We start from the raw sequence: 72,089 nt of genomic DNA on the forward strand, positions 1-72,089 counted from the left end.
ACGGAAGCCAGCTCTCTTTGCTTTCACAGTGTGGTCCATCTGGACTCAAAGGAACCAAATGCGCTCTCAACAACCATGTGCTCCCTGAACCTTCTTTCTCAATTTGCAGCTGAGAGATATTCAGAATACCAAGCTATCTTACCGCCATCTTCACCTAGTAGACCACGCATGAGAACACGTTGGAAGCCACCTCCATTGGACGTCTTCAAAATTAATTTTGATGGAGCCGTTTTTGCCGAAGGAAATTGTTCAGGGGTGGGAGTTATTATCCGTAATAGAGAAGGCTTGGTGCTTGCAGCCATGACAGAAAAAACTCCCCAGCTCCTACAGCCGATTGAAATTGAGGCCAGGGCAGCCACAAGGGCTCTTGAGTTTGCTAGAGAGGTGGGCATCTCAGCAGCTGTTCTTGAGGGAGATTCTTTGCTGGTGATTAAGGCGTTAGAAACCAATGACGTTGGACTTGCTCCATTTGGTCTTTTGATTCAGGATGCTTACAGTTTTATTCCAGCTTTTTCTTTATTGTCTTACTATCATACAAAGAGAGAGGGCAACCTAGTAGCGCATGATTTGGCGAAGTTAGTTGTTACTATCCCAAATTGTGTAGTATGGATGGAAGATGTTCCACCGGAAGTTGTTGATTCATATCAGGCTGATTTGGCCGGGTTTTCTTAATAAAAGTTCGTAGCATTCATTCTCAAAAAAAAAAAAAAAAAAGTGTAGATGGCTTTATACTACAAGTGGGCATCTTGGGCCATATAAACCCAAATATATGTTTAACATAGACATAGAAACAGAGTATGAGACAAGATATATATATATATATATATTTTTTTTTTTTTTTTCAAAATTTTAAATTATTTCATAATAATGGGATACATCTAGTCAATAAATCCAATCTCATCATTATAATTATGGGTTAAACTTGAGAATCACAATTTCAGTTTTTTTTTTTAGTGTGTGTTACATGTGTAAAACAGCTTGTGTGCAATAAACACTTCTCATTAATTATTATATTCTTTGTTGTGGATACAATTATGGGTTAGAAGCTTGAAGTTTGAAATTAACATCCTTTTGGACTAAGAGACTCAAATGTGGTGTCAACGATCTCGGGTGCTTTGGCTCAAGCATGGGGATAACAATACTAAATTTTTTCATAGCCGAGCAACACAAAGGCATCGAAAAAATTTAATTAGAGGCATCAATGATTGTACCAATACCTGGAAGATCCAACCCGATGAAATTGCCAATGTTTTGGTGATTTCTATCAAGAAATATTCACAACAGCCAATTCGACTCCATCAAATGCCACACTAGACCTTATCCCTCATGTGATCACTAGTGAAATGAACTCCATGTTGACTGCTGATTTCTTGGAGTGTGAAGTTGAGCTAGCACTGAAGTAGATGGCGCCTCTTAAGGCACCCAAACCCGACGGTGTGTCCCCACTATTTTACCAGCATTTTTGGCAGGTTGTTCATCATGATATGGTCGGCTCAATTCTCTCCTAGCTTAATACATGTATCCTCCCTCTCCCAATTAACCACACTTTCCTCACTCTTATTCCAAAACCCAAAAATCCAGAATATGTTCATGAACATCACCCCATAAGTCTATGTAATGTCCTTTACAAAATATTCTCCAAAGTCTTGGCTAATAGATTGAAATCCCTTCTACCAAATATTATCACTGAACCAATCAGCCTTTAGAAAAAACCGCCTTATTTATGATAATATCTTGATAGTCTTTGAGACATTTCACTACGTGAAATCTCATAACTCGAGGGAAACAAGATATATGGCTCTTAAATTAGATATGAGCAAAGCATATTGTTAGGTTCTAAGTTATTAAGAACTAATGTATTAGAACTTCATTTTGTAATGTTGGCAAACCATGATCAAAACAGGTTTTAGTCTTGTTTTAGACTTGCTCAAAGTGTGTTTATGTGTAAAATTGGAATCGAGTGCACTGCAGAATTCGATCAATCGAGAATTAGACCCGACTGATCGAAAGTCATGCAGATTATTTTTTCTGCAGAATTTTCCAACTCAGCCCAAGCCTGTTTGACATGTAGGGTTTTATGTTTTGTCTTAAGTATAAAAGGGAAAACCCTAGCCACGTTTTAGGTGGCTCCTTATGCCGTGTGTGTGAATCTTTTGTGAGATCAAGAGGTATTTGCCTTCACACATACTTAGGGTTTCCAAGATTCAAGATTATGTCAAGAACTTGGTCATCATTCAATTGCTGCATTCAAGAGCTTAAAGATACACAAGCAGGTGTGCTTGTGCTTGCTGAGAATTCAAGAAAGAAGTAGTCCGTGGACTCGGAGCTGTCACGTGGTTGTGATAGTAAGTTTCCTACTCGAGGTAGCAATAGGATGTTAGTGGTCTAAGTCGCTATTGTGTATACTTCAATTCTTTCATAGTGGATTCAGGTTTACCTTAAGGATAGTTAGGTTAAATCCTCCCCAAGTTTTTACCGGTTTGGTTTCTTGGGTCATCATATCTTTGTGTTCTTTATTTTCCACACTTTACATTGATATGATATATTTGTGTTAACCTAGATCTGATTAATTTGACTAAGTAATCACTTGGCTAATTAACTAGGTTAATCTGTTTGTGTTTTAAGGGATCTAAAAATGTACACATATGATAGGGTAGAATGGGTGTTTTTTGAAAATCTTATGAGAAAGATGGGGTTTTGTGAAAGGTGGATTGGGCTTATCATGACATGTGTTAAATTTGTTACCTATTCTATTCTGGTAAATGGAGAACCCAAAGAGATGATCACACCTACAAGGGGCATTTGGCAAGGAGACCCACTATTCCCTTTCATTTTCTTATTGTGCACAGAAGTATTACATGCCCTAATAAAAAATGCAGCCAATCTGGGGAAAATTACAGGCTTCTCTTTGTGTAGGAGAGGACCAAAACTAACCCATCTGTTATTTGCAAATGATAGTCGTTTGTTTTGTAAGGCTACTACGGAGGAATGTGCAAAAGTACCGAATATACTAGAGACCTATGAGATTGCATCTAGCCAAAAAGGTGAACAGGATTAAAACAACATTATTTTTTAGCAAATCCACTTCTGAAGCTATGCACTAGGCAATCAAAGATACTTTGGGAGTGCAAGAAGTAAGTCAATATGAAAAGTACCTTGGTTTACCATCCCTAGTTGGTAGGGGCAAAAAGGAAAGTTTCAATTTTTTAAAGGAGAGAGTTTGGAAAAAATTGCAAGGGTGGGAAGGGAAATTGTTATCTCAGGCGGGTTGTGAAGTCCTAATCAAATCTGTTATCCAAGTCATTCCTACATTCACTATGGGGTGCTTCAAACTACCCCTTGGCTTGTGTAATGATATTGAGGTTATGATAAAAACGTTTTGGTGGGGTCAATGTGGGAACTCAAGGAAGATGCACTAGCTGAAATGGGATGAGATGACAAAATCAAAATTGGTGGGAGGTATGGGTTTTAGAGATTTGTCAATGTTCAATGACTCTCTTCTTGCTAAACAAACTTGGAGATTGCTAAAAAATCCAGATTCACTATTATCCAAAGTGTTCAAAGCAAAAATTTACCCAAATTGCTCAAGTTTTTAGGCAAAGGATTCTAGATCGACATCCTATGCTTGGTGGAGTATTTTGAAGGGTAGGGACGTTATTCAGTGAGGGGCAATGTGGAGAATTGGGAATGGAAAATTAGTGAAAATTTGCAAAGTCATTGGCTGCTTCGGAAACACCCATCGTTGGTTTCCTCACCTATGATCGCATCCTTGGAAGAAGCAACAGTTGATATGTTAATCGATGCTGATTCAAGGCAGTGGAACCCGAACCTGGTTGATGGAATTTTTGCTCCTGAAGAAGCTGCATTAGTAAAAGAAAAATCCCATTGGTAAGGTGTGAAGCAGAGGACTCATTGTTTTGGCCACTAATATAAGACGGCAACTATACTAGCAAGTCAGGTTGCAAGTTTCTAAAAGAGGAGGCTAAGGTGCAAACTTTGGCTGACTTAGAATCTCAAGACATAGGTCTATGGAAGGGGATTTGGGCTCTTAAGGTTCTGAATAATGTGAAGAATCATCTGTGGAGAGCCTGCCAGAATTCACTACCAACCAAAACCAATCTAGTACATCACACTATCATTGCTAACAACATATGTGATCGCTGTCATGGTGCTGTAGAAACCGTGGCCAATGCTCTGTGGGAATGCCCAAAACTTGATGTGGTTTGGAATGATGCAGCTTTGTGGGATTTTCATTTCACTTCTGAGTTCGTCGACTTCAAACACCTGGCGGCATGGATTATAGCTCACCAAAAAAATTCTGAAATGTTTGCCATGCTAGCTTGGGCGATTTGGAATCAAAGCAACAAGGTGAGGCTTCAACAACCCAGCTGCTCACTCCATCTCTTGGCACAAACCTCTAGGGATATTCTTTAGGAATTCAAATCGGTGCAACCAATTCCTCTACCACCAGTGGTAGTTCCGCGTGCTCGTTGGAAACCACCATCAGCGGATTTTGTCAAAATAAATGTCGATGGAGTGGTTTTCCCCGATGAAAACAAATCTGGCATTGGGGTAGTTATTCACAACCATCAAGGACAAGTGCTAGCCTCACAATCATTGAAGCTTCATCAAGCATATAGTCCTGGTGTTATAGAAGCTATGGTTGTTCATAGTGGGATCACAATAGCTTCGAACATTGGATTCCACAAAGCTGTGGTGGAAGGTTACTCAAAGGTTTCCATGACAGTACTGCAACAAGGGAGGGAGATTTTAACACCAGATGGTTTGTTGATTGAAGATATTCGCCTTAGCTCTACGCTTTTCACTCAATTACACTACTCTCACACTAAGAGGGAGGATAATAAGGTTACTCATAGTCTAGCTAGATATGTTTTACATGTATCTGACGCTATTGTTTGGATGGAAGATGTTCCACCACAAGTTGTCTCTGTTTTACGGGCTGATTTAGCCAACATTCATTAATAAAACTGCTTGATCTTGTTCCTCAAAAAAAAAAAAAAAAAAAAAAATAGTGGCTATATAATTTATTCTTAACGCAAGCATAGTTGTGAATCTATTAAATATCACCCAACAAATTGGAGTGTATCGATCCTTGGATGGTACTGTCAAACAAAAGACAAAAAAAAAAAGATATTGATCTGATTGTGTTTCATATTTTCAATAGGATAAAAAACAACTACCATGTGATGAGAAAATTCAATCCATATATTGGGATGGCATTAATCTTGCACATGAAGTGAATTAAGAACTTCGGCTCCCCCCTGCCCCCCTTCAGAAAATACAAGGTGTTTCGTGTTGGGCCCACCCTTATGTAAGTGTGAGGATGCATGCATCCGAAACACCTAATACCACCTCCCCCCCCCAATTTCAATAGTGTGTGTCCTCTCTTAAAAATTTTGCACGAGGTTGATGTTGAGTGATGAAATTAGGTACTTCTTTTTTGAATAAATTTCATTTGTTTCAACCTAAATTGTTTTCTGTAAAAATATTTTTTCAATTGAAAATATTTTTCTAGGAAAACTGTTTACTAAGAAGCTCTAAGAAAAGCCATGTAACTTGTCCAAATCTTGTTTGCTTTCTATGGCAGTATGACTATGTAGGGATGGCAATGGGGCGGGGCAGGTTCGAAGGATGGGGTCTTCAACCCCACCCCACATGGTTTTGTCTTACCCCATCCCCGCCCCACCTCACATGATGAGGAAAATTTTCTTGCCCCATCCCCACTCCTTAGGGCCTCACGAAGACCCGCCCCACCCCGTAAAACTCTACTTGTTAATTTGCCCATAACTATTACAATTGCTTTTTAATATAACCTGTTTCATTAATAAAAATATACTTGAAATTTTAAATAAATTTATCCCATCAAATCAAACACTAATTTTTAGCAAAAATTGAATAATATTATTAAAGTGTTTATCAAGACAATATCCCAACAAAAACAAAAATCTCATAATACAAAATCAATGATTCAATTGTATATAAATTTTTGTATAATAAAGACAAAAGAAAATGTTAAAATTGGTACCTTATTTCCAACCAAGAAAGAGAGAGAGAGAGAGGCAGAAAACCTTGTTGGGTAGAATAAAATAAGTTAATAATATGTTTGTTTAAATAGTAGGGTTTTAAGGTATGAAAAATTTACAATTTAATCTTATCAATACGGGGTAGGGCGGGGATGGGTTGGGGCGGGGCAAGTTGGGTCTAAAAAGTCTAAACCCATCCCCACCTCACCCCATGGTGTGGGGCTAAAATCCTGCCCCATCCCTGCCCCACCACCTTTGCGAGACGAGGAAAACCCGTGCAGGGTAAAGCGGGGAAGGGCAGGTCAAGCAAGCGGGACGGGGCAAAATTGCCATCCCTATGATTGTGTGCTATGAGAATTTCCAAACTATTTAAAAAAATTTAAAAAAATAATAATTTAAAAAAAAAAAAAAAAAAAAAAAAAAAAAAACTCCACCGCCAGATTGTAGCAAGAAAATTAAATAGCTATTTGCACCTTCATGTGCCTATAACAACTATGATTCTTATGAATTTGCTAGAATTTAGTTCAAAGCCTTTCTCTTGACCAATGAATCAATCTCATACTTGTACCCACAACAAAGAATATAATAATTAATGAGAAGTGTTTTATTGCACATAAGCTGTTTTACACATGTAACACACACTTAAAAAAAAAAGAAACTTAAATTGTGATTCTCAAGTTTAACCCATAATTATAATGATGACATTGGATTTATGGACCAGATGTATCCCATTATTATGAAATAATTTAAAATATTGAAAAATGAAATCTTGTCTCATACTCTGTTTCTATGTCTATGTTAAACACATATTTGGGTTTATATGGCCCAAGATGCCCACTTGTAGTATAAATCCATCTACACTTAATCCTCGAACCTACAGCTTCTATATAAACCCTATTAATGTCATTGTAATATGTATGCTATGGACCATCATATAGCAAAAATGTAGTCATCATTGCTTTATATTATTAATATAAGTTGTCAAGGTTGAACCACGTAACCGTTGTATTTTTGTTTTTCTCTCTCTTCAATTATGCATTCATTTAATTTATATTTCCTTCAATTTATATTTAACAGTTTCCATAATGTGCCAAACTTCAAAATCAGTAAGGTATCTTCTTTTCTTCTTTTCTTTTTCGTTATGCCCATCAAATCGTTGCATCTTCATCTTTTCAAGTTTGGTCTTTTATTTTTTATTTTTAAATCTTCAATTAAAAAAAAAAAAAGAAGAAGAAGAAGAAGCTAAATTGTTAATTTGGTCCTCTAAATATTAGGTAAAGCTCAATTTGGTCCCTCAACCAAGACCTCGTTCATCTATCCACTATCTACTTCTCTAAATATTGGGTAAAGCTCAAGCTTGACCAAGCAGAAGAACCTTTGGTATCATGTATCAACTTCTACATATACAGAGAAGTCATTGATGAATGATGATATGCTAATCTAATTCCATGTACGGGGGTCGTTGGCGCCATTGTCATCACCACAGGTCTAATATTCTAGTTTTGAGTGTAAATGATATGCACCTCTCCTATAATTGAATGGAATATCTTTTTTTTCTTTGACCAAAAATTGCATAGAATTCTTGAACCAATCCTATTGACGAAAGATCATTTGTGAGTGCAAATTTAGATTCAAAGTGGAATTAAATGTCTCATCGGGAAAAAAGCAATAACGTTAGAACCTATGAACTTTGACCATTTTGCTCCAGTCTAAGATTTACAGCAGAATTTTAACAAAAAATTTCAAAGCAGAACTTGGTTGGCTTCAATGTCGGTGACGGCTGAGTACTCTTGGTCTGCTGACTTCTGTTTTAACATATCCATATTTGACATTTTTCTGTTTTATGATCACATTTAGAGGCCGTTTGGATTCAGCGTTTTCCGCTGAATACAAGCTGCGTTTTTCATTCATTTTTTTTTTTTTTTTTTTCCTCACTTCACGTGTTCCAGGGACAATAAACACTGTAACGCACTGTAGCAGTACTGTAACAACACTGTTTGTCACTGTTCACGTACTAAAAAATATTAAAAATGAGTCCCACGGTACTTTTCACACATTTAAAAATTATTTTGCTACAGTGTTTTCAGTTTCAGCAACAATAAGCTCAATCCAAACGGACCCTTATTCACTCCAGACTACTGATTGCTCCAGTCAATCTCTAGTTTGAGCTTTCGAGAACATCATGGCTTGGCCAGTTATAGCCCTTCTACTCTCTTTGGCATTTCTTCTCCCCCTTTCATCTTCAACATTAGATGCTAAAAGTGGAGGCACATCTCTCTCAGTAGAGAAGACAGAAGAAGCTGTGAAATCACCAAATTGTGTTTTCTCTGCTGGCGTGGGTGATAATGCCTTTTGCTTTGCCATATGGTTTAGCAACTCACGCACCATAGTTTGGATGGCAAATCGTGACCAGCCAGTTAATGGAAAGCGATCAAAGCTCTCCCTCCTTAAAACTGGCAATCTGATCTTAACCAATGCTGGTACGTTCACTATTTGGGCCACAAACAGTGTCTCAATTTCCTTAGTACAATTATCTCTCTACAACACCGGTAATCTTGTTTTACGTAATATGGAAGGTGTGTTTTTGTGGGAAAGTTTTGACTTTCCTACAGATACATTTCTTCCTCAACAACTACTCACTAAAAACATAAAGCTTGCATCCTCAAGAAGTCAGGGCAACTATCAATAGGAGACATATAGCAGCAGTTTTCGCACCCGCCGCAATAACTCGTTTTTCTTGTAGTGTTGTAACCTTCATAAAAAGCACATTTTTTAAATTTTGTATGTATTTGATAGAAAATGTATTGATTGGAACCAAACATATATGAGAGTCTTATGAATAAATTACATTTTTTACTCTTAAAGTTTAGGGTTGTTTTTATTTTAGTCCATCAAGTTTGATTTTGTTATTAAAAGGGTTATTCCACTCATCTATGTGGAATGACCATTAAGTACTAAATAAAAAATGTCATTTCTTTTAGAATATTTTAATTGTCAATCAAGTTTATGAAGCCTCTCTCTCTCTCTCTCTCTCTCTCTCTCTCTCTCTCTCTCTCTCTCTCTCTCTCTCTCTCTCTCTCTCTCTCTCTCTCTCTCTCTCTCTCTCTCTGGGTAAAATTTTTATGAAGTATTCTAAAGAATTTCACTTATTTTCAAAGGGATTCTAGAGTAGTTCTTTTTGTGAATTCAAATAAGGCATTTGATTAAGCTCCCGATTGGTTACCATATTTTGGGTAAAAAACCACGTTTGTGGTTCCAAAACGTGATATAATGGACTTGGTAAAATTTACAAATTGTCCTTTTTGGGTCCAATAATGTAAATTTTCTTCTTTTTCGCATTATGCCAGATGAGTAGCAATGACCAAAATACTATTTTTTTTTAAAAAAAAAACTCAATTTCAAAAAACTAAGCCAAACTTGTCATAAAGTACTAGTTTTTAAATTGATAAGCTCTATGAGAAAATTTTGCAACCACAACCCTTTGTGCTACAACTTTGCCACAAGTCCCACAACTTTGATGTGGTAAATTATGAGTGGTGAAAAAAAAAAAAAAAAAAAAGGTGTTGGATTCATGTGAATGTGACAAACAACTAGTCATAATGTGCCACATAGGTTAGTTGTGAGAAAGTGTGTGGTAAAAATTGTGGTCCTATAATAACTCAAATTCTATTTCTTGTAACTATTCTACTATGTTTTGTCATTTTTGAATTTCGATTCAAAGTATATCTTTGGTCCTTAAAATTTAGGAAAGTTTTCATTTATAGTCCATTACATTTCAAAATTTTGTATTGATCCTTCATGCTTAATTTTGTTTTCATATTGGCATTGCATCAATTTCCACTAGTAATCTAACTATTCATAGTATGGTTTTTAGTATATAACAATGAAATTCTTGCATTCCATAACATTTTAGAGTCAGTACTTCATGAAGTAGTTAAACATGAAGGCACTTAATGGTCAAATTATTATCAAAAATTGATGGCAGAACCAATATGAAAATGAAAACATACATAAAGAGCCAAAATGAAAATTATGAAATATAAAAAATATCACAAAAATAATCCTCAACTTTCCAAAAGTGAAATTTAGTATAAATTTCTACATTAAAAAATAGAAGAAAAATAGTGAGAAAATAAATTAGAGGAGAGAGAAAATGGGATCCGGTGAACTGGTTCTTCAACAAATGGATCTTGAGTTTGAAAGAGAAAATCATTTAGAGGAGAGTAATTAATTGTAGGGAGAAAAATATTTAGAGTAACATACTAACATCGATCCATAGTTCTCGATAGGGTAGGGTAGGGTAGGGTTGCTCTCTATCTTGCCTTACTGTAGTATTTCGTTACCCTTACTTCGAGGACAATCTGTCCCCTCTAGTGGTTGCTATACTAGTAGGGCATGTTTCTTTTCTGGTTTTGTCTTATCTTTGTTTATAGGGATGGAGGATCTCACTCATAGCTGGCAAAAACTATCTTTGTCTAGTATAGAGGGAGAAAATATGGACCTATTGAGGAATAAGAAAATACAGGGGTTTGCTTTAGTGGCCAAGTTCTTCTCACGTAGGTCGTTGAACGTTGATGTTGTGGCTTGGACTTTTCGACCTCTTTGGCGAACAAGCGGGGATTTCCATGCCAGTGATGCTAAGCACAATTACGTGGTGTTCACTTTTGAGTTGGAGGAGGATGTTGAGAAAGTTCTTATGGGTGAGCCTTGGTCGTTTGACAAAAATCTTGTGGCTTTCCTTCGGTACGATGGTTCAGTACCAGTCCAAGACCTGCACTTTGAAAGGGTTTCGTTTTGGGTGCAGATCCATCACTTACCTTTCTCTCATCTTACTGAGGAGATAGCATTCAGTTTGGGTGAAATGATAGGACTAGTCATTAAAACAAGGGATGCTTCGAAGTTGAGGGGTGGAACATTCATGCATGTGAAGGTCTCAGTGAATATTTTGGAACCGATTTGTCATGGAAGAAGAGTCACTTTTGGGCAAAATTCAGAACGGTGGATTTCTTTTCAATACGAACGTCTTCCAAACTTATGCTATTGGTGCGGTAGGTTTACTCACGATGATAAGGAGTGCCCAACATGGCTACAGAGTAAGGGTTCTCTTGCATTGGAGGAACATCAGTTTGGGGCATGGTTGAGAGTGCCACAGTTTAATCCTTCCCGTCATTCTTATGTAGAAGTTAAGGGGTTTGATGCTTAGGATCAACCTCGGCGTGCTTTGGTGGATGAGAAGGGGCCGAATGAAGGTGTGGGACATTCTTTGATCTCGCCGGTGGGGAATTCCGATGAAACAGTGACCAAAATGGATGGAACGGAGAATGCGGCACATGATTTCCATAATCAATTGCAAGCTGATTTCTCAGGAGCAATTAAGGGCATTGAGGCCGTGGATCAAGTCAGTTTGATTTCAAATTCAAAATGTACAACTAGCAGTATTGAGGTAAGCAATAAGGAGGTTTTTTCGAAGGAAAATATGGGGCAATCAATTATGGATATGTAGAAGACCTGTGAGGTGAGTCTGGAGCCAAAGGACACGGAGTTAATATCCATGGATAAGAAAAAGTTTAGTTTTGATATGGGTTGGGTTGAGAAGAGCCATTGAGGAAAGGAGGGCCAACTAAAACATAGGGTAAGGATAGGGGCAAGCTTATTGGGCCAAGCATTATTTCAACCCAAACTATGATAGACCATGACTAGATTTTGAAACAAGGGCCTAAGAGAAAGGGTGATGCATTGTCTAAGGACTCTACGGAGTTGTGGGAGAAGGAAAAGCGTTTGAAGAGAACAGAGGATGTTGGTGCACTATCAATCTTTTTAGGATCGATGGAGGTTGCTGAGTAGCCCCGTCGGGTCCAATAAGTCTCCTCAGTTGGATTTGCCAAGGGCTTGGGAACCCTCGGATGGTTAAAGCCTTGCAAAAGGTGGTACAACCATTTTAGTCTTCCTTATAGAGACTAAACTAAATAAAGAGAAAGCAAAGAAAGTTAGAGATCAGTGTAATTTCAAATTCAGTTGGGTAGTACCTAGCGTGGGTAGGAGTGGTGGCCTTGCTCTCTTTTGGAAGGAAGGTATTGAGGTTGAAATACTTGAAGCAAATCAATCACACATTGACACTTTGGTTAAGGGTGTAGTTTCAACAGATTGGTAGCACTTGACTGGTTTTTACGGGGCTCCAGAAACTTCAAGAAGAGATGAATTGTGGGCTTTACTGAAGGTGATTCGAGACAGGTCTACATTACCTTGGTTGGTTATTGGAGACTTTAATGAGCTTGCTAGTGATTCTGAGAAAGAAGGAGGGAGTTCACGACCAAGACGACAAATGAAGAATTTCACAAACACGTTGAACTGGTGTGGGTTATGTGACATGGGCTTTGTGGGACCACGCTTCACGTGGCTTTATCAGTCAGTGGATGGGGGTCAGATTAGAGAAAGGTTGGACAAAGCTGTGGTGTCGCTAGCATGGGGTGCACGGTTTAAGGAAGCTCGAGTTTATCACCATTCAAACTCGGCGTCGGATCACTCTCCTCTTTCGTTGCACTTCTTCTTGAAATAAAAGAAACGGTTTCAACGAAAGATTTTCAAATTCAAATCTATGTGGCTGAAGGATCCAAAGTGTGAAGACATAGTAAAGAACGCTTGGGAGGAAGGAAGCGTGTTTGTCGGTAGATTTCCGATATCGAGGTGTATGGAGTTATGTCGGAATCGGTTAGAAGTGTGGAATAAGAGAGAGTTCGGGCATGTTGGAATGAAGATTAATGAACTTCAAAAGAGACTGGAATGGCTCAAGCTCCAAGCGGCTTCTCCAGCTACCATTAGTGCAATAAGGGAGACACGTGTAGATTTGAATTGTTAGCTAGACAGAGAGTCGGCCATGTGGTTTCAGAGGTCCTGTGGGAATTGGTTTCAGGCAGGAGACCAAAATACTTAGTACTTCCATGCACGAGCTTCATCACGCCACAAGAAGAATACCATTATTGGGTTGCTGGATTCAAATGGCATTTGGCAGGAGGGCGAACAAAGAATAGAAGATATTGTGACCAGCCACTATAGTGCACTTTTTTGCTCTTCTGGGCCCACGGAATTTACTGAGCTATTGGCAGCCATTCAACCACATGTATCCGCTTCAATGAACCAAATGCTCAACAGGACCTTCCAAGGCAGTGAATTGTATGCGACCCTTAAACAAATGTACCCCCTTAAGTCACCGGGTCTAGATGGCATGCCTCCTTTGTTTTCCAAACACTTCTGGCCTTCCATTGGACACTTGGTTACTAAGACGGTACTAGACTTCTTAAACTTTGGTATTGCTCCTCCCATGTTTAATGATACGCATGTTGTTTTGATTCCAAAAAATAAAGATCCCAAAAATATTTCTGATTATCGCCCGATTAGTTTATGTAATGTGATCTTTAAACTTGCTTCTAAAGTGATTGCTAATAGGTTCAAAAAAAGTTCTTCCCTTTATCATCAGTAATACCCAAAGTGCCTTTGTGCATGGTAGGTTGATTACGGATAATGTTCTTGTGGCTTTTGAGGCTATGCACCATATAAGCCAGAAAAAGGCAAGGAGGAAGGGTAAGATGGCATTGAAACTTGATATGAGCAAAACTTTATGACCGTGTGGAATGGGTGTGTCTTAAGAAGATTATGGAGAAATTGGTGTTTGATTCGAGATGGAAGAGTTTGATTATGAGATGTGTGACAATAGTATCATATTCTTTCAAAATTAATGGAAAGATTAGCAAATCAATTCAACCTTCGAGGGGAATTCGCCAAAGTGATCCTTTATCGCCTTATCTTTTTCTCATTGTGGCTGAAGGTCTGTTTGCTTTGATTAAGAAGTCAGTGGAGGAAGGGGTACTGGAGGGTATTTCTATCTGTAGGAAGGAGCCTAAACTTTCACACTTGTTCTTTGCTGATGATAGCCTCATATTTTGCAAGGCTACCTTATTTGATTGTGATTATTTACAACAAATTTTCCAAGTGTATGAGAAGATATCGGGTCAACAACTTAATCGTGCTAAGACTTCTTTGTTTTTTAGCATCAACACCTCAAAAGAGGTTCAGGAGGAAATAAAGGTTCGGTTTGGAGCACAGGTTATTAAACAACATGAAAAATACTTGGGATTGCCATCCCTTGTGGGGAGGAACAAAAGAGCTAGTTTTAATGACATAAAAGTTAAGCTTTCTAAGAAATTGGCTGGTTGGAAGGGTAAACTTCTTTCAAAGGCACGTAAGGAGGTCTTGATTAAAACAGTGGCCCAAGCTATCCCCCTTTACACCATGAGTTGTTTCAAGATCCCGGACTCTCTTTGTGACGAGCTTACTAGTATGATAAGGCAATTTTGGTGGGGGCAACGAGGAGAGGAGAAGAAGGTGGCTTGGTTGAGTCGGGATAAGTTGTGTGAACCAAAGGAGTGTGGTGGGATGGGTTTTTGATAGGCCAAAAACGAATTGACCCCTTGTGATAAATTAACCAATTAATTTAGCCAAGTGAATTAATTAAGTTAATTAACATGCAAATGCGTGGTAGCACAAACAAATCACTAATTAAATTAAGTATGCAATGGAAAATAAATTGACACGATGATTTTTTTACGAATGAGGAAAACCAACAAGGCAAAAATCCCATCGGGTGATTTTAAGGTCACTACTTCCGAAATTTCACTATTATCACAACAAACGATTTATAGTAAAGGAATCCCAGTACCATATACCAACTTACAGTTGAACCCTTATCCCAATACCCAATTGGACTTGTTCTGTAGTGACAATCTCTCCTTTTTAATGCATGGCTCCCAGTACATGACTAACCAATTGATGCGCGAATCTCAGTACGTAGCTTACTCCTTTGCACGAATCAAAGTACGTGACTAACCCCACAGTAACCCTTTGATTGTTGTAGTTGATTTGCAACAGTTTCACATAGAAACACCAATAAGATCTTTAATGTTGGTGCAAGAGATTTTGCTTGGTTACAAAACCCAAAGACGTACAAGAAACGCAGCAAGAACTCTTTCTTCTATAGGAGGAGGCTAGGGTTTCAAAAAGAAAACCTTATGAAGCTCTCTAGGGTTAGGTTTTTCTTTTTCCACCTCCTTTAAATAGGAGCTTAATGGGCTCTCCTATTCCAAATAGGTTTACACAAACCTTGAGCTTTCCTAGTCCAATAAGGATTACACAAACCTTGGGTTTTCCTAATCCTATAAGAATTATACAAAACCCATAAACAAATGGCCTTTTAGAATAAAAATGTTGCTGGCTATAATCTAAATCTCGTAAGCTCAATAGATCAAGACATTTGTTAAGCTTTAATGAATCTCAACAGATTGAGCTTCTATCGAGGAGGTATCAAGACCTGCAAATTGCACTTTTCTTGAGTAGTTCTTGAGTAATCTTCATGTCTTTAATTTAACAACTTGTAATGATCATCTTGAACCTACTTAGATTTACCCAAATACAAATAAAGTGTGTTTTGTCAAATGATATGCCAATTACATAAAAATATGTCCCTAACAATTTTAAACAGTTAAAATACTTTAATTTGGCCTTACTAGCTAAATAAGGTTGGCGGCTCCAAAATGGCCAAAATTCTCTTCTATACCGGGTCCTCAAGGCCAAATATTTCCCCCATGGTGACTTCTTGAATGTTGCTCTTGGAAACAGCCCCTCTTATACTTGGCATAGAACATTATCGGCCCAATCCATTGTCAAGCAAGGTGTTCGTTGGAGGGTTGGAAATGGCAAGGATATCCGAATTTGGGGGGATAAATGGCTACCTAGGGGGTCAAGCTATGAAGTTATCTCACCCAGACTTTTCCTACACCAAGATACTAGGGTGAGTGAGCTTATCCATACAGAGAGGAAAAGCTAGAAAGAAGAAGTCATTCGCCAACTCTTCCTACCTGTCGATGTCGAAACTATTTTGGGCATACCGCTGAGTATTAGACTGCCTGATGATCCTATTATTTGGGTGGAAACTAATAATGGCTGCTTTACAGTCCGTAGTGCCTATAAGGTTGCTATGAATCTCCACCATACTACCCAGAATGCTTCAGTCTCGTCGGATAGCTCGCACGGGGTTTTTGGAGGAAACTATGGCAACTTCCTATCCCTCACAAGGTTCGCCATTTCACTTGGAGGGCCTGTCGTAATATTCTTACAACCAAAGATAATTTGTTCCAATGTAAAGTGCTCACGGATAGCCTATGTGACGAGTGTGGCGAGGCTTCCAAATCCTCTGGACATCTGTTTTGGTCATGTCCTAGAGCTCAATTAGTCTGGAGTTGTTCAAAGCTTCCTAGTTCACTCAGGACAGGCCAATTTCACTCCTTCTTTGATCTGTTATGGTTCTTGTTGATGATAGAGTCCTTTGATGAAGAGAAGGTAGCTCTGGTGGTCACGATAGCATGGTTGTTATGGAGTAATCAAAATTCGGTCCAACACGGGGGTACCAGGAAGACTTCGGAAGCTCTTGTCCAATGGGCTTCTCATTACTTGATCGAATATACAGCTGCGACAGATTCTATTGCAGTCAGACCCGAGATCATCAATGTCACCTAGACCCCACCACCCCCTTTCGTGCTTAAGATTAATGTGGATGGCGCCTTATCCAAGCCTAGTAGCTCTGCGGGAATTGGTGTTGTGTTACGGGATGATGTAGGTAGACTTGATGCTACGCTATGCAAACATTTTCATGTTCCATTGGGCCTACTAGAAGTAGAGGCAAAAGCTTTTGAAGCTGGCCTTCAACTAGTGTGGGACTCGGGTTTTCAAAATGTTGTTTTGGAAGGGGATTCGTTGGTGATTGTATGTGCTCTCTGTGGTCTGTCCAATTCCCCCTCATTAGTTGACTCTTTGTGTCTTGGCATGCAACTAATCAGCTCGGAGTTTCATTCAATTAATGTTTCTCATGTACGGAGGCAAGGGAACAAACCTGCCCATCTTTTAGCAAAATTTGCACTTAGCATAGATGATTCTTGTGTATGGATTGGGGAGTCTCCCTTCTTGTATTGTCCAAGCCCTCATCCAGGATTCTGTCATTGTTTCTTTTGATTGAATAAAAGTGCTATTTTCTTATAATAATAAAAAAAAAAAAAATCGATCCTGTAAAAACCAAGTACAAGAACTCTGGGCCTTAGATCCCTTGGGCTCACAATTTATTTGTAGTGGGTTTAAGGATTTCCTACAATGGGTCGTTCTCGGCAGAGAGACTCAAAGCAACACTCAGTTGAAAATGCTCTCTCCTTGACTATTTTCTCTCAATTTTTCTGAACCCCTTCTTCTCCCATCTTTCCTCTATTTATAGCCAAGGTTAGTGGGGAGACCATGATTATATTCATCGTTAGTGCTATTGAAGGTCCAGTATTATCTGGCTAAAGTGGTTGTTTTAGGTGAAAGGGCGGTGCAGCATTTATGGTCTTGGAACTTGGCTCCATTTTCACCGATTGTGTTCGGCAACTCACGTTCCTGTGCATATCATGACCTTCCCGGGTATTGACTCATGCGCTCTACCAGGAAACATTAACCGGTCAACCCCGGGAGCTTAATAACCAAAACTTGTTTTTGGCCCTAAGGCAGTTTTAAGAAGGGCATAAGGTAACTGGAACTTTCTGCTGGGCCTGCGCCCAAAGCTGGTATGGGCTTGGGCCCAGGGCCTAGATGGGTCTGGGCCCAAGGCCTGTATGGGCCTTGGGAGCTCGGTGCCGTACAATAGCCCCCCCTTGATTCATACTCGGTCGCCGAGGAGTATGAACCAAGTACAAGAACTCTGGGCCTTAGATCCCTTGGGCTCACAATTTATTTGTAGTGGGTTTAAGGATTTCCTACAATGGGTCGTTCTCGGCAGAGAGACTCAAAGCAACACTCAGTTGAAAATGCTCTCTCCTTGACTATTTTCTCTCAATTTTTCTGAACCCCTTCTTCTCCCATCTTTCCTCTATTTATAGCCAAGGTTAGTGGGGAGACCATGATTATATTCATCGTTAGTGCTATTGAAGGTCCAGTATTATCTGGCTAAAGTGGTTGTTTTAGGTGAAAGGGCGGTGCAGCATTTATGGTCTTGGAACTTGGCTCCATTTTCACCGATTGTGTTCGGCAACTCACGTTCCCGTGCATATCATGACCTTCCCGGGTATTGACTCATGCGCTCTACCGGGAAACATTAACCGGTCAACCCCGGGAGCTTAATAACCAAAACTTGTTTTTGGCCCTAAGGCAGTTTTAAGAAGGGCATAAGGTAATTGGAACTTTCTGCTGGGCCTGCGCCCAAAGCTAGTATGGGCTTGGGCCCAGGGCCTAGATGGGTCTGGGCCCAAGGCCTGTATGGGCCTTGGGAGCTCGGTGCCGTACAATAGCCCCCCCTTGATTCATACTCGGTCGCCGAGGAGAATCAAGGAGCTGCCTGGGCCTCTTGACCTCGGGAATCTTTTAGTCTGGGACTTCTGGCTGTCACTTCTCATTAATAGCCATCTCAAAAGACGCGCCGTTTCGCGGCGCCAGGCGCAGTCGTCATTATTACCTGACGGTTCGTGAACCGAAACGGCGCGCAAAACGGTTACGCTTGGCATTTGCTGGGTCGCTCGTTCGCTGTGCCCATTTATTGTTTGATCAAGCGTTTCTTCTTTCCCCATTTCTTCTGGCTCTATAAATAGTTCTTCTCCAAGCGTCACTCCATTTTTCCTTCGCCTCTGATCTTTAGTGCCTACTCTCTGCCGACCACATTTCTGTGTGCTTGCTTGCTCAGCGTTCTTTCCCTCCTTAGAACCCAACGTAAGTCTCTCTTTCCCTTCCTGTTCCTTCAGCTTTGTTTCTTTGATTTTATTCTTGTAGTTTTAGGCTTTATAGATGGGTTATTCTTACCTTCTAGATACCCCGGCTGCTTTGGACAACTTTAGAAGTAAATTTAGTATCCCCAGTGACGTGGACGTGGCTTACTGCCATGAGAGTGATATGGAACTCCACCGAGGGCAGGGTACAGCCTTCTTTCCTTTGATGTCCATCTTAGAAGGTGGGGTTAGGTTCCCGGTAGATCCCCTCCTGATAAGCACACTCACCTACTATGGGCTGTGCCCCGACCAGCTTCCCCCCAATTTTTACCGGGTAGTTAGTTGTGTCGGCCAGTTGAACCATACCTTTAACTTACAACTAGACCACCATGATATTAACCAAATGTACAGCCTCTGTGAGAGCAAATCCACAAATTACTACTTAAAGACAAGGGATGCTCGGGTACGGCTGATATCGTGCCTACCCGATTCGAACAGGAACTCCGCCGGGGAGTTTGTCAGGGTGCGCGGCAATTGGTTTGCCGGGGAGATCCCTTGCCCCCTCACACGACGTGAAGTGGGTTCGTACCTTCCCCTTCTTATAGTTGTTTGAGTAAAAGAAAATCTTTTATTGTTTAAAAGCTAACGCGTTATCTGTTCTTTTGCAGACGGCAAAGTGTTTGCTCAGGACCTCAGAGCCGTCCACGTCAGGGACCTAAACTTCGTCCTTCGTTCCGAGATCTACGTGCACTGGGACGGGCAACTCCGGGCCTCTCACCTGATCCTCGGCGTGGAACCGGTTTACTCCACTTGGCAACCTTTCAAGCAGGCGTTGATAGTTGACAACCCCCTGCTCTCGTATATAGACGTCCGGTACGTGAATTTCTTGCCGCCGAAGCTTACAACCGGGGAAGCGAGGGAATTTGGTAGGCGGTTCACTGCCGCGGACGAACTAGTTCCCCTTCGAGACGATTCCGCGGAGCAGGTATCCCGGCGCCTTAGAGAGAGAGCTCACGAAGCTATACAACAAGGGGACCAAGCCCAAGAGCAGCCCCATCCCAAGGATCCACCAGCCGAGCATCAACAGCAAGTGACAGACGCGGCTAACCTGCTAGCTGAAGCGATCCAGCCCGGTGCAAGAATGGTGGCAAGGCGAGTAATGACCCTAGACAGGTTCGTGCCTGGTGCCCGGCCGACCAACCAGCCCCCGCCTACCCAGGGTCGGGGTCCAGTTTCTCAACCTCCTCCCCCCTCGCAGTCCGGACGTGCCCGGAAAAAACAGAAAGTAACCGAGCAACATTCCACGGCCCCGGGGGACGCCGCTGTCCGGACTCCTCCCCGACCAACAGGGGGGATTGTCATCCGCGAGCCGCAGACCGAAGCCGGCACGGGGGGCCAAAGTGGCTCCAGCGTGGGAGCCAAAGTTCCTTCTGGACGGCAAACCATTGCCATCAACGGCCTCTGTTCGGATATGGGATAAGGGTGAGGGCGGCCGCATTGCTCAAACCTTGGCCGGAGCTCTCCAACTTCCCGAGGACGTGCACGCCTTTGAGGATGGGTCCGAGGAGTCCGTTGGGCGCCGGTTAGAGTGGCACGCCATTGCGGTAATTCTTTTGTCTATTTGCTCCATGTAGGTTTCCTTTTGTCACTTTGCTAACCTTCGCGCTTGCTAAGCCGCTCAACTGGCTCACATCGTGGCTGCCCGGGCACGGGAGCTTGATGAGGAGAATGAGCGCGAGAAGGGGGCGCGGGAGGCAGCAGTAAAAATGGCTAAGGAAAAGGCCAAGATTGCTGAGTCTGCCGAGAAGAAGGCTGCTGCCGCGGAGAAGTTCCGAGCATCTGCCGAACAGAGGTGTACTGACCTCCTAGCTAGGCAAAATGAGACGGAACTTAAACTGGCCGAAGCCCTCAGCCTCAACACTTCTCATGCCGAGAAGATAGCTGATCTCAGGGCGGGCTTGGCGGCCGCGGAGCAGAAGTGGTACGACGTAGGCTTCGCCGACGCCGAGAACTCCGCAGAGCCGGTTGTGGCTCGGGCTCGGCATATGGGTTTCGAGGCCGGGTGGTTTGCTGCTCTTCAAGCAATGGTAGTTCCTGAAGACTCGCCGCTGAGAGACCCCGGCCAGATTCCATTTCCGAGTCCTGTACCTACCGTCCAGAACTCCCCGGCTGCTCTAGACGAGGAGGAGACGGCCAGTATGAGGGAGTTGGTTGAGCAAATCGACTCTCATGCCGAGCCCGAGGAACTGGAGGCTACGAGCATACCTACCGTGCAGGAACTTCTTGACGAGGCCCAGCCTTTCTCCCTGATCGCCCAACAGGAAGTGCCACCACCGACTCAACCCCCTAGTTGATTTTATTTTAGCCTTCTTTTATTTCGTTTTTATTTGCCTATGTCACCGGGATGTGGTGATTGAACCGTTGTTTTAATTTATTGGTTTTATTTGCCCATGTCACCGGGATGTGGTGTTTGAACAATCGCTTTTACTCGTTTAATTGGAAGTCTGTTTTCTTTTCCTGTTTCAATTTTGTTGAATGAAATTACATCCGTTTGTGCTTTGCTCGAATTATACTAGTGCTATGGCCGCTTAATAGAATGTACCCCCGAGAACCTGTTGTGCGGAGCCGTGAGTAGTTTTGAGAGCGCTATTTGGACTTAGTTTTTGTAAAAAGGGTTAGGTTTTTATCAGGTTTTGGGTTTAACCGAGAATTGAGTTTTCGTCCTTCGAGCATTTGTTTGCAAAGTTTCCGTTTGTCCGAAAATTTGATTTTAACCGAGAATCAAGTTTTTGCCCACATAGATTTAATTGCAGGGTTCACATATGCTCGGTGATTCTGACCGAGCCGAGGGTCGGGTTCCTACCCTTAAGATTGATTCATCAGGTTTTCACCTGCTCGGCGATATTGATCGAGCCGAGAGTCGGGTTTCTGCCCTTAGGGTTTTGTTTGTAAGGTTTTCACCTGCTCGGCGATATTGATCGAGCCGAGAGTCAGGTTTCTGTCCTTAGGGTTTTGTTTGTAAGGTTTTCACCTGCTCGGCGATAGTGATCGAGCCGAGGGTCAGGGTTCCGCCCTTAGGATTTTGTTTGTAAGGTTTTCACCTGCTCGGCGATATTGATCGAGCCGAGAGTCAGGTTTCTGTCCTTAGGTTCCGCTGGCGATTCTCTTGGTGTGCGGCTACAGGGTCAAAAACAGCAAAGACAAAAAAGTTCATCATACTCTTAATCTTCATAAAATACAAGTTTCGGCTTACATAGATGGTTACGTGTAGAATTTCTTCAGGTTGTTGGCGTTCCATGGTCGGGGGAGCGGCCTCTCGTCCAGGTCCTCCAAGTAGTAAGCCCCTGCCCCTGCGACGGCTGTGACTCTGTATGGTCCCTCCCAACTCTGAGCAAGCTTCCCTGCAGCCACGTCCCGCGTGTTCCCTACTACCCTTCTTAACACCAATTCCCCGGCACTGAATTCCCTGGTCCTTACATTTCGGTTGTACCTTTGCGCTAGCTTCTGCTGATACTCGGCAAGACGTACGGTCGCAGCCTCCCTGCATTCTTCTAGCCAATCCAACTGCTCCATCATAAGGTCGGCGTTTTGTTCAGGGTCAAACCCGACGACCCGCGCACTGCATAAGCTCACCTCGGTCGGTATCACTGCTTCTGCTCCGTATGCCAGAGAAAATGGGGTTTCCCCCGTGGATCTCCTGGGGGTCGTGCGGTAGGCCCACAAGACACTGGGTAGTTCTTCTGCCCACCTTCCTTTCGCTCCATCCAACCTTCTCTTGAGCCCGTTCAAAATAGTCTTGTTTACTGCTTCAGCTTGGCCGTTGCTCTGGGGGTATGCCGGGGTTGAATACTTGTTCTTGATGCCGAGCTCGCTGCAAAAGGTCCGAAAAGCGTTGCTGTCGAACTGTAGCCCGTTGTCTGTCACTAGTGAATTCGGCACCCCAAACCTTGTAACTATGTTTTTCCACACAAACTTTTTCACGTCGGTATCCCGGATATTGGCCAAGGCTTCAGCTTCAGCCCACTTTGTGAAGTAATCCACGGCCACCAGTACAAAACGGCGGTTCCCCGTTGCTCGGGGGAATGGCCCGAGGATGTCAAGTCCCCATTGTGCAAATGGCCACGGGCTGCTGACAGGATTTAGATGTCCGGCATGCTGATGGATCATTGGGGCGTGTCTTTGACATTGTTCGCAACTCCGAACGTATTCGGCGGCGTCCTTCTGCATCTGTGGCCACCAAAACCCCTGCGTCATTGCCCTGTGTGCTAAAGATCGTCCCCCGGCATGCCCGCCGCATACTCCTTCATGCAGCTCGGTTAGAAGCTCCTTAACTTTTTCAGGATGCAGGCACAAGAGGTAAGGGCCCGCGAAGGACCTTCTGTACAACTTTCGGTCCGAAGACAACCAGTACCTGGGAGCCATTCGTCGAATCTTATTGGCCTCGGCCTCATCCTCTGGAACTTTATCTTCGGAAAGAAAGTCTATGATCGGGTTCATCCAGCATGGTCCGGCCACCGCCACCTGCGCAACCTCTACTCCGGCCCGGTCGAGGGCAGTCTCCACACAGATGCTTGGTTCCCTTACAAGTTCAATCGTGATAAGCCTCGGGGTGTCCTCGGCAGCCGATGAGGCTAACGTGGCAAGAGAGTCAGCATGCTTGTTCTGCGACCGGGCCACCTGGGATATCTTTACCGTTCCAAACTGACCGATAATCTGCTTTGCCGTACTCAGATAAGCTTTCATTCGAGGATCCCGAGCCTCGAAGTCCCCGGTAATCTGATAAACAACCAGCCGAGAGTCTGAGTAGATTTCTACGTCCTTGGCGCCCAGATGCAATACTGCCCTTAGTCCGGCCAACAGGGCCTCATATTCGGCTTCATTGTTCGAGGCTTTGAACCCCAATCTAAAGGAATGTTCCAGTCGCATACCCTCAAGGGTGATTATGACAATACCAGCCCCGGCCCCTATAGCGTTTGATGCGCCGTCCACAAATAATCTCCACGGGCGAGTCTCCGCACTACAGATTACCTGGCCTTCATTCTTAGGTGTAAATTCCGCGATGAAATCAGCGAGAATCTGCCCTTTCACCGAGCTTCTAGGTCGGTATCTTATGTCAAACGATCCCAATCGAGTCCCCCATTTAGCGATCCGTCCTGTGAAATCGGATCTCTTCAACAGTGATTGTAATGGATACTCGGTGAGGACGTACACTGTGTGTGCCTGGAAGTAGTGTGGTAACTTCCTCGTGGCGTGTACCAAGGCCAGAACCAACTTTTCAAGAGGCAGGTACCTTGTCTCGGCATCGACCAAGGTCTTGCTTACGTAATACACCGGTATTTGCACTCCCCGGTCCTTTAGTAATACAGCACTTACGGCATGATTGGTGACTGCAAGGTACATAAACAGATCCTCACCGGGCTCCGGGGCCGTCAACCTCGGCGCCTTTGCCAAATACTCCTTTAGTTCTCGAAAAGCTTCATCGCAGCTCTCGTCCCACTGAAACCCCTTCCACTTTTTCAGAAGTTGATAGAATGGCCGGCAGCGATCGGCAAACTTGGAGATAAACCGGTTCAGGGCGGCCAACATCCCGGTGAGCACCTGCACCTCCTTAGGGTTGCCCGGTGGTTTTAGGCGATTGATTGCCTCTATTTGGTCGGGGTTAGCCTTTATTCCTCGAGTGGAGATCAGATAACCCAGGAACTTGCCAGCCCCCACTCCGAAAGTGCACTTTTCGGCATTGAGGCGCAGCCTGTGTCGCCGTAGTATCTCGAATACTCCCCGAAGGTCTTCAGTATGCAGAGACTCTTTTCTGCTCTTTACCACCATGTCGTCGATATAAACTTCAACCGTGCAACCAATTTTCTCCCGGAACATCCTTGTCATCATACGCTGGTAGGTGGCCCCGGCATTCTTCAATCCAAACGGCATGACCTCGTAGTGATAGTTTGCGTTCGGGGATATAAACGCTGTCTTCTCTCGGTCCTCGGGTGCTAAGGCAATCTGGTGGTAGCCTTGGAAGGCGTCCAGGAAACTCATTCTCGGGTGCCCGTACGTGGCGTCCACCAACTGATCAATCTTGGGCATCAGGAACGGATCCTTGGGACACGCTCTGTTTAAATCGGTGAAGTCCACGCACACTCTCCATTTGCCGCTCTTCTTCTTTACTACGACAGTGTTTGCTAGCCATCTCGGGAAGAATATTTCCTTTATGGCCCCGGCTTCCTTCAGTCGCTGGACCTCCAGGTTTACTGCATCGACGTGCTCCTTTGATGCTCTCCTCGGCTTCTGCTTTTTCGGAGGAAATGATGGGTCCACATTGAGTTTGTGAACAATGAACTCGGGGTCTACGCCGGGCACTTCATACGGATTCCACGCGAAGACATCTATGTTCTGTAACAGGAACAACAACATCTCTACCCTTTCCCGGTCATTCATGCTTGTACCTATCTGGAAGTATTTGTCACTATCTGAGAGAATTCTTACCTTCAGCACCTCCTCGGCAACGTCCGCCCCCTTTTCCTGAGGTGTCTGTAATTGCTATGCAGTCTCTTTCTCGGCGTGCTCAGCTTGGCCGAACTGTTCCTTTTCCCACTGGACCGCGGCTATGAGGCATTGCTTCGCCACCTGCTGATTCCCCCTTACCTCTACAATTCCGTACTCAGTAGGAAACTTTACTTTCACGTGAAGGGTGGACGGAACAGCTCCCATGGCGTGAATCCACGGCCTCCCCAGGATTGCGGTGTAAGGTGCGAACGATCGGACTACTATGAACGTAACTACAACTTCCTTGCCCTCCATGTCCACTGGGAGTGAGATTTGCCCCTCGGGAATCACAATTCTCTCGTCAAACGAGACCAATGGCGTGTTATACTTCGCCAAATCCTGGGTTCTTAACCCGAGCCCTTCGAAGAGGTTCGGGTACATGACGTCAGCCCCGCTACCCTGATCAATCATCACCCTCTTCACCAAGAATCCGCCTATCCGGGCTGTCACCACCAAAGCGTCGTCGTGAGGTTGGATGGTTCCTTCGAAATCATCTTCTCCGAACGAGATGTCTAGCCGTCCAACCCTCTTTTGCTTCTTGGATGATTCTCCCTCCGCGCAAGCCACTGTCATCACCATCCTCGCCGCTGCTGCCCCTCTCGGTGCGGCATGAATGACGTTGATTACTCCCCGGGGTGGTGGAGGGGGATTCCTTCTCTGTGGGGCGCCCTGCTCGGTCTCCCGGTCAGTGGAATCTGCTACAAACTCCTTCAGGTGCCCTGCCTTCACTAACTGCCCGAGATGATCTTTCAATACCCTACACTGCTCGGTTGTGTGCCCCTTGTCTCTGTGATAAGTGCAGTATAGGCTTTGGTTCCTCCGAGATGGGTCGCCCCCCATTTTATTCGGCCATCTGAAGAATGGCTCGTTCCTTATCCTTTCCAGTATCTTGTGCACGGGCTCTTTAAACAACACATTAACCCCTTCGACCTACATCTCTGGTTCCTGCATTCTGAAGTCCCTTTTCGGCTTCGGCGGCAAGATGCTTTGCCGAGATCTCCCCGAAAAAGGGGCTTTCCCCCTGCTTTGCAGCCGGTCATCCTCCAGGCGTTTGTATTCCTCTATGCGTCTCATCAGTTGCCTCATGTTCTCCGGGGGTCTTCTTGTCAACGACTCCCGTAGTTCAGAATCCTCGGGGAGCCCCATCCTGAAGGTGCTAGCCGCAATTTTCTCGTTTCCCCCACCAATCTCATTGTAGAGTTCCCAATATCGGCTGGCATAACTCCGAAGGGTTTCCCCGACCCTCATTTTCATGGAAAGAAACGCGTCGACCGGTTGTTGCACTCGGCTGCATGTTACGAACCTGCTGCCGAACTCCTGAATCAGCTCGGCGAAGCTGTGTATAGAACCTTTCCGCAACCCATTGAACCACCTCAGTGCGGTAGAGCCGAGACTAGAGGGGAATACCTTACACATCAATGCGTCGTTGTGCGCATGCAACGACATCATGTGGATGTAATGACTGACATGCTCCACGGGGTCTGTCCTCCCCTCATAGGAATTGAATGGTGGACGCGTGAATCTGCTCGGCATGGGTGCCCGTTCAATCTCATCAGAGAATGGAGACCGGGCCGCCATCCGCAAGGCCCTGCTCATGGCGTCCATCGCGGCGTTGTGGTGCTGCCGCTCTTCTGGCGACTCTGACCCTTGGTTATTGTATCCATGCGACCGGGAACGGTCCCGTCTACGACGAATATCCCGGGAATGACGACGTGACTCTTGAGAATGGGATCGGTCTCGGTGTTGTTGTGTAACAGATCGGCTGGAACCTTCCTCGCCACGGTTCCTCCTGGGTTGGGGGTTGCGGTTCCTTTCGTGGCGCCGACCCCTTGCTTCTAGCTCCAAGTCCATTACCAATCTGCGCAACCGCTCCAGCTCCCGGTCTCTATCATCATGTTGCCGATGTGCCGAGACGTTTGAAATCGTCCGGTGCGTTTGGTCCGATCCTTCTCCCAATCCGGACCTTTCCTCCCCTCTTGAATGCTCCCTATCCTCCAGCCGCTTCTGCCTTCTCTCCCTCCACGTCGATCCCCAAGAAGATCCTACGGAATTGCTCGGAACGTGCCCTCTTGAATGCTCCTCAGACATCTTCCTTGCTTGAGTCTCACTCGAACCACAGCTTCGTAGGATGGCCCCACGGTGGGCGCCAATTGTAAGAACCAAGTACAAGAACTCTGGACCTTAGATCCCTTGGGCTCACAATTTATTTGTAGTGGGTTTAAGGATTTCCTACAATGGGTCGTTCTCGGCAGAGAGACTCAAAGCAACACTCAGTTGAAAATGCTCTCTCCTTGACTATTTTCTCTCAATTTTTCTGAACCCCTTCTTCTCCCATCTTTCCTCTATTTATAGCCAAGGTTAGTGGGGAGACCATGATTATATTCATCGTTAGTGCTATTGAAGGTCCAGTATTATCTGGCTAAAGTGGTTGTTTTAGGTGAAAGGGCGGTGCAGCATTTATGGTCTTGGAACTTGGCTCCATTTTCACCGATTGTGTTCGGCAACTCACGTTCCCGTGCATATCATGACCTTCCCGGGTATTGACTCATGCGCTCTACCGGGAAACATTAACCGGTCAACCCCGGGAGCTTAATAACCAAAACTTGTTTTTGGCCCTAAGGCAGTTTTAAGAAGGGTATAAGGTAACTGGAACTTTCTGCTGGGCCTGCGCCCAAAGCTGGTATGGGCTTGGGCCCAGGGCCTAGACGGGTCTGGGCCCAAGGCCTGTATGGGCCTTGGGAGCTCGGTGCCGTACAGATCCATATCCCTCTTTATGTCTAAGTTATTATCATTAGTGTCAATTTGTCTCCATTGGGACCTAGAAACGTAAAACACGTTTTTTGAGCTTAAAACTATTGTACAAATAGCACCCCATGACTTAAATCAATAACCATAAATAAGTGGAATTAAATAATAAGCATACACAAAGAATATAAGAATTTACGTGATTTAGCAAACTGCTTACCTTCACGATGACAACGAAAAATTTTCACTATAAAAATGGGGAGATACAATAATGCATAATAACACTCTCTAAAAACCTAAATCCTAATTACACCATAAATCTCTCTCTCACCCACAAGACAAGAAAGCTCTACTCTTCTTATGTAGCTACTACTAGGTTTTAGGAATTTTCAATTCACTTTGTAGTGCCACGCGTAACAATCTATATATATATATATATATATATATATATATATGAGAGAGAGAGAGAGAGTGTGTGTGTTATTAACCAAGTCGGCAAAGAAGCATTCCTTTTACAATTTGGATTGACCAAATTTGGGCTTGGCAATTCAAGCCACACAGGTCCAATATTAACATCGATCCACATCCCTCTTTATGTCTAAGTTATTTTCATTACTGTCAATCTGTGTCTATTGGGACCTACAAACGTAAAACACGTTTTTTGAGCCCCCAAAAAAAAAAAAAAAAAAAAAAAAAAAAAAATTCAGTACTTTTCGTTGAATAACAGTGCAAAGTCACAGCAGCAATAGCAAAATGTGGTAACTTTGTGACTTTCAGTCCCCTATCCACGGTAATGGTCACTGCCATGGGCTCCATGTTTCCTTTCGAGTTTCGACCAATTGCTGATGAAACATGGGACACATCTCTCAACTTATTTTCTTCCCCATTTTCATTACCGTCAATTTGTGTCTATTGGGACCTACAAACGTAAAACACGTTTTTGAGCACCAAAAAAAAAAAAAAACGTAAAACACGATTCAGTACTTTTCGTTGAATAACAGTGCAAAGTCACAGCAGCAATAGCTTAGAACTTTCAAGCGAAATGATTAAATTAGAAAGAAAAAAAATGTGGTAACTTTGTGACTTTCAGTCCCCTCTCTCAATTTATTTTCTTCCCCACTGCCACATTCAGAAAATTTATGTATAAATGATCGTAGCAATAATGTAAAGCTATGAACATGGTCATTGGCGCCATTGTAGTCAACCCATGCCTATATATCGTCTTAGTGTGTAAAATAAAATGTGCATCTCTGCTGTATTTTAATATGAATGTCTTTTGGCCAACATTGAATTGAGCGAAGACCACTTTAAACTCTGTTGATGTAGGATAGATTATAGTGTTTAATTTTTGTTGTTTGTTAACTTTTAAAATTTTTATGTAATTTTTAGGATTTTAGTTTGTAGCTTACTATGTTTCTTCATTTTAGGTGCTTTTAATATTGTCTTAAATAAATTAGGGTCTTGTTATGGTTTGGTGTACTGTAATTAATCTCTTTTAGAGTATTTTAACTTCTGAATCAAGTTTTATTAAACTTTTTAATTGATCTCAAGTCTAAAAACGATTATTCTTTAATCAGAATTCTCTTAAGAGTTTCTCTTTCTCTAAAATTCAACTAACGCCTTATGAGTTGAAGGAAGCATTCCCAAAATCCCATTTGTTTCCCTATAATAGGACAAAAGCACAATTTAGGTCCTGAACCCCCCCCCCCCCCCTTCCCCAAAAAAAACCACATTGGTTTCCTTACACATCTACTAAAATACAATTTTACTTCAATGATTTCTTACTCTTGGGGGACCACAATTCGATTCCTACGATTGTTCTAAAATAGGTGAAGACATAATGTTGAATGTCATAAAAAAAAACTTGAATGTGTCTTCCACATCACCAATTATTTGGAATAAAGTGGCATATCTCACAACTTAACAAATAATATCAGAGTCAAAGTCATTAGTTCATGTTGTGAAAGCATCATTATGAGGGGAGGAGGGATTGTTGGGAGAGATTACAATTTGAGTCCCAACCACCGCTCTAAAAATCGGCTTAGGGGAGCACGATGTTAAATACTATAAAAGAACATTGTTCAATCCATAATGAAATAGAATTTATAATAGAAAATCGAATATGCTTGTTTTTAAAAGTGATTAACTAAAAATAGAGTTTAAAAAAGTAAAATCAAATATGCATGTTTTTAAAAAGTGATTAACTAAAAAAAAAAACTTCTTATATACTAACATAGTAAGTAAATTTTGTATATGTAAATATGAATGCTCCTATATATGTTTAAAGCGCCTTATATGTCTCTATGAATTTTAGATTCAAAGCTGAAACATCCGTCGGCAAAAAAGTAATAAAGGTGATTATCAAAAAAATAAAGGAATAAAGGTATTTCTTTCTGTCGTTTTCATATTAAAAAAAAAAAAAAGTTGTTTCTTTTTCTTTTTCTTTTATAGCGCAAAAAAGTTGCCCCTACGAACTTTGACCATTGTGCTCCAGTCTACAGTCTACACTCTTTTATTTCTTTTTTTTCTTTTTTTCTTTTTTTTTTTTTTTCCAACCAGCAATAGACGCGCTTCGGTTAGAACCTCACTAGCTGCGTCATTGCTCCAAGCCGCAAAGATTCCAGTCTACACTCTGTATAAAAAAAATTTCACAAAATTTCTCAGTATGAATTGTCTACGTCATCTTTAAATGCCATAAAATAACTGTGGTCTTGCCTTGCCCAAGTCCATCACTAGTTTTGAGCTTTCAATCATGGGTTCGCCAGTCTTGTTCCTTCTATTCTCTTTGGCATTTTCTTTCCCACTTTCATCTTCAGCAGTTATCATCAGTAAAGGCACATCCTTATCAGTAGAGAAACCAGATATTCTAACATCGCCAAATGGCGACTTCTCTGCTGGCTTTTATTCCGTGGGTGATAATGCCTATTGCTTTGCCATATGGTTTAGCAACTCACGCACCGTAGTTTGGATGGCAAACCGTGACCAGCCAGTAAATGGAAAGCGCTCAAAGCTCTCCCTCCTCAATACTGGCAATCTCATCCTAACTGATGCCACTAAGTTAAATGTCAACGTTTGGGCCACAAACACTGTCTCACTCTCCTCAGTCCAATTATTTCTCAACAACACCGGTAATCTTGTTCTACGTAACAAGGAACATGTTTTGTGGCAAAGCTTTGACTTCCCTACAGATACCCTTCTTCCTGAACAACTATTCACTAGAAAAACAAAGCTTGTCTCCTCAAGAAGCCAGACCAACATTTCCTCTGGTTTCTATGAGCTTTCCTTCTACAACAATAGCTATCTTCAAAGCGTTTATAATGGTCCTAATGTTTCCCGTACTTATTATTATTATCATTATTCATTGCTTGGGTATTACAATAGTGGCACACTTGTCTTTAATTCCTTAGGGAATTTTAGTTCATACGATCATTTAACTATTATCTCAGCCGACTATGGAGCAGTGCTTCATAGAAGATTGACACTTGATTACGATGGTAATATTCGATTGTACAGTTGGGAAGAGGAGGGGAAGACTTGGGTTGTTTCATGGCAAGGCACTCAGAGACCTTGCAAGATTCCTGGTGCTTGTGGGGCCAACAGTTTGTGCAGTTATGTTATTGGTTCCGGCAGGAAATGTTCTTGCGCACCAGGATACAAGATGAAAAATCGTAGCGATTGGGCTGATGGCTGTGAACCCGAAGTTGATCTTTCTTGCGATGAAAGTGAATTGGACTTTGTGCTATTATCCTATGTTGACTTTTACGGGTATGATTTTGCAATCTTCCCTAATTACACCTTAGATGAATGTTGGGATCAATGTTTGGCAGCATGTGATTGCAAAGCGTTCCAATACAACAATAACACTTGTTATCTGAAGACACGATTGCTGAATGGATATCGTTCGCCAGATTTATGGGGAGATATCTATTTGAAACTTCCAAAAAGCAAAATCTTGCCCGGCGACAATCCTCTACAAGAATTCAGTTTAATTTGCTCAAGTGATAGTACACTACAAAACGGTAAAAACAGGACAGTGAAATTTATGCTCTGGTTTGCTAGTGGAGTGGGTGCACTTGAAATCATCTCTTTCTTTGTGGTGTGGTGTCTCTACATCAAAACCCAGAAAAGTTTAGGTGTTGACAAGCAAGGACATGATCATGCTGCCATTGGATTTAGAAAATTTACATATACTGAACTAAAGAAGGCCACAAAGAGTTTTACTGAGGAGATTGGAAGAGGTGCGGGGGGAATTGTATACAAAGGTGTGTTGTTTGATAAGCGAGTTGCAGCAATCAAGCGTCTAAATGAAGTCAACCAAGGAGAAAGTGAATTTCTATCAGAAGTAAGCATCGTTGGAAGGATTAATCACATGAACTTAATAGAGATGTGGGGGTATTGCGTAGAGGGAAAACACAGGCTTTTGGTGTATGAGTACATGGAGCATGGTTCTTTAGCAAATAACCTCTCAACCAAGGCACTTGATTGGGAGAAAAGGTTCAAAATAGCCATAGGCACTGCGAAAGGTCTAGCTTATTTGCATGAGGATTGTTTAGACTGGATTTTACATTGTGATGTAAAGCCTCAAAATATACTTTTAGACTCGACTTATCAACCAAAAGTGGCAGATTTTGGCTTGTCAAAGTTACAAAATAGATGCGTCCTTAAGAATTCAAGCTTCTCAAGGATGAGAGGAACCCGAGGTTACATGGCTCCAGAATGGGTTTTCAATATGCCCATCACCTCCAAAGTGGATGTTTATAGTTATGGGATTGTGGTGTTGGAAATGGTGACCGGAAAGGGTCCATCAAGGAATGTCCATGCTATAAATGATGGTGGGGAAGCTGAGCACAAAATGTTGGTTACATGGGTGAGGGAAAAAATGAAGAAAGCGGCTTCAAATACCTCCTCGCTTGAAGAGATCATTGATCCAATGTTAGAAGGTAAATATGACATGGTCAAGATGAAAGCTTTGGTTCAGGTTTCTCTACAATGCGTAGAAGAAGACAAAGATGCAAGACCTACCATGAGCCAAGTAGTTGAAATGCTCATACGCCAAGAAAAAGATTGAGTCACATGTCCTACTTAATATGATATGTCTAGTGACTACCGAATTTCATTCATAAAGCAAGCATAGTTGTGAAGTTGCTACCCAATAAATTGGAGTCTCTTCTATATTCCTATACATTGGGCTAGCATTCAACATGCATTTGATGTGAAATAAGTGTATGTGTGTGTTTTTCCTAATTTGTTTAACTTTTTCGTTAGCTTGCATCTTCCTTGCAACAACATGATTCAATAAAATCTTTGACTTAATTCTCAAAAAAATAAATAAAAATAAAGTTCCTAGTTAATTTGTTAGATAATATTCTTTTGCATCCTTTTCCATAGTTTAAAATTTCAATAATATGATAAAAATTTTGGGTAAAATATATTTTTGATCTCTAAAGTTGTACATATTGGCAGTTTTAGTCCTTGAAATCTAAAGTGATTACTTTTAATCCTTAACAAACTTCAAATTGTCGATTTTAGTCCATAAAAAAATTTAAAGTGATCAATCTTGGTCCCCAACAAACTCTAAGTGATTGCTTGTTGTCTTTGTGGGAATGATAATGTGTCAACTTCTAATTTGACCATATTGTATAAAGGATTAAATGCGGTCATTTTAAACTTTGTTAATATAAGAGAGAGAGAGAGAGAGAGAGAGAGAGAGAGAGAGAGAGTAATTTGTTAACATATTTTTGTTAAGAATTGTATAGGAGACTACATTTTTATATAAACATATATGTGTGTAGTGCAAGTAAAAGGAGTATAGGGCAGGTAATGTATGGTACAAGTGATAAGACGTTGAGCCTAAACCCATTGGGCCAGACAGCAATGTGTACTAACAAACTTTAGGGACTAGATTCACTAATATACTAAACTTTGAAGACCAACAATATATTTAAGCCTAAATAATATTACTTAATTTGTAAGTTTGTAACTTTAATATGAAATAATGTTTTAAAGTTTGTACGTATGTGATAGAAAATAAATTATTGTTACCACCAAACATAAATAAGAGAGTTTTTACTCTTTACGCTAAATGACACTGTTAAGGATTTTTTTCATCTTGATTCATTAAGAGTCTATTTGTGATTCACTTATTTTGCTAAAAGTGAAACCCATAAATTGTACCAAAAAATACAGTGAATCCAATGAATAATAGCAAAAAATAAACTAAATAATAAAATAAGTTAGCAAAAACTAAGTTATCCAAACACAACCTATGTTTGAGATTTTTTATATTGGTCCATTAAATTTGAATCCGTTCTCCAAAATGTTCCTTTTGTCCATCAAGGTGCGGAAGGGAGGTTTCTCATCATCTGAACTCGCTGGAGTGACCATATAAGCAGTAGAGTTGTTACAACATGAATAGTCTAGGCAGCCCAGGCCTGTACAAGATTTTGAAGTTATCTCTTTCCTTTGCAAGCCCAGAGGAAGCAGGCTTTACCTTTAGATTTTCATAACCATGTCTAGCCAGATTAACGATTTGTTCAAGCAGCCCAGTCCATTAAAAAGATTATTCCAGTCTAGAGTCTAAACTCTGGAACTTCTGTTAAATTATAAAAGCTTAGGGCCTGTTTGATATGTGAATATTCCAAATAACAATTTTCAATGTTCTAAAAAATAACATGTTTGGTAAGAGTGTTTTTTTTTAGGAGTGTTTGAGTTATATTGCTCATTTTAGGGTGTTTAAACACTGAATTTAGAAAACTTTTTTTACCAGTTTTCAATTTTCAAACAACGTTGCTCAATGACACTTTTATAAATATTTTAGAAACCGTAGGTACCACTAATTTGACTACATATCATCACTTTAAAAAGAAAACACACACACACATATCAAATACACAATTACGTTTTTCACTTTTGAAAAAATGTTATTAGAAATATAGTGTCAAACACATTTTTTGCATTATGAGTATATTTTTTTAGAGAGTTTCAATATATGGCATTTGCTCAAATGATAGCTATTTATCATCAAACCAAGATACCAATTGGTTTTTGGTGTAGATGGGGATTGAACCCCAGATCTCTTATTTAACCATTAGAGATTTTACCAGTTAAGTTAACTGAAGCCCACGCATTATGAGTACTTTAAATACATGTTTTCACAACACTTTTTAAACCAAAGTTTTCACATCATTTTTAAGAACAATACTTAAACACCTCTACCAAATAGGCCCTAAACTTCGACGTGGTAAATTGAGATCATTATATATTTGAGGACTAGCTGGACTTGAAATCAGAATCCAGAAAAATTCAGATTGTTGACAATCATGGCTAAGTTCTTGCTACCAACGGAATTAGAAATTTACCAAATCAGGGATAAAAATAAATAAATAAATAAAAATGCTACAAAAGGTTTTATTGAAGAGATTGGAAGAAGTGTGGGGGCATTGTATACAAAGGTGTGTTGTCTAATAAGCGAGTTGTGGCAATCAAGCGTCTCAATGAAGCCAATCAAGGAGAATGTGAATTTCTAGCAGATGTAAGCATTATTGGACAAATTAACCACATGAACATGATAGAGATGTGAGAGTATTGCATAGAGGGAAAGCACAAACTTTTGGTGTACGAGTACATGTAGCATGGTTCTTTAGCAGATAACCTTTATGGTAATTCACTTGACTGGGAAAATGATGTAAACAAATAGTGCATGCCTTCTTGGAGCAGCAGAGGTGCCGGAAATCACAACGCAAGATCAAGGGGGTGCTATTAGAAGTTATCGGAGCGATAATGTTTTTGCTATTTATAGTAATATATTTTTTCCTTAATAACTTTTATTTTAAAAGTCAAAATAAGGTTCCGTCTATTTTGAGACGAACCTTAAGGTTAATAGTTTATGATTTTGCATTTAATTCAATTTTACTATTTTTAGTAAATTTTAGTATTTTGTCACCTAGTCTCATAATTAGTGCTAATTAGGGTTTCAAACGTTTTTTAATCGTCCTAGGGTTTTACTTTCTCAATATTTATATGTTTTGTAGCCATCAAAGACAAATCAAATTATTATCAATAAAAATACAGACTTTTGTCAAGTTATTTCTCTAGTGGATTCTAGTTTATCTCCTTGTGGATTCAAGTAAACCCCTTGTGGATTCGAGATTTATTACTGAAGCTAATAGTTTATTTTCTTTTCTGTCAAGAAAGTATTCTATGTGCTTTCTTTACGCTTCCGCAACATTAAAAAAAAGTTCAAAATTGTTGTACCTGTAGGTATAGCAAAAGGCCTAGCTAATGTACATGAGGACTATCTAGATTGGAATTTACATTATAATGTAAAATCTCAAAACATACTTCTAGATTCTAATTATTGACCAAAGATGGCAGATTTTGGCCTGTCAAAATTATAAAACATAAGTATTTTTGAGAATTCAAGCTTCTTAAGGATAAGAGAAGCCTGAGGTTATCTAGCTCCAAAGTGAGTTTTCAATCTACCAATTACCTCCAAAGTAGATGTTTATAGTTATGGAATTTTTTAGTCGGAAATTATGATCGAAAAGAGCGCATCAAGGAGTGTTCATGCTATGAATGATGGGGGAGAGACAAAGCACAAAAGATTGGTGACGTGGAAGGAAAATATGACATAGGCATGATGGAAACTTTGGTTGAGTTTGCTCTACAAAGTGTAGAAGAAGACAAAGATGCAAGACCTACTATGAGCCAAGTTGTTGAGATGCATTTGTAGAGCAGCAGGAGACGCAGCCAGGTGATGTAGCTGCCACTGATCACCGATGAAGGAAGATAGCTTGCAACGGTGCCGTTTTGAGTCCAGTCCTCAAAGCCAAGAAATCAGCCACAAAACGCACCGTATCACTTAAAGGCAGTTAGTTAGCATGTAATTTACTGTTAGGCACATGTGTTTAGCTGTTAAAATCAGTTATAACTTATTCTATTTTGTTAAGCCACTATCTCTCTCTCTCCCTCTTATCTTTCTCTCTCTCACCTATATGTATATAATCAAAACAGACTCTTATTATGTAATTCATTCAGTCATTTTATGCAATATATTAAGTATTCTCTAGAATATTCTCTCAATTCTTCAGCATTTACGCCCCAAAAAAATAATTCTTAAGTGTTTGTAAAATGTATGGTGTTATGCTGTTAAATATGGTATGCCTAGTGGTTACATATGTACTTTTTTTTTTCTTAACGCAAGCATAATTTTGAATCTATTAAATATTATCCAACAAATTTGAGTGTTTCGATCCCAGAAGGTACTCTCAAACAAAAGCAAAAACAACTGCCATGTGATGTGAAAATTGAATGCATTGGGATCAATGGCATTTAGCTTGCACGCACTTTGAAGTGAATTAAGAACTTGAACGTACCCCTCCTGTTTTTCACTAGAGTGCATCCTATCTTCAAATTTTGCATGAGTTTGGCGTTGAATGATAAATTTAGGTGCTTCTTTTTTAAATAGATTTCATTTGTTCTAAGGTAAAATATTTTCCTAAATACTTTGCATAATCTTATACTCTCTTTTTCTTGTTTCTTTTCATCTTTTTTTCCTGTGTAAATCCTTATAATATAGGCCAAAATACTGTTTTCATCCTTACATTTTGACCTTATTCCTGTCTTGGTCCCTACTTTTTTATTTTACTGCTTTTAGTCCCTAAATGAAAAAAAAAAAAAAAAAAAAAAAAAAAAAACTTTCCATTTTGGTCCTTACAGTTACTCACTTACAGAAATATCCTACGTGGCAAACCGGATGCATTGTTGACACAATGAATTTTGATGTGTCTATTCAAATAAGAGAAATGATATATCTGCAATATTTTCACAACATTTTTACAACAAATCCTAAGTGGCAGGTTATTATTGGTTGTTATTGTTGGGGCAAAAAAAAATAATCTTAATGTTAGGTTCAAATTTGAACCAATAACAATTAACCACCTATAATTTGTTGTGAAAATATTGTAAAAATGTAGTAGACGTAGCATCTCTCTTAAAATAATATTAAAAAAATTTATTTAGCTTTAACAAAATGCCACATCAGCAATTTATTTATTTTTTTAAAAGCCACATTAGATAAAAATTTTTAAAAAAAAAATTATAACCTTCTTATTAAAAAAAAAAAATAGTTAAATTTTTTTTTCTGTTTTTTTTTTTTTTTTTTTTTTTTGGAAGAACATGAAGAACTCAAAACATGTGTTCTTCATTTTCTTCCCCAACTAACCTTTCCCAGAAAATAAAATATTCTAGATTTTCTTTTCTTTTTTTGCATTTTCTTAGCAACTAAACCCATAAAATCACTCAAAATTACAAAATAAGTAGACTTGCTTAAAAAAGTTACAAAACACAAAGACATTCCACAGTTACACAGAGACATTCAACGAGATTTTCTTATGCTTTGAAACCGAACCCAAAAACACAAAAGTCAAACCCAGATTTTTGGTCTCTGATGATGCCGTAAAATCACCAGTGAGCTACACGATTCACGCTCGCTCAAGCTAACAACCTGCAAGAAGAAATAGGTGATCTCGTCGAGGGCACTGGTGTGTTGTTGGCCAAATACCCTCCGACGATCAAGTTAGAATTGTTCTCAACTCTAGAGTGCTAGAGAGGGTAAATTATGCGTACCTTGATTTGTGAGGGTATTGAGGCTTTTATAGTAGTAGGTTCACATTTCCTCCTTGATACGGAAGTCTTTTCCTTATAGGAATCCTCTTGAGTAATCCCAAAAGTGATGGACAAGACATTTCCTTGTAGAGGGGATTAACGCGCGTATCTTCCGGAATGCTCTTTGCGCTAGGTTTCTGGTTTCCTTGGAGACCACACGTGCGCGCCAAGAGTATGGAACTGCTCTAGGCCACTGGGCTCTACCATTGCCGGCCCATGGGCTCGAATCCGTCAGGCCCAATGTCGTGAAAGTCCATTGCGCTAAATTTTGCCCCTTCAGCTGCCCCCTTCACCCTATGGGTCTGTCACTTCTTATATGGACGGACCCTTATGGTGACGGTTTGATATTGTTTGGATTTCACGGTCAAAGAAAATTTAGGACGGTGGCATATGATTACTGAAGTTGACGGTTCTCTAGGAGAAGACAGATTGCGACTATTTTAATGGCAGATTGTCAAGCATTTATGAGCATGCCACGTGTCGCATTTTGATTGGATTTTCTATCGGATCGAAGCGTCGCTTCGTCTTCCGTGCACTCCAGGTATATATATAACACTTCTCAATCCTCATTTCTTCATTTCACAGCCAAAACACATTGTCAGAGCGCAACAGTCATCTTTGTTAGAACAGTCCATTGCCCATACAAATCCGTCGATCATACAACCGTTGACTTCCAGTTACTTCAAAGAACGGTGAGTATTGCTATTCTTATGTGCAAGTTTTTGTATTTGGCAGTTATATTTAGCTAGATCTATACAACCGTCAATACTCTTAGATCCGTCGGTCTTAGGTTTTGCCGTCATTGTAGGAAATGTCTAGTGCGTCAAGTAATCAGTCAATGGTTCGTGACGGGACGGAATACGAGGAAGTATACCCGTCCGGTCATAAAGACCAAGAAAGTCCTGGAGAAAAGAGGAGTCCGTCTGCCTCTTCCTCGTCCTCAATAAATGAGGATATGGAGATGGTCGAAGTAGAAGAATCGTCTGATGATGGCGAGGATCTACCGTCGGGACCCATCGTTTGTGCTGATGGACTTAGGGAGTTCATTATGCTACCAGGGTGGACGGTGCACAAATTCACTTCCGTCATTAAGGAGAAACACTTCAACACATTTAGGGTCAACTTTCAAATTCCTGACTACATTCAAATCCGTCTGCCCTACGTATCAGAGAAATGCTATTACGACGGGGTGGAAGGTGTCAGAGTGTATGAACAGATGCTAAAGGCGGGACTTAGATTTCCGCTAAGTACACTGCATAGAGAGCTTTTAAAATATCTAGGTCTGTCTGTCAACCAGATATCCCCAAATGCCTGGAGGGTCTTCATTGCCATGGAGATACTCTACGGTGCAATGACTGACGGTGCACGGAGGCTGACGATGCATGAATTCCTTCATTGCTACCGTCCAGACGAGATTGACAGGTCAAGGGGAATTTATAGTTTTGCCAGTAGGAGCCCATTGCTGAAGGTCATTTTTGAAACACCTGACTCAAATAGAGACTGGAAGAGTCGCTATTTCTTCCTAGAGGGTGACGGATGGATGAGCCGTCCAGGGGAGACGGAGTTTATGCCCGTCGACACAACTTGGGGGGTTTTACATTCATCTCGTATGAATCCGTCACATTTTGCTTGATATATTACATTCGTCAGCTTTAGTCGTTTTCTTTAACCGTCTATTTCATCTGCAAGTAGACGGCACCCCCAAGTCAGCGTTAAAGAGTTTGGCTTCCTAGAAAGAATTTTCCAGAAGACGAAGCCGGAAGAACGGACTTGGGCAAAGTTGGTAAATCCGAGAACAATCCATTGGTATTGTGATGGTCCCGAACCTACCCGTGAAGCCATCAGATACGACGAAAGAGTTCACAGACGTAAGTCCGTCAACTTTTACTTTGTGTAAATAGTTTTAATTTATGTAGATAACTTCATCCGTCCTGTATTACAGAAATGGACGACGCAAAGAGGAGGGCACTGATAAAATCACAGGCCGCCAAGCAAAAGGAGACGGGCGAGGTTGTGGTTCCTAAGGGGACGGTGTCGTCGGCGAAGAGGAAGCAGCCGTCCAAGTCTGACCGTCCACATAAGCAGCAGAAGGTCCCTTTGGAACCCGTCGTAGGGATGATGGCTGAGGGTGCGAAGACCGTCACCCCAGCAAAACAAGGGTCTGGCAAGGGCTTAATGAAGGCCCCGTCCACCAGCCAGGAGAAGCCTCCTCCTCTTCTCCGTGACGACTCCAAATTTGCCTTGGAGAGACTTTCGTCAATAATTTCCTCGGAGGATTACGAGGACCAGGGCAATCATTCGACGGAGGCAATGGGGGAGACGGGTCTGTTTGCCGTTGCACAGGTAACTTTATCCGTCGGTTTGAGTCCGTCAACTTTTCTTAGCTTTCTTTTTAACACCTTTTTAACTTGTTTATTTCAATCCTTGGTTATGATGAAGGGCCTAATGGACCGGTGCCTAAACCGTGAGGCAACTCTAGAACGTGTACGGGCAAAGGTAGAGCAGACGGAGGACGAACTCGGTCAACTTCATAAGTGGAAATCTACAATGGAGAAGAAGTTTGACCTGTCAGAGCAGGCGAGAAAAGAGCTTGAACAGAGGACGGAGGAAGCTGGGAAGGCCTTGGAAGTCCAGGACTTGAAGGAAAAGCTCTGTCAAGCCAAGGAGGTTGCGGTCCGTGAATACCTAGACTCCGACACTTTGTTGAGAGAGCTGGGGGGATCGTTCCTTCAAGGCTTCAATGATGCACTCCGTTAACTTAAGAAAGCCTACCCTGAACTGGACGTCTTAATGATAAATGTCAACGATCAAGATCAGACGTCTGCTTTGCCCGTCGCTTCAAAGAATACAGACAACCTCTTTGGTGATGATGCGGTTCAGGGTGACGGAGAATCAGCCCCTTCGAAGGATGTCCAAGATGCTGACCCAAAAAAGTAGATTGATATTACCTATCTCTTTTGTATTTTATTTTGAGAACAATCCGTCATTTATTTTTGTATTAAACAGTTGCCCCCTGGGCTTTTTATCTGTTATTAATGCTTTATTCTATTTTTATGCTTTCTAAAATTGTTTGAAAATTTCTTAAATATCCGTCCTCCTCATGAATGGGAGATTAAGAAAATACTTGTCTATCCGAGAGTATTTATAGCCAACGCTCAATCCGTCCACTTTGTGGAGTAATTGAATTTCAGTATAGATTGATCCGTCCACTCTCTGGACTTAAAAATCTTCACCCTTGGGTGATCCGTCCTCCTTTAGGACAAGTATGTCATCCTTTGGGTGGCCCGTCCACATTTTGGACTATGTCGTTTCACCGTTTTGGTGGTCTGTCCATTTTGTGGTCTAAATTATTTCACCTTCTTGGTGATCCGTCCACTTTGTGGGCGACTATTTCACCCTTTAGGTGATCCGTCCGTTTTGTGGACTTGTAAATTAGTTCACTGTTCTGGTGATCCATCCACTTTGTGGACAGTTATTTCACCCTTTGGATGATCCGTCCATTCTGTGGACTTGTAAATTATTACACCGTTTTGGTGATCCGTCCACTTTGTGGACAGTTTTTTCACCATTTCGGTGATCTGTCCACTTTGTGGACAGTTATTTCACCCTTTGGGTGATCCGTCCACTTTGTGGACTTCTAAATTAGTTCATTGTCTTGGTGATCCGTCCTCCTTGTGGACAGTTTTTTCATCATCTTAGTGATCCGTCTACTTTGTGGACTTTGTTGCCTGTATAGTATATCCATTCGTAATAAACATCCATGTGGAAAATAAAAGTTGTGTCTGAATATTCTTCTTTAAAGAAAATGCGTTTGTAGAAAAAGTACCTGCCCCCTTGGGCTTAAAAAGGCACAAAAAGATTGTAGCAAAAGTGAAAGAAAAACTAGTAAATTGTAGCTAAAAGAATAGAATAAAATAAACTTGGAAATCGCCGGTTCCCCATATTTTCTCTACTGGTAGTATTTCCGAAGATGCTCTGTGTTCCAAGGGTGCTACAGCTTTTGTCCATCCATCGTCTCAAGGTGGTAGGTGCCCTTCCTTTGCCATGACGCGATCCTGTAGGGTCCTTCCCAGTTGGGGCCGAGTTTTCCTTGTGAAGGATCTCTAGCGGCACCCATTACTTTCTGTAGTACAAGGTCCCCGACCTGGAAGTCCTTGTGCCTCACTTTGTTGTTGTAGTGTTTCGCCATGAGATCCTGGTAGCGCGCCAACCTCTGTTCTGCTGCCGCTCTGACTTCATCCACTAGATCGAGCTGGAGGCGCATAGTCTCTTTGTTCTTATCTTCGTCGTAGCTCTCCACCCGGTAGCTCGTGAGACCCACTTCTGCGGGAATGACAGCTTCGGTTCCATATGCAAGTCGAAACGGTGTTTCTCCAGTGGGAGTTCTTGCTGTGGTTCTGTATGCCCATAGGACGCTTGGTAGTTCGTCCAGCCAGATGCCCTTTGCCTCCTCAAGACGGGTCTTGATTATTTTGAGTAGGGACCGGTTTGTGACCTCAACTTACCCGTTCGCCTGTGGGTGTGCAGGTGACGAGTAGTGATTCTTGATTCCTAGCTCTGAGCAGAAGTCTCTGAATGCGCTGTTGTTAAATTGCTTATCGTTGTTAGAGACCAGTACCCTGGGTATCCCGTACCTGCATACGATATTTCTCCAGACAAAACTCCGGATGTTTTTCTCCGTGATTGTGGCTAAAGCTTCCGCCTCGACCCACTTAGTGAAGTAGTCTATGCCGACGACCAAGAATTTCAGCTGTCGGATAGCCGTCGAGAATGGGCCCATGATATCAAGTCCCCATTGTGCGAACGGCCAGGGTGCCGTCATAGGTGTTAGTTCTTCGGACGGCTGCCTGATGAGATTGCTGAACCTTTGGCATTTGTCGCAAGATTGGACATAGGCTTGCGCATCCTTCATCATTGTAGGCCAGTAGTATCCTGCTCGGATCAATTTGTGTACCGGTGATCGTGCGCCCGAGTGGTTCCCGCAGATACCCTCGTGTACTTCTCTCATCACGTAATCTGATTCCTCTTGGCACAAACACCTCAGGTACGGTCGAGAGAAACCCCTTTTATATAGGACGTCCTTTATCAGCACGAACCGTGATGCCTGGACCTTCAGCTTTCTTGCGACGCCCTTTTTCTCTAGTAACACCCCAGGCTTTAGGTAGGAGATCAATGGCGTGGTCCAGTTTTATTCAGAGTTTACTACCTGCATATTTGTTCCGTCATCAATAAGTGAGGATATTTGGACGAATGATAATACCTGTTCGGGAACCAGCATGAATTCGGCTGATGCGGCTTTTGCTAGGTGGTCAGCCCATTTGTTCTCTTCTCTTGGGATCTGAATGAATTCGACTTCGAGGCTGTTGGTTCGGTACTTCACTTCTTCTAAATACCTCTTCATTCTATCGTTCTTGCATTCGTAGTCGCCATTGATCTGACTCGTTACCATTTGTGAATCGTAGTAGGCAATTATGTTTTCTGCTCCCGCGGCTTTTGCAAGGTCTAGTCTTGCGATCAAGGCTTCATACTCTGCCTCGTTGTTGGTTGTTGGGAAATCCAGTCGGATCATGCATTGTATCGTGTCCCCCAGCGGAGTTTGGATCACTATTCCGGCTCCTCCGGCTCGTCTGTTTGAGGATCCGTCTGTGTAGATACTCCACTGTTCCTTCTCTTCTACCAACTGGTCCTCCCCGAGTGTGAACTCAGCGATGAAGTCAGCTACTGCCTGCCCTTTTATGGCCGTCCGCGGGCAGTACTGGATGTCGAATTCGCTTAGCTCTATTGCCCACAAGGCCATTATTCCTGCTGCTTCTGGGTTATTCATGGCTTTTCTTAGTGGCTTGTTCGTTAAGACAATGATTGTATGCACCTGGAAGTATGGCTTAAGTCTCCGCGCAGCGATTACTAACGCGAAAGCCAACTTCTCCATCTGAGGGTACCTCTCTTCTGCTCCATGAAGTGCACGGCTGGTAAAGTAGACGGGTTTCTGTATCCCGTCCTCTTCCCTCACCAAGACCGCGCTTACTGCGGCATGTGAGACTGCCAAATAAAGGTAGAGTTCCTCGCCTTGTACGGACGGACTGAGTAGTGGTGTAGACGAGAGATACGTCTTTAAGTCGTTGAAGGCCATTTGGCATTCATCCGTCCACTCAAATGACTTTCTCAGAGTGCAGAAGAATGGCAAACACCTGTCCGTCGCCCTTGAGACAAACCTGTTTAGAGCTGCGATCTTTCCATTTAGATTTTGGACCTCCTTGACCGTCCTTGGTGCTTCCAACTCCATTATGGCCTGCACCTTCTCCGAGTTGACCTCTATTCCTCTTTGGGATACCATGTAACCCAAGAATTTTCCCGCCGTTACTCCGAATGCACACTTGTTCGGATTCAGCTTCATGTTGAACGATCGAAGTGTATCGAATGTTTCTCTGAGGTCGTCTAGGTGATCCTCTTCGTGCATGCTTTTAACCAACATGTCGTCAACATAAACCTAAACGTTCCTGCCGATCTGATGTGCAAACATCTTGTTCATTAGCCTTTGGTATGTTGCTCTAGCATTTTTGAATCCAAAAGGCATCACCTTGTAGCAAAATAATCCCTGGCTTGTGACAAAAGAGGTCTTCTCCTGATCAGATTTGTCCATCCTGATTTGGTTGTAGCCAAAGAAAGCGTCCGTGAAGCTTAGGAGCTGGTGTCTTGCAGTCGAATCCACGAGGGTATCTATCCGTGGGAGCAAGTAGCTGTCTTTGGGGTAAGCCTTGCTGAGGTCTGTGAAGTCTACGCACATCTTCCAACTTATGTTGGCCTTTTTAACCATAACGACATTCGTCAGCCAGTCGGGATAGTATACTTCCCGGATGAAACCCGCCTCCAGTAACTTCCGAACTTCCTCGGCTATGGCCTTATCCCGCTCCTGGGCAAAGACTCGTTTCTTTTGCCGGACTGGAGGGAAGGAGGGCCACACATTCAACCTGTGGACCATGACCGAGGGGTCGATTCCCGGCATGTCTTCAAGATTCCAGGCGAAGATGTCTTGGTTATTTCTTAGGAAAGTCGTGATTGTCTGGCGTACTGGCCAACTGGCTGTGTGTTGTTCGTTCAGGCTGTGTGTCGTCAAGTCTTACTTCTTCTAGCTCTTCAATCGGCTTTGCTAATGCTCGCTGCTTCCCGATACACATCGTCTGCTGCTGATCCTCCATCTCTAACATGGCGATATAGCATTCTCGTGCTGCTACTTGATTTCCCCGCAGTTCTCCTACCCCATATTACGTCGGGAATTTGATCATTAGGTGGTATGTTGAAGTTACCGCCTTCTAGGAATTGAGAGTGGGTCGCCCGAGGATGGCATTGTAGGCGGACGAGCAGTCGACTACGAGAAACGTTATCTCCTTAGTGATCTGCTGAGGATAGTCACCCGCCGTCACAGCTAGCGTTATTGCGCCCAAAGGGAACACCTTTGTACCCCCAAATCCTACGAGTGGGGCGTTTGTTGGGGAAAATCGTTCCTTGTCAATCCTCATCTGTTGGAGTGCTAGATAATACAGGATGTCTGCTGAGCTGCCGTTGTCAACAAGGACCCAATGCATATTATAATCCCCAATCTGCAGGCTGACTACTAGTGTGTCGTCATGAGGATGGTGAAGTCTCCGAGCGTCATCCTCTGAAAAGTTTTTGACGGGGTTATCTATTCGCGGCATCTTTGGTATGGATCCTATGAGTTGGACGCTATGGACCGTCCTAAGGTAGGTTTTGCGGGCTTTCTTGGAAGATCCGATTGCAGCTGTGCCCCCTACGATCATTCGTATGTCTCCTATGGGTGGTCTAGGGCGCTCGTTCTCCCGTCGTGGGGCCTGTTCCTCCAGTGTATCAGTTCTTTCCCTGCTGACAAACCTCTGTAGCTTCCCCTGCCTGATTAGGGCCTTAATCTGCTGCTTCAGGTCATAGCAGTTAGTTGTGTGTGCCCGTGGTCCCGGTGAAAGCGACAATACTTGTCTCTCAGTCTTTTGTTGGGGTCTCCCTTCAACTTTCCAGGGAAAGTCAATGCTCCTTCATCTTTGATTTGCATCAATACTTGGTCGATCAGGGCGGTTAACGGGGTGAAATTGGTGAATCTTCCAGTGGGGGGTCTGGAGCGCTTTTCATCACGTTGATCCCCGATTCTAGTGACCTTTCGCCCCCTATCTTGTCTCGTGTCCTCTTGCCTTTCCCTCTTCTTAGGCTTTTCCTCGCGGGCCAGCAGCGCATCTTCTGCATTCATGTACTTGGTAGCCCTGTAGAGAACGTCCGTCATGGTTTTTGGGTCATTCTTGTACAAGGAAAACAAGAACTTACCCTTCCGTAACCCGCTAGTAAACGCGTCTACGAGTATCTTATCGTCAGCTTCATCAATTGAAAGGGCTTCTTTGTTGAAACAAGTTATGTAGGCTCGCAGCGTCTCGTCTTCTCATTGCTTGATGCTCATTAAGCACGCGGTGGTCCTTTTGTATCGATGTCCGCCTATGAAGTGTGAGGTGAACAGGGCGCTCAACTCCTTGAAAGTATTGATGGAGTTTGGTGTCAACCTACTGAACCAAACCCTCGCAGGCCCCTTCAGCGTGGTCGGGAACGCCCTACACATGATCTCGTCTAGTACTCCTTGAAGGTGCATCAGGGTCTTGAAGGTCTCTAGGTGATTGAGGGGGTCCTTGACCCCGTCGTAACTTTCGATCTGAGGCATCCAGAACTTTGGTGGCAGGGGGAATGAGTTGACGGGCGCGGTGAATGGTGAGTCGGTTCTGTTCACTGAATCGTCGAGATCAGAAGATACTCACCCCTTGAGGGCGTTCATCATGACCTCCATCTGCTCCTTCATCGCCTGCATCTCTGCGATGATAGGCGAGGGGGGGGGGAAATCCATGAGAGACGGAAGGCTCACGTTTTGCCGCTCCGGTCGGCTTGGGGCGTTGCTGCTCTCTGGTTTCTCCTGCTCCCTTCGCTCGGCACTGTTTCCTTCTTGGTTTTGCTCCTGAAGGTTAGGTCCTGCATCCCTTTGGCATAGCTGCTCCTCCAAATCATGGTTCTGCTTTGTGAGTCGTTCTACTGCTGTCATGAGAGTCTGGACTTGCCTTTCTAACGCAATAGATCTCAATGGCTCGTCTTCTTGAGCGTTGTTGGTGGTAGCCATCGAGCGAGTGAGTACCATGCAACTCTTATGTCCGGGAGGCGATAATCTGGCTTAAATTCTTCGCGTTTCCCACAGACGGCGCCAACTGATGATGCCGTAAAATCACCAGTGAGCTACACGATCCACGCTCGCTCAAGCTAACAACCTGTAAGAAGAAATAGGTGATCTCGCCGAGGGCACCGGTGTGGTTTCGGCCAAATACCCTCCAACGGTCAAGTTAGAATTGTTCTCAACTCTAGAGTGCTAGAGAGGGTAAATTATGCGTACCTTAATTTGTGAGCGTATTGAGGCTTTTATAGTAGTAGGTTCACCTTTCCTCCTTGATATGGAAGTCTTTTCCTTATAGGAATCCTCTTGAGTAATCCCAAACGTGATGGACAAGACATTTCCTTGTAGAGGGGATTATTGCGCGTATCTTCCGGAATACTCTTTGCGCTAGGTTTCTGGTTTCCTTGGAGACCACACGTGCGCGCCAAGAGTATGGAACTGCTCTAGGCCACTGGGCTCTACCGTTGCCTGCCCATGGGCTCGGATCCGTCAGGCCCAATGTCGTGAAAGTCCATTGTGCTAAATTTTGCCCTTTCAGCCTCCATGCACAATCCAGATCTGGTGAACCATGAACATGAACCCAGAAAAATCAACCTCCCTCATCGTGACTCAAAGTACAAAGCATTGTTGTCTTCCTTCCGATTTGAAGGAGCGAATTGGGTTAAGAAGCTTGTACAAGAGGATTGGGGCGGCGTCCTTCTAAGATTGATAGATGATTCCACCTTTGGAATTAGACCAAAGAGTGTTTCAAATTAATACTATAGACTATCTGTTAAAGTGTATAATTCAAACCCATTTCTGTGTTCCTTGTTCGTAGATCAAGAACCCTTAGAAACCTCAAAGGCCTCGCTCTCATCAAGTCCACTTTCAACTCTCTCAAGTGGTCTATTTCCAGCGAGACCCATTTCGATTTTGATGCTCTTTCTCAAAAAGCTATGGAATTGCTTCTTAAACTTGACTCTATTCGAGTAAATCATTCGTGGGTATTTGTTATTTTGTTCAAAGTTTGACTGAAGTTAATATGAGCTTGAGTTCTAATGTTATGTTTGGTTACCAAGAAAGTTTCAAAAAAATTGAAAAATTTATGCAAACAATTTTTTCCTAGTTTTTGCAATTGAAAAAACAAATTGTTTTTTTTTTTTAATTTAAATTAAAACTAAGAAATTAGAAGTTTTTTGTTTTTGACTTTTTTAAAAATTAAATTGCTAATGTGGCATTTTTTAAAAGCCAAATAAATTTTTTAATATTATTTTAATGGACACGTCAGCATTTATTGTGCCAACAGTGTACTCCGTTTGCTACGTAAGATATTTCTACTAAGTGAGTAATAGTAGAGATCAAAATGAAATGGTTTTTTCATTTAGAGACTAAAAATGGTAAAATAAAAAATTAGAGACCAAAATAGGAATAGGGTCAAAATGTAAAGACAAAAATGGTATTTCCACCTATAATATATAATCATACTTGACCAATAAGTTTTCAAAGATGCAAGACATACCATGAGCAAGTAGTTGAAATGATCTTATGCTAAGAAAAAGATTCAACGATGGCGAGTGCCAATCACTTGGCCGGCCAAACATGATATATCTAATAGCTTTAATTTCTTCATAAAGCAAGCATATATAGTTGTGATTTGTGAATCCTGTTATTCAACAAATTGAAGTCTCTCCATAGCATTTATGATCAGTTTGGCTTGAGGGGAGAGAGGAGAAGTAGAGTAGAATTAGCCGAAATTAGTCTATATTCAACAAACTTTATTCTACTCCTTTCCACTTCACCTCCCTTCCCCCTCAATCCAAGCGGGCCCTTGGGCTTTAACTTGCACTTTGAAGTCTATTAAGAATTTGGCTTTTTCTAAATTAAAAAAAAAAATATATATATATATATATATATATATATATTCTCATTAGCGTGCATCTTTTCTTTAAACTAGCGATGTAAGTGCGCAATGTGCAAGAGTAGAGACAAAGATTACTGGTGTTTAGTCATCTAAAATGACAAAATCATCATAAAATAAAAGGTAAATACAAAAATTGGCAAAAAAATATAATATGATAGTATTGTTTCCTTTCATCACCTAAATGATGACGAAATAAAAGACCAAACAAACTAAAGAGACCTAACAATCCCAACAAATTATACATACAGAACACAGAATTACATAAATAAAATTCGCTTGGTTCTCTTACGTGGACTATTTATATCTTTAAAAAAGCAACCAAAAAAAAAACCTAAAATTTGTTATTAGCATTATTGGTTCCAAAGATTAGGAGTTAAATAAATAATCTCTCTTATTATTTTGGAGACTATAAAGTTGTGTGTGTATATATATATATATATATATATATATCTGTGTGTGTGGGGGGGGGGGGGGGCCAGTTAAACAGTAATTATTGAAACCGTGTCAATTAGGCCTGTGGCCCAGCCGAGGACGTAAAACTGTTTAAGGAGACCCATATCAGATTATAAGGGTAACCAAATGAAAAGAAGAGTAGATACCCTGGGAGATAAGTTCAGTGTTCGTCCGAGAACAAAATCCTTCTCGGCAATATGTGTCCGAGAATGACCTGAATGTCAGGTTGTTGCAAGCACACTTCAGAGCTACATTACCACTAAAGGTGGGATATGGGACCAAGGGTAAGAAAGAAAAGGTAAACAAATATCTATAACAACAGCTGCCTCCGCATTAATTGCCTCTCAACCAACTCTCTGGCCGCATTAATGTGGAGGTGATGCCTGAACAGTGATGAAGCATCCTTACAGCTGTTGGTTGGAGGTTCCAGAAGGTGTTAGATGGGACAGAAAGAGATCCCCCGAACCCAACCTACACGTGTGTGATGAAGATGATATCAAGAGGGCAGTATATAACATGAAAGAAGGCATTGAGGAAGGGGGATCAAAACTTCAAAACAGAGAGTACTGAGAAGAAAGCCATATGAAATAAAGAACTGAACTTGTTTCAAATAGAAATTAATCGTTATATTAGGGCTAATCCATCTATAAACGTAAAGAAAAATCATTTTTCTTTTGGAGTTAACCTAGTTCTTTAATATCCACGCTCTACAAATTTATTGTTTGGCCTTTTAACGTTCGAACCCAATACCAATTTGGGATCGTTACAAATTGAGTCCCTACAATATGTATGTATGTATGTGACAGAAAATGAATTAATTGGCACCAAACATAGAGAGAATTAAGACTAAATTACTTTTTTTTATCCTGATTGTTTTTCATTTTAGTCCTTTAAGTTTAAGATTTTAACAAAATTACGTCATTTTTTTCGGTTTATTCATTATAAAAAAAAAAAAAAAAAATCAAAGTAGATTAATTCAAGGCTTATTTAAATTAGTATTTGTAATCCACTAATTTAATTTACTTAAGCGTTCCAATAAGCTGTTTTATACATGTAGTTCGTGTTCATTAACTTGATTTGAAATTATTCTCACCAATGATAAGAGACGCATACTTATACTTCAAGCTTAAACGTCATAATAACTTTATGGCCTACACTATCATGATTTGAAACTTGCTTAGTGTAAGTTTCTCAAATTTTAAAAAAATTAGTGCAATCAATCATTCTGTGAACACCCATTAGTCTTAGTGTCTAGGTGTTTAACAAGGGATATGATGGGGCAAAATTTGAGTGACATGACATCAAATTTAATTTTAGAAAAAAATTAAATCACAAAATCAGGCTTTTAACTTCAACATCCATGTCTAGGGGTGGCAAAATCAATCCAAACTCATTTGTCCATCCAAACCGACCCACTTAAATAAGACCCAAACCCACCCAATTATTAATTGGGTTAAATGGGTATTAACCCAATTAAACCCAATTACCATTAATGTTTATTAGGTTTTAATTGGGTACCTAATCAGACCCAATTATAATCCAACTATCATTTCTATAAATCACCCAACTCTAAAATGCCCCAAAACAACTAAAATTACAAAAATACCCCCTCAACCTAAAAATGACCAAAATAACACCTAAACCTTAAAAGGACCAAAATACCCCTTAAACCTAAAAAAAAGACCAAAATACCCTTTAAACCAAAAAAATGACCAAAATACCATCAAAACCTAAAAATTACCAAAATAACCCCAAAAACCTACAAAATGACCAAAATACCCCTGAAACCCAAAAAATGACCAAAATGCCCCCCAAAACTTGAAAATTACCAAAATACCCCAAAACCTAAAAATGACCAAAATACCCCCGAACCCCGAAAAATGACCAAAATACATTCGAAACCTAAAAATTACCGAAATACCCTCAAAACACAAAAAATGACCAAAATACCCCCAAAACCTAAAAATTACCAAAATAACCCCAAAACCTACAAAATGACCAAAATACCCCCGAAACCCAAAAAATGACCAAAATACCCCCCAAAACCTAAAAATTACCAAAAATACCCCCAAAAACCCAAAAAAAATTACCAAAATACTCTTGAAACCCAAAAAATGACCAAAATACCCCCGACACCCAAAAAATGACCAAAATACCTTTAAAACCTAAAAATTACCAAAATAACCCCAAAACCTACAAAATGACCAAAATACTCCCGAAACCAAAAAAAATGACCAAATACCCTCAAAACCTAAAAATTACCAAAATAACCCCAAAACCGACAAAATGACCAAAATACCCCCCCAAAACCTAAAAATTACAAAAAATAACCCCAAAACCTAAATATTACCAAAACCCTAAAAATGACAAAAATACCCCTGAAACCCAAAAAATGACCAAAATACCCCCGACACCCTAAAAATTGCCAAAATACCCTCAAAACACAAAAAATGACCAAAATACCCCCAACACCTAAAAATTACCAAAATAACCCCAAAATGACCAAAATACCCCCGAAACCCAAAAAATGACCAAAATACCCCTAAACCCAAAAAATTATCAAAATACCCCCAACACCCAAAAAATTACCAAAATACCCCTAAAACCTAAAAATGACCAAAATACCCCTGAAATCCAAAAAATGATCAAAATACCTCCGAAACCTAAAAATTACCAAAATCCCTCTGAAACCTAAAAAGTGGGCAAAATAACCCTAAAACCTACCAAATGACCAAAATACCCCCCAAAACCTAAATATTACCAAAATACCCCCAAAACCCAGAAAATGACCAAAATACCCCTGAAACCCAGAAAATGACCAAAATACCCCCAACACCCAAAAAATTACCAAAATAACCCCAAAACCTACAAAATTACCAAAATACCCCCCAAAACCTAAAAATTACCAAAGTACCCCCAAAACCCAAAAAATGACCAAAATACACCTAAACCCAAAAAATTACCAAAATACCCCCGAAACCTAAAAATTACCAAAATCCCTCTGAAACCTAAAAAGTGGGCAAAATAACCCCAAAGCCTAAAAAATTACCAAAATAACCCCAAAACCTAAAAAAAGACCAAAATACCCCCAAAACCAAAAAAATGACAAAAATACCCATGAAACCTAAAAAATGGCCAAAATAGCCCCGAAGCCTAAAAATTAATGAAAATAATCTAGAAACCTAAAAATGACCAAAATACCCCCCCTAAACCTATAAAACGACCAAAATATCCCTTAAAATATCTAGAATGACCAACATACCACTAATCCTATAAGATGAAAAAAAATACACCTGAGGCCTCTAAAATTACCAAAATAGGGGTTTGGGGTATTTTGGATGTTTCGAGGGTATTTTCGTTAAATTAAAGGTTCTAAGAGTATTTTAGTCATTTTGTAGGTTTTGCGGGAATGTCACTAATTTTTTTGGTTTTAGGGGTGTTTTGTTAACTTTTAGATTTTGGGGCCATTTTTTGTAATTTTCTAGGTTTTGGAGGTCGTTCAATAAATTTTTAGGTTTTGGGGAAATTTCAATCATTCTTTAGGTTTCCGAGTTATCTTAGTCATTTTTAGGGTTAGGGGGTATTGTGGTCATTTTTTAGTTTTAGGAGGGATTTGGGTAATTTTTTAGGTTTAGGGTGTACTTTTATCGACTTATAGGTTTAAGGGGCATTTTTCTCATTTTGTAGGTTTTCAGGTATTTTGGTGATTTTTTAGGTTTCGAGGATATTTTGGTCATTTTAAGGTTTAGGGGTTATTTTGGTCATATTTAGGTTTCGGGGGTACTTTAGTCATTTTCTAGGTTTTAAGGGGTGTTTTGGTCATTTTTTAGGTTTAAGGGGTATTTTGGTCTTTTTATTAGGTTTTAGGAGTATTTTGGTCATTTTTAGGTTTAGGTGTTATTTTGGTCATTTTTTAGGTTTCGGGGTTATTTTGGCCATTTTTAAGGTTTTGAGAGTATTTTGGTCATTTTTAGGTTTCAGCATTATTTTGGTTAATTTTTAGGCTTCGAGATTATTTTGGTAAGTTTTTAGGTATTGGGGTATTTTGGTTTTTTTTGGGTTTCAAGGGTATTTTGGTCAATTTTTATGTTTTGGGGGGTATTTTGATAATTTTTTGGTTTCAGGTGTATTTTGGTCATTTTATGGGTTTTGGGGGTATTTTGGTAATTTTTAGGTTTCAGGGGTGTTTTGATCATTTTTTGGATTCCTGGGATCTTTGGTCATTTTGTAGGTTTCGTGATTATTTTGGCCATTTTGTTGGTTTCATGATTATTTTGGTAATTTTTTGGGTTTTGGGGGTATTTTGGTCATTTTTTAGGTTTTAGGGGTATTTTTGTCATTTTATGGGTTTTTGGGGGGGGGGTATTTTGGTCATTTTAAGGTTTTGGGGGTATTTTGGTCGTTTTTTGGTTTTGGGAGGTATTTTGGTAATTTTTTGGGTTTTGGGGGTATTTTGGTAATTTTTTTGGGTTTTTGGTGTATTTTGGTCATTTTTTAGGTTTCGAGGGTATTTTGATAATTTTTTAGGTTTAGGTGTTATTTTGGTCATTTTTTAGGTTTCAAGATTATTTTGGCCATTTTTAAGGTTTCAGGCATATGTTGGTCATTTTTTGGATTTCGGGAGTATTTTGGTCATTTTTTGGGTTTCGGGAGTATTGTGGTCATTTTTTGGGTTTCAGGGGAATTTTGGTAATGTTTTGGGTTTTGGGGGTATTTTGGTCATTTTTTAGGTTTTGGGAGTATTTTGGTCATTTTTTTATGTTTCGGGAGTATTTTGGTAATTTTTAGGTTTCGAAGGTATTTTAGTAATTTTTTGGTTTTCGAGGGTATTTTGGTCATTTTTTGGGTTTCGGGGGTATTTTGGTAATTTTTTGGGTTTTAGGAGTATTTTGGTAATTTTTTGGGTTTTATGAGTATTTTGGTCATTTTTTGGGTTTCGGGGGTATTTTGGTCTTTTTAAAGGTTTTGGGGGTATTTTGGTAATTTTTAGGTTTCGGGAGTATTTTAGTAATTTTTTGGGTTTCGGGGGGTATTTTGGTCTTTTTTTTGGGTTTCTAGGGTATTTTGGTCTTTTTTAGGTTTCCAGAGTATTTTGGTCATTTTTTAGGTTTCGGGGATATTTTGGTCATTTTCTGGGTTTTGGGGGTATTTTGGTAATTTTAAATTTGGGGGCATTTTGGTCATTTTTTAAGATTTTAGAGTACTTTAGTCATTTTCAGTGGCATTTTGGTAATTTTGATAATTGGGTAATTGGGTGGATTGGGGTTTATCCATAATAATTGGGTTGTGTTGGATTTGGATTAGAAGTAATTAGTTAAATAGGTTTTTGATGGGTAAATGGATTTTATATACCCAACCCAATTATGCCCACCCCAAACCCACCCATTTGCCACCCCTACCATGCCCCTCTTTCTGCCTAATTTATTTCCATAATGTCTATCATACACTTTGAAATTGTAACTCAGGTTCTCTTGTAAATTAGAGCTGTGTCGGTGAATACGTAGCCGTGTGCACTAGTCATTCTCAATATACCTGTCATGTTGTCCCTCATTGGGACGTAGAAACGTAAAACACATCTCTATTAAAAATAGAATGTTCTGTTCTTTTTGTTGAATAACAGTGCCAAGTCGCAGCAGCAATAGCTTAGAACTTTCAAGCGAAATGATTAAATTAGATAATAAAAAAGTTTGTATCTTTGTGACTGCATTTCACTCCATCTTCTCGACCAATTGCATGAAAGCAGATGAAACTTGGGAGGAAGATCCCTGAACGTATCTTCTTCCCCAGTACTACCTCATTCAACAAATTTTATGGATGTCGTATATCTTGTCTTAAGAGTGTAAAATAATATGCATCTCCCCTATATTTAAATAGAAATGTCTTCTTCTTCTTTTTTCTATTAACTCAAATTTAATAAAATATCTTGAACTAGTCCTATTGGGCGAAGACCACTTCAAACTGTTGATGTAGTATAGATTAAAGCGCGTTTAATGCGCGTTTAATTTTTTATGTTTGTTAACTTGTGCTCCAGTCTACACTCTACATCCCTATCGGTAGAGAATCCAGACATTCTAATATCACCAAATGGCGACTTCTCTGCTGGCTTTTATTCAGTGGGTGATAATGCCTTTTGCTTTGCCATTTGGTTTAGCGACTCCCGCACCGTAGTTTGGATGGCAAACCGTGACCAGCCAGTTAATGGGAAGCACTCAAAGCTCTCTATCCTTGAAACTGGCAATCTCATCTTAACTGATGCCTCTAACTTAAATGTCGACGTTTGGGCCACAAACACTGTCTCACTCTCCTCAGTCCAATTATTTCTCTACGACACCGGTAATCTTGTTCTACGTAACAAGGAAGGTGTTTTGTGGGAAAGCTTTGACTTCCCTACAGATACCCTTCTTCCTAAACAACTTCTCACTGGAAACACAAAGCTTGTCTCCTCACTGGAAACACGTAGCTGTTCGATCGCCGTCATGAGGGTCTGGACCTGCCTTTCCAGTGCGGTAAATCTTGGCGGTTCGTCTCCTTGGGCGTTGCTGGTGGTGGCCATTGAATGAGTGAGTACCATGCAACTCTTACGTCCGGGAGGCGACAATCTTTCTCGCGAGTTCCCACAAACGGCGCCAACTGATGATGTCGTGAAATCACCAGTGAGCCGCACAGTCCACGCTCGCCGCCACTAACAACCTGCAAAGAAAAAGAAAGTGATCTCGTTGTGGGCACCGGTGTGGTGTCGACCAAATACCCTCCGACGATCAAGTTAGAATTGTTCTCAACTCTAGAGTGCTAGAGAGGGTGTTTTTTGCGTACCTTGATTTGTGAAAGTATTCAAGCTTTTATAGTAGAAGAAAATCGGTCTTTCCTCCTTCGATTAGAAGTCTTTTCCTTGCAGGACTCTGAAATCCCAAACGTGATGGGCAAATATTTCCTTATAGGGCAAGTTTCTTCATTAAGGCGGATCATCTGGAATTGCCCTAGCGCGAACTTCCTGATTTTCTGGGATTCCCTCAGATTTTAAACGTACGTATCAAGCATTTTAAGCAAGGCTAAGCCTTGGGCCCCTGCTTAATGTCGGCCCATGATTAAGAATCCGTCAGGCCCAAATGTTGCACAATTTTACCCATCATTTACCATTGCTCTTCAAAAAAGGTGGTTGTTTTACCATTGTTAATAGGTTATATTAGAATTATGTTCTTTTTTCTTCTTCTTCTTCTTTTCTTTTTTTTTTTTTTTTTTTTTTTTTTTTTTTTTTTTGAGAATCAGAATTATGTTAAATGGAGCTAAATCTTCCTTAATCTTTGTTTTTAAATCGGATATGAGAAAAGTTAATTGGATATTCTTACCCTTCCTTTTTACAAACAGCCCTCATAGAATTAGACTTTAGTTTCTTCCGCATTAAAATTTTGTGAACCATCAACCACACAGCTATATCAATTGGGCTTCGAGTTACACCGGCCATTGTATGTTCAAATTTGGACAGTGCAGGCCTTGAGCAAGGAAGGTGCAAGAATTTTAATATTGGATTTTCAGGGACCCCATAAGCTATAGCTGTAACGAGTTTTAAGCAGCCTAGGACTGACTTAGATTTTCCAACCATGAGTCCAGCCTATTAATAAGGTTACATAGTCTACAGTCTACCTCTAAACCTTTTGTTCAACCATTAAACCTAAACATCGACAAGGCTAAGCCTGAGACTACTGAACGACCCCAAGCCCATACCCATCAATAAAATTGGTCTGTTTCGAGGGCTTAATGGTTTATGGCCTGGTCGGTTGGTTGGTGCCATAAGAAGCTTCCAATAAATGTGAATCAACAAATAGATGCACCTATAATTAAATATACAGGTTTTAGAGATTCATTGTTGGATAGATTGTAATCCCAAAATATATTCAAATAAAAAAATTTAGTAGTAATGGTTTCAATTAACTCAACTAATAAAGTTTCTTGACATCAAATAAAAGATTTGGGAACTAATTGGTGTCTTAGGTCTGATAATAAAAAAAAAAAAAACAATCTTTATTGAGTGAAACTCATAGATTGAATTTCTATCCTATCTATTAAAAATATTCCTAAACTGGTCCTAATTGATACACTACCATCGTATTACTCTAATTTGACTAGAAAACCCTTAAAAACACCTAAAATTAAGGAAATAACCTAAATGCTAAAAAATGAAAATTATCTAAAAATTCAAAAATTAACAAATGATAAAATTTAACCGCACATATTGTCCTAGATTATAACCTCCACTTGAATGAAACTTGACCTCGAGTGTTCTTATAGAAATTGAAATATTCCACTCCAAATAAAAAGATACTTCAATAACTTGATCTGGTTCTAAAAACTTGTACTCTTGAAATACTTTTCATTGGCTTTCAATTTGTTAATTTGCAACATCAATTAACAAAGGATTGAAGTCAAAATCATAATTTTTCTAATCCAAGAAAATCAACAAATTGTGTAGTCGTCTTTAGCAAAACAACCAAGTAATAATTCACATCTCATGATTTCCACCATTCTCCTCTATCAACTCAATCTTCTTTTCTTTGATGTCTTCTTCAACTTCTTGAAGAGTATTATCTTCAAGTTTTAATTCAACATCTTGTTGCAAGTCTTGATCTTTTTCAACCACTTCAAGATTTTCTTCAATTGATGGTTGAAGGTAGAGTTCATTATTATAATTCCTTAGTCTAAACTTTTCGACCAATAATCTTACTTTATATATGACAAAATTACACCATAATCCAAGGAGAAATATTTGACATGGTTTTGAAACCCGGGCCGTTTAATGAACTAGGAAAGGAAGAGGTTCAAAGTTTTTGAGGTTGGATTAAGGTTCAACTGAGGTCAAACTGTGATGTGTCATTTAATTTTTTAATATATTTGATACTTAAATTGGTTTATATTTATTAATTTTTCAATCCTAACCAACAAGATGTGCGTGGCCCAATGGTTTACATGCTGGACATGTTATTTCACTAGTTAAGAGTAAGTTCAAATCCTACCACTGGCATATTTTCATATTTTTACCAAACTAATGACATGGATCACACCGACCAGTCCAATCCAAGTTTAAAAAAAATGATATTTCATCATAAGCATCTTTTTCATCATTGGCAATGAATAAGTTTTTCTTAACCTTATGTTTGTTCCCACCGATCTAAGGCATACCAACTAAGTTTTAACCTTTCTTTCCTCAAGAATATTCATATTGGTGGGCTCTAATTGGCTCAACCGGTAAAGTCTCTAACGGTTAAATAAGAGATCTGGAGTTCGATCATCACCTACACCAAAACTGATTGGTGTCTTAGTCTGATGATAAAGAGCAATCATCAGGAGCAGACATCATAGGTTGAAACTTTCTGCAAAAAAAATATATATTCATATTGGTCCCCTCAATGCCTAAATTACTTTTTTTTTTTTTTTTTTTACTATGAAAATAGAATTATACTGATATGAAATTAGATTTAAACACCCCCAAGAAGTATACAGAAAACCAAGGCCTTAGGGTCAGCCCTTTGGCATATGTAGTAAATAAAAGGAAAAGAAAGAAAAAACTGATACAACTAAAATTGTTTGTAGTGTCTCCTCATATACAGAGGATGCAACACCCTTAAGTGCTTATCATGGTCCTGCCAAGTGCCTATTCAATCGCTAGTAGTCCCACAGAAGAGTTGTAGCGCCCTAGAGGATGTCACTTGGTTGGGACTATTTTTCTTTAAAGCAAAATCTGTTCCTAGCATTCCAAATGGACCAGGCCACCATCACCCAAGCTTCCATCTCCTTCCCCATGAGCTTCTTCTCCAATTGTCAAACCAAGAGGTAAAAACTCTACGCTGACACCCCACACTTTTACAATCTTTATTGAGCCACCGCCTACACGTTTTTGGCCAGGGGACACTCCAAGAGTGCATGTCGAACCGTTTCATCAGTCTGACCATAAATTGAACACAGCGGGTCTAGTGGTACTTTCCTTTGGTAGAGGTTAGCAAGGGTAGGTAGGATATTGGTGCATGCTCTCCAAACAAAATTCCAAACCTTTGGTGGTACATTCAACTTCCAAATCCTGCTCCAAAACCTCTTCTCTTCCCTCACCATCGAGTGCTCAACCCCGACCTCACAGTGCAATTGAAGAGCCACCTGATAGGCTATTTTGACTCTGAATTGCTGGGCTCTATTTTCTTTCCAACAGAGTTTATCCTGTACCCATGTGTTGTTGAGTTGGATGTGCAAAATATCATTTTGTGTGGCTTGCATGAAGGTGGCCTATATCAAAGGGTGATTCCATTGCATGGACTGGTGATGGATGAGGTCCCCCACTTTCATTGTGATGTCAGCGCTTGGCTTGAACAGAGGAGGGTGTGGCAGCCATTTGTTCAGCTAACTTCAACACTCTGCCCGTTACCAATCTTCCACGTGGACCCTTCCCGAATTAAGTCCCTTGTAGCTAGTAAGCTACACCACATGAATGAGGGATTGTAGCCTAACTCAGCCTCCATGAATGAACACTAAGGGAAATATCTAGCTTTGTACACTCGAAAGAAAAGGGAGTGGGATCCAGTAACAAGGCACCAAGCTTGCTTTGCTAGCATAGCAAGGTTGAAGGCTTGAATATCCCTAAACCCCATACCTTTCTTATTTTTAGGTGTGCACAGTCTATTCCAATTAATCCAATGGATCTTTTTTTCACTCCATGTTTGTCCCCACCAATATTTTGCCAGTACTAAATTGATACCCTCAGACACCCTTCTCGGGATCTTGAAAATACTCATAGAGTAGGTGGGGATTACTTAGGCCACTGACTTGATCAAAGTCTCCCTACCCGCCTTCAATATGGTTTTTTCCTTCCACCCTATCACATTTTTTGTTATCCTTTCCTGTAATTCCTTAAACGTGCCCACCTTTGACTTACCCCCAACCATAGGCAAACTGAGGTGTTTTTCATAGTTATTCATGACTTGTGCCCCCATCAAGTTCTAAATTACTTCTGTGTCTCTTCGGCTTGTATTTTGGCTAAAAAAGAGTGTGGTCTTCAACCTATTGATGGCCTGCCCCAAGGCCTCCTCATATTGTGTAAGGATATCAAGCAATTGGTAGCATTCTCCAATCTTTACTTCACAAAACAGCAAGTTGTCATCTGCAAAGAGGAGATGAGTGTTAGGACATATGTGTTTCACTTGTTAGGAACATATGTCATTATTTTATGTAATTGGCTAATCTTTTGACAAAACGCACTTTACTTGTAATTGAGTAGATCTAGGATGTGTTTAATACTTCAAGAAACATGTTGTTCAAGTCTAGTATTAAAGCCATGAAGATTGGACCAAGAAACAAGTGAAAAAAAGTTGTTCATTAAAGCTGGACAGATAGCTCGACACCCGCGGACAAATAGCTCGACACCTCTCGATAGCTGGTGGATCGATTGAGAAAGCTTCTATCTCCTTGACAGCTCCTCGATAGCTTCCCGATAGCTGTATATGTCGAGGTTTAAAGCTCGACACCTGCTATCTATTGAGGTTACAGAAATTAGAATTTTCAGAATTTTTGGGCCAGGCTTTTGTATTTGTGTAGGGTTTCTTTTCTCACAACCCTAGACCTATATAAGGCTTATTTTAGAGGCCGTCACATAAGAGAATACAAGGAAAACATATGCAAAAGGTGACCGATGCTTTATTCTCTCTGAAAGAAGCTACTGCGTTTTTGCGCCTTAGGGTTTTATAACCAAGTGCTTCTTGATCTTCATTTTTAATGAAGTGAAGAACTTTGCAGCCAACAATCTTCTTCTAGTTGGTGATTAAGTCGCGTACTGGGATCCGCGCAATTGGTTAGTCACGTACTGGGATTTGTGCATCAAAGGGTGGTGTTCATATATTGAAGAGTTCAGAGGTTCTGAAACGGTAGAAGGTTTCTGCTGTGAGTTCATCTACGGGGATTGTAGAGTCTAGGGACAAAGGTTTTGTACTAGATCTAAAACTTCTCTTTTCTATAGTGGATTGCTTTTTGGGAAGGTTTCCCCCCAGGTTTTTTACTGTGAAACTAGTTAGTTTCATTGGTTTTCCTGGGTTATCATATCTTGTCTTATTTATTTCTCCGCTGCATGATTTTGACATGATATTGATGTTTGTTTGATTTAACAAGTTTTATTGATAATAAATCTAATTAACAACTTAGATTTAAAACTGGTTAATTCTATCAACCGGGGTCTAAATTTCCCAACAATGAGAAATATGTACTCCACCCCGACAAGAGTATATGCCCTTCAATCTATTTGTATCTGCTACCTTTTGGATCACAGAGGATAGCACCTTAGCACAAAGCAAGAAGAGATATGGAGATAAAGGGTCACCTTGCTTAATGCCCCGAGTTGGTGTGATGAAACCCTTGGGTTCCCCATTGATGAGTATCGAATATGAGGCTGTTTGCACTATTTCCATAGCCAAATTCACCCATTGTTCTGGCAGCCCAATCTTCATCAAGATCCACCTTAGAAATTCCCACTCCACTCTATCATAGACCTTGCTTATATCCAGTTTCACTGCCATGTGACCGGTCTTTCCTTTCCTCCTATTCCGCATATGATAGAACATTTCAAATACAATAGTAGTATTATCTATAATGAGTCTATCAGGAATAAAAGCACTTTGGGCATCAGAGATAACATTGGGTAAAATGGATTTTATTTGATTTTCTAGGACTTTAGATATAATCCATGATACTACTTTACTTAAGCTTATGGGACGAAACTCTGTGATATATTATGGGTCATTCTTTTTGGGAATAAGGACAATATTTGTAAAATTCATTCTCTTCAAGTATCTACCAAAGTGCAGGACAGATAATACAACAAGAGTTACATCAGGCCCAACAATATGCGAGTATTTTTGGAAAAAGAAATGAGACTTACCATCCGGTCCTGGTGATTTTGATGGGTGCATACTGAAGAGAGCCACCCTTACTTCTTCCTCAGTGTACGATTGAGTCAGTGAGTGGGCCATATCATCAGTGACTATCTTGTCTACTGCCTCTAATACCCTTTCCATACTCCTTGGATGAGATGTAGCAAATAGTTCAGTGTAGTATTCCTCGGCAATATTGTTGATTCTGCTCATATCAGATTGCCATATCCCCTCCCTATCCTTCAATCCTTCTATATTATTCTTCATATGTCTCTAGCTTGACTTTTGGTGGAAGAACCTGCTGTTTTTATCCCCTACCTTTAGCCATAAAGACCTAGACCACTGCCTCCAAAACACTTCTTCGTGGTGCAGCAATGTGTTGTTCTCAGTCTTCAATTTAGTGATGCTATGTAGGTTTTGCCCATACCCTTTCTTAACCAATTCCTCGAGTTCCTACTGCTTTGCATTGAGGCGAATCCATGTGTTACCAAAAGTAATCCGACTCCACACTATCAAGTCTAATCAGCATTGTTTGATTTTCTCAAACAAGCGGTTCATGGGACTACCCAAAGCTAGTGATTGGGTCCATGAATCTCGGATTTTTTGCTCGCCCTCCGGGTGCGACACCCACTTTTCTTCAAACTTGTGGAGCTTGTGTCGTCGGTGAGGAGTAGGAGCAGAAACCGAGGTTGTGTCCAATAGTATCGAGTCATGATCGGAGTATGAGGCTATGAAATGGATCACATTCACCCTCGGGTGCAACACCGACCATTCGACCAATGCACACGCTCTATCTAATCTCTCCTCCATAAATGCTTTTTTGGCTTGCTCATTCCACCATGTAAACCTATAACCATTGTAACCAAGATCAATCAGTCCGCAAAAGAGCAAAGCATTTTGGAAATCTACCATGGGAGGCAGTGGCTTAGGTAGTCTGCCATTTTTCTCCTCAAAGCTCAAGATCTCATTATAGTCACCAATACACATCCAAGGTAGTGTAGAGCAATTGTGAAGGCGGCAAAGTAGCTTCCATGTGACAAATGCCTAAATTACTAATAGAGGTATGATGTGCAAATTTTGAGTAACATAGCATCAAATTTAATATTAAGAAATTAAATCACAAAATCAGACCCATTCAAACCCATTTCTCACTAACTCATCAACAAACAATAAGGACCTATTTGACACAAATAAAAAGTTAAGGACTAAAATGAAATATTTGAAAGGTTGTAGACCATTTTGAAATATGAGGTAAAGGTTGAGGACCTAAAGAGTAATTAAACCTAAAAATAAAACACCCTAACTCATCTAACTAACATATATGGTTTTTTTTTTTTTTTTTAATCGAACAAAAACACTACACGCCATGTAATAGAAACAAAGAGAAAATAAATTGGAGGTTTTTACATAAAATAAATAATTTTATTATTTAAAAGAACAAAAAATGGTTAGGAAATTCAAATGTGGCAATCCAAATGAGGCTTGTTTTTTAACAGATGATAAAATCCTCAACTCTTTTTTTTTTTTTTTTTGGTTGAAATGATAACAATCCTCAACTTGAATGATTTAAAATAAATAAATAAACTACGATAGTAGTAGACTTTTTTACATTGAGAGAGAGAGCTCAAAATCTCAATCTTCAACATCCATATCCATCTTTAATCTTTATGTCTAATTTACCTGTCAAATAATCCACATTAGAACGTTGAGACGTAAAACACGTTCAGTACTCTTGGTTGAATAACAGTGCAAAGTCACAACAACAATAGCTTAGAACTTTCCATAAAAAAAAAAAAAAAAAAAGATCTCATCTTTGATCGTATCTTTTCCACACTTCAATCAAGCAGATGTAATAAAACATGGGCAGCATCTCAACTTATCTTGTTCCCCACCACCAGATCAAGACAAGTTTAATACGTAAGTCATTTTCGAGGTCTAAGTTTAATTAGAATTAGGAGAATTTTTAATTTAGCAGCCCACCCTTAAATTTTTTTTTTTTAAAAAAAAAAACACCCACGTATTATTGTGAGGGAAAAATTGTTAAGAGGGAGATAACAATTTAGCTCCCTATAACTATTTTAAAAAAACCTTAAGAGCATGATGTTGAATACTATAAAAGAACATTGTTCATTTCTTAAACTCTTAATTATTATTTTATTTTTTTAAATGTGAATATGTTTTGAAAAGTAGAGAAAATACTAATAAAAAATTATTTTAATGAAATAGAATCTTGAATAAAAAATCAAATGCGTGTGTTTTTAAAAGTGATTAACTAGAAAATAATCTCTTATTCTAAACAAGTCAATGTGAATGCTTTTTTTTTTTTGCTAAACAATGTGAACGCCCCTTGGTCTAAAGTGCGTTTTAATTTTCTACAAATATAGACTCAAAGTTGAAGGTCGAAACATCTCTCATCGGTAAAAAAGAAACATCTCATCGGCAAAAAAGCAATAAAGGTCTTTTTTTTTTTTTTTTTTTTTTGAAGCGAAATAAAGTTGCACCCTATGAACTTTGACCATTGTACTCCTGTCTACACCCTACATCAGAATTTAAAAGGAAAAATAAATAAAAATAAAAATTCAGTATGAATAGTCTTGGCCTCCTTTAAATCAATTTATATATATATATATATATAAAAGCTAAAACACCATATTTATTATTGTTATGTCCTAGTTGAGTTACATTAGCGTCTACATCAATTCTTTTTTTCTTTCTAATTTTTTTATAATTGTTTCGATTTTTTTTTTTTTAATATTAACATTTCGCCACCTTTTTCCCTCCCTTACCTTTTCATCTCCCCACTACTTCTCCAACCGCTCTCCCTCCCTTATCTTTTAATTTCCCTACTACCCTTTACATTAATATCATTCTTCTTATTTCCCTTCATCTTCCTTTATTTTTGTTTCTTCATATTCACACCATTTTATTATAAATTTATCATTATCTATTACATTCTATGCCTAGTTTTCCCTTACAAAAAAAAGTTCTCTCTCTCAATTTTTTGGTGAATTTTTTATTTTTCTTACATCTCTGCTTTAGGTGGATAAATTTTTTTTTTTAATTCTTTAAAACTCTAATTTGAGTAAATGCGATTTAGTTTTTTTTTTTTGTTTAAATATTATCCTATTGCATTATAAAGAATTAAATATAGCATATAAAAATATAATATTATTCTATTACATAGCATGATTTGGATAATTTGGTATTTATTTTATTACAGAGCATGATTTTTATAGTGGTCAATTTAGATGTTAAACTATGAGACTTTACTAATTTTTTTTTTTTTTAATCCTTTGTGGTGGACAAAGTACTCTTAATAGTTGTATTAGAAGTACTCTATAATGTCATATATTTAGAGAAAAGCAAAGCTTAGCCAAACAAAAATAATCAGATGGGTGACAAATTTTAGCTTTTGCAATTTTACTTTAATTATTATTATTATTTTATAATAATGCATATATAGAAATTTAATTCTTAGATTTTGCTAATAATTATTTATTTGATAATATGTTTTGGGTGGACGAAATTACAATTTCTGTAAAAAAAATAACCCTAATGGATTATCAAATTGTTTTCCTAATTGGTCCAATTAATCATTGTTTAAGTATTAAAATTTTGTTATATTTGATTCAATGTTTCAAGACTTTTCTAATTAAAAAGTAAAAAAATAAATATTTTTGTATCTTTTGGGGCAATGTATCAAGACTTTTTCTCCCTCACACATATACACAAAATTCTTTGCATTTCAACTCACCATTTTCACCTCTTGCACTTCCTCTCCTTTATATATACCTACTTATAGCCCTTCATGACATCCCATGTTAAGAGGGAGATCACAATTTAGCTCCCTATAACTATTTTAAAAAAACCTTAAGAGCATGATGTTGAATAAGAACATTGTTCATTTCTTAAACTCTTAATTTTTTTTTTTTTAAATGTGAATGTGTTTTGCAAAGTAGATAAAATACTAATAAAAAATTATTTTAATGAAATAGAATCTTGAATAAAAAATCAAATGCGTGTGTGTTTAAAAGTGATTAACTAGAAAATAATCTCTTATTCTAAACAAGTCAATGTGAATGCTTTTTAATGCTAAACAATGTGAACGCCCCTTGGTCTAAAGTGCGTTTTAATTTTCTACGAATATAGACTCAAAGTTGAAGGTCGAAACATCTCTCATCGGTAAAAAAGAAACATCTCATCGGCAAAAAAGCAATAAAGGTGCTTTTTTTTTTTTTTTTTGACGCGCAATAAAGTTGCACCCTATGAGCTTTGACCATTGTACTCCTGTCTACACTCTACATCAAAATTTAAAAGGAAAAATAAAAAATAAAAAATTCAGTATGAATAGTCTTGGCCTCCTTTAAATCAATTTATATATATATATATATATATATATAAGCTAAAACACCATATTTATTATTGTTATGTTCTAGTTGAGTTCCATTAGCATCTACATCAATATCTTTTTTTCTTTCTAATTTTTCTATAATTGTTTCGAATTTTTTTTTTTTAATATTAACACTTCGCCCACCTTTCTCCCTCCCTTATCTTTTCATCTCCCCACTACTTCTCCAACCGCTCTCCCTCCCTTATCTTTTAATTTCCCCACTACCCTTTACATTAATATCATTCTTCTTATTTCTCTTCATCTTCCTTTAAATTTATCATTATCTATTACATTCTATGTGTAGTTTTCCCTTACAAAAAAAAAGTTCTCTCCCTCAATTTTTTGGTGAATTTTTTATTTTTCTTACATCTCTGCTTTAGGTTGATAATTTTTTTTTTTTTTTTTATTCTTTAAAACTCTAATTTGAGTTAATGCGATTTAGTTTTTTTTTTTAAATGGTTTTTTTTTTTTTTTTGTTCTCTTTGATTGTTAAATATTATCCTATTGCAGTACAAAGAATTAAATATAGCATATAAAAATATAATATTATTCTATTACATAGCATGATTTGGATAATTTGGTATTTATTTTATTACAAAGCATAATTTTTATAGTGGTCAATTTAGATGTTAAACTATGAGACTTTACTAATTTTTGTTTTTTTTTTTTAATCCTTTATGGTGGACAAAGTACTCTTAATAGTTGTATTAGAAGTACTCTATAATGTCATATATTTAGAGAAAAGCAAAGCTTAGCCAAACAAAAATAATCAGATTGGTGACAAATTTTAGCTTTTGCAATTTTATTTTAATTATTAATATTATTTTATGATAATGCATATATAGAAATTTAATTCTTAGATTTTGCTAATAATTCTTTATTTGATAATATGTTTTGGGTGGATGAAAATACAATTTCTGTAAAAAAAAATTAAAAAAAAAACCCCTAATGGATTATCAACAACAAATTGTTTTCCTAATTGGTCCAATTAATCATTGTTTAAGTATTAAAATTTTGTTATATTTGATTCAATGTTTCAAGACTTTTCTAATTAAAAAATAAAAAAGTAAATATTCTTTGTATCTTTTGGTGCAATGTATCAAGACTTTTCCTCCCTCACACATATACACAAAATTCTTTGCATTTCAATTCATCATTTTCACCTCTCGCACTTCCTCTCCTTTATATATACCTACTTATAGCCCTTCATGACATCCCATGTTAAGAGGGAGATCACAATTTAACTCCCTATAACTATTTTAAAAAAACCATAAGAGCATGATGTTGAATACTATAAAAGAACATTGTTCATTTCTTAAACTCTTAATTTTATATTTTTAAAAAATATGTGAATGTGTTTTGAAAAGTAGAGAAAATACTAATAAAAAATTATTTTAATGAAATAGAATCTTGAATAAAAAATCAAATGCGTGTGTTTTTAAAAGTGATTAACTAGAAAATAATCTCTTATTCTAAACAAGTCAATGTGAATGCTTTTTTTTGCTAAACAATGTGAACGCACCTTGGTCTAAAGTGCGTTTTAATTTTCTACGAATATAGACTCAAAGTTGAAGATCGAAACATCTCTCATCGGTAAAAAAGAAACATCTCATCGGCAAAAAAGCAATAAAGGTGTTTTTTTTTTTTTTTTTTTGACGCACAATAAAGTTGCACCCTATGAGCTTTGACCATTGTACTCCTGTCTACGCTCTATATCAAAATTTAAAAGGAAAAATAAAAATTAAAAAATTCAGTATGAATAGTCTTGGCCTCCTTTAAATCAAGTTATATATATATATATATATATATATATATAATTCAGTATGAATAGTCTTGGCCTCCTTTAAATCAAGTTATATATATATATATATATATATATAAAAGCTAAAACACCATATTTATTATTGTTATGTTCTAGTTGAGTTACATTAGCGTCTACATCAATATCTTTTCTCTTTCTAATTTTTCTATAATTGTTTCGAATTTTTTTTATTTAATATTAACACTTCGCCCACCTTTCTCCCTCCATTACCTTTTCATCTCCCCACTACTTCTCCAACCGCTCTCCCTCCCTTATCTTTTAATTTCCCCACTACCCTTTACATTAATATCATTCTTCTTATTTCTCTTCATCTTCCTTTATTTTTGTTTCTTCATATTCACACCCTTTTATTATAAATTTATCATTATCTATTACATTCTATTCGTAGTTTTCCCTTACAAAAAAAAGTTCTCTCCCTCAATTTTTTGGTGAATTTTTTATTTTTCTTACATCTCTGCTTTAGGTTGATAATTTTTTTTATTATTATTCTTTAAAACTCTAATTTGAGTTAATGCGATTTAGGTTTTTTTTTTTTAAATGGTTTTTTTTTTTTTTGTTCTCTTTGATTGTTAAATATTATCCTATTGCATTACAAAGAATTAAATATAGCATATAAAAATATAATATTATTCTATTACATAGCATGATTTGGATAATTTGGTATTTATTTTATTACAAAGCATGATTTTTATATTGGTCAATTTAGATGTTAAACTATGAGACTTTACTAATTTTTTTTTTTAATCCTTTGTGGTGGACAAAGTACTCTTAATAGTTGTATTAGAAGTACTCTATAATGTCATATATTTAGAGAAAATCAAAGCCCAGCCAAACAAAAATAATCAGATGGGTGACAAATTTTAGCTTTTGCAATTTTATTTTAATTATTATTATTATTTTATAATAATGCATATATAGAAATTTAATTCTTAGATTTTGCTAATAATTCTTTATTTGATAATATGTTTTGGGTGGACGAAATTACAATTTCTGTAAAAAAAAAATAATAATAATAAAAAAAAAAAAAAACCCTAATGGATTATCAACAAAAAATTGTTTTCCTAATTGGTCCAATTAATCATTGTTTAAGTATTAAAATTTTGTTATATTTGATTCAATGTTTCAAGACTTTTCTAATTAAAAAGTAAAAAAGTAAATATTTTTTGTATCTTTTGGTGCAATGTATCAAGACTTTTCCTCCCTCACACATATACACAAAATTCTTTGCATTTCAATTCACCATTTTCATCTCTCGCACTTCCTTTCCTTTATATAAACCTACTTATAGCCCTTCATGACATCCCATGTTAAGAGGGAGATCACAATTTAGCTCCCTATAACTATTTTAAAAAAACCTTAAGAGCATGATGTTGAATACTATAAAAGAACATTGTTCATTTCTTAAACTCTTAATTATTTATTTTTTAAAAAAATGTGAATGTGTTTTGAAAAGTAGAGAAAATACTAATAAAAAATTATTTTAATGAAATAGAATCTTGAATAAAAAATCAAATGCGTGTGTTTTTAAAAGTGATTAACTAGAAAATAATCTCTTATTCTAAACAAGTCAATGTGAATGCTTTTTAATGCTAAACAATGTGAACGCCCCTTGGTCTAAAGTGCGTTTTAATTTTCTACAAATATAGACTCAAAGTTGAAGGTCGAAACATCTCTCCTCGGTAAAAATGAAACATCTCATCGGCAAAAAAGCAATAAAGGTGTTTTTTTTTTTTTTTTTGAAGCGCAATAAAGTTGCACCCTATGAGCTTTGACCATTGTACTCCTGTCTACGCTCTACATTAGAATTTAAAAGGAAAAATAAAAAATAAAAAATTCAGTATGAATAGTCTTGGCCTCCTTTAAATCAATCTATATATATATATATATATATATATATATATATAAAAGCTAAAACACCATATTTATTATTGTTATGTACTAGTTGAGTTTCATTAGCGTCTACATCAATATCTTGTTTCTTTCTAATTTTTTCTATATTTGTTTTGATTTTTTTTTTTTAATATTAACACTTCGCCCACCTTTCGCCCACCTTTCTCCCTCCCTTACCTTTTCATCTCCCTACTACTTCTCCAACCGCTCTCCCTCCCTTATCTTTTCATTTCCCGACTACCTTTTACATTAATATCATTCTTCTTAGTTCCCTTCATCTTCCTTTATTTTTGTTTCTTCATATTCACACCCTTTTATTATAAATTTATCATTATCTATTACATTCTATGCGTAGTTTTCCCTTACAAAAAAAAAAGTTCTCTCTCTCAATTTTTTGGTGAATTTTTTATTTTTCTTGCATCTCTGCTTTAGGTTGATAATTTTTTTTTTTATTCTTTAAAACTCTAATTTGAGTAAATGCGATTTTTTTTTTATTGTTAAATATTATCCTATTGCATTATAAAGAATTAAATATAGCATATAAAAATATAATATTATTCTATGACATAGCATGATTTGGATAATTTGATATTTATTTTATTACAGAGCATGATTTTTATAGTGGTTAATTTAGATGTTGACCTATGAGGCTTTACTAATTTGTGTTTTTTTTTTTAATCCTTTGTGGTGGACAAATTACTCTTAATAGTTGTATTAGAAGTACTCTATAATGTCATATATTTAGAGAAAAGCAAAGCTT

The 72,089-nt window shown here is 39.3% G+C and overlaps 4 protein-coding genes and 1 pseudogene across 4 annotated transcripts; 2 read left to right on the plus strand and 3 right to left on the minus strand.

Moving 5' to 3' along the window:
- The first annotated feature begins 3,757 nt into the window (after window positions 1-3,757).
- Window positions 3,758-4,983, plus strand: LOC126716195 (uncharacterized). Its single transcript, XM_050417223.1, has 3 exons — window positions 3,758-3,888; window positions 3,951-4,368; window positions 4,435-4,983. Exons 1-3 carry the CDS (start codon window positions 3,758-3,760, stop codon window positions 4,981-4,983), a joined length of 1,098 nt encoding a protein of 365 aa, XP_050273180.1.
- A 25,653-nt stretch (window positions 4,984-30,636) lies between these two features.
- LOC126716262 (U4 spliceosomal RNA) lies at window positions 30,637-30,721 on the minus strand (annotated as a pseudogene).
- LOC126709955 (putative receptor protein kinase ZmPK1) lies at window positions 30,692-33,430 on the plus strand. Its single transcript, XM_050410339.1, has one exon. It carries the CDS (start codon window positions 30,855-30,857, stop codon window positions 33,168-33,170), a length of 2,316 nt encoding a protein of 771 aa, XP_050266296.1. The 5' UTR covers window positions 30,692-30,854; the 3' UTR covers window positions 33,171-33,430.
- A 12,647-nt stretch (window positions 33,431-46,077) lies between these two features.
- Window positions 46,078-47,927, minus strand: LOC126693582 (uncharacterized). Its single transcript, XM_050389608.1, has 3 exons — window positions 47,679-47,927; window positions 46,753-47,069; window positions 46,078-46,672 (listed from the first exon to the last, which is right to left on the minus strand). Exons 1-3 carry the CDS (start codon window positions 47,925-47,927, stop codon window positions 46,078-46,080), a joined length of 1,161 nt encoding a protein of 386 aa, XP_050245565.1.
- A 15,822-nt stretch (window positions 47,928-63,749) lies between these two features.
- LOC126693590 (uncharacterized) lies at window positions 63,750-64,214 on the minus strand. Its single transcript, XM_050389622.1, has one exon. It carries the CDS (start codon window positions 64,212-64,214, stop codon window positions 63,750-63,752), a length of 465 nt encoding a protein of 154 aa, XP_050245579.1.
- Window positions 64,215-72,089: the final 7,875 nt, after the last annotated feature.

The sequence above is a fragment of the Quercus robur genome, chromosome 2, assembly GCF_932294415.1.
Source record: "Quercus robur chromosome 2, dhQueRobu3.1, whole genome shotgun sequence".
NCBI lineage: Eukaryota > Viridiplantae > Streptophyta > Magnoliopsida > Fagales > Fagaceae > Quercus > Quercus robur.

Bases quoted from the DNA above. Each gene is read 5' to 3' on its own strand.
- LOC126716195 (XM_050417223.1), top strand. From the start codon at position 3,758: ATGATCGCATCCTTGGAAGAAGCAACAGTTGATATGTTAATCGATGCT. The intron at 3,889-3,950 runs GTAAGGTGTGAA...CAACTATACTAG, and splicing joins GTAAAAGAAAAATCCCATTG to CAAGTCAGGTTGCAAGTTTC. The intron at 4,369-4,434 runs GTGAGGCTTCAA...GATATTCTTTAG, and splicing joins TTTGGAATCAAAGCAACAAG to GAATTCAAATCGGTGCAACC.
- LOC126709955 (XM_050410339.1), top strand. From the start codon at position 30,855: ATGGGTTCGCCAGTCTTGTTCCTTCTATTCTCTTTGGCATTTTCTTTC.
- LOC126693582 (XM_050389608.1), bottom strand. From the start codon at position 47,927: ATGGCTACCACCAACAACGCTCAAGAAGACGAGCCATTGAGATCTATT. The intron at 47,070-47,678 runs GTGAGCCTTCCG...TCCTTGTACAAG, and splicing joins GCCGACCGGAGCGGCAAAAC to AATGACCCAAAAACCATGAC. The intron at 46,673-46,752 runs GTATTGTCGCTT...GGCCCTAATCAG, and splicing joins AACAAAAGACTGAGAGACAA to GCAGGGGAAGCTACAGAGGT.
- LOC126693590 (XM_050389622.1), bottom strand. From the start codon at position 64,214: ATGTGTATTGGTGACTATAATGAGATCTTGAGCTTTGAGGAGAAAAAT.